The sequence below is a fragment of the Chiloscyllium plagiosum genome, chromosome 39, assembly GCF_004010195.1.
Source record: "Chiloscyllium plagiosum isolate BGI_BamShark_2017 chromosome 39, ASM401019v2, whole genome shotgun sequence".
Lineage (NCBI taxonomy): Eukaryota > Metazoa > Chordata > Chondrichthyes > Orectolobiformes > Hemiscylliidae > Chiloscyllium > Chiloscyllium plagiosum.
In genome coordinates this window covers 17,611,831-17,680,104 of record NC_057748.1, presented here as the reverse complement: position 1 = coordinate 17,680,104, position 68,274 = coordinate 17,611,831, and the positions used below count along the sequence as shown (strand labels likewise).

Here is a 68,274-nt window from a genome sequence, read left to right as displayed (position 1 = left end):
GCTGTTTTCCCTGGAGTATCGGAGGCTGAGGGGTGACCTTGTAGAGGTTTACAAAATTATGAGGGGCATGGATAGGGTGAAAAGGCAAAGTCTTTTCCCTGGGGCCAGGGAGTCCAGAACTAGAGGGCATAGGTTTAGGGTGAGAGGGGAAAGATATAAAAGAGACCTACGGAGCAACTTTTTCATACAGAGGGTGGTACATGTATGGAATGAGCTGCCAGAGGATGTGGTGGAGGTTGATACAATTGCAACATTTAAGAGACATTTGGATGGGTATATGAATAGGAAGGGTTTGGAGGGATATGGGCCAGTTGCTGGCAGGTGGGACTAGATTGGGTTGGGATAGCTGGTCGACCTGGGTGGGTTGGACCGAAGGGTCTATTTCCATGTTTCACATCTCAATGACTCTATAATACCTTTATTTCCTTCTAAACAATTTATCCAACTTGTTTTCAGATATTACTGTTGTATAGGCTTCCCTCACCAGCCCAGGCGATACAATCCCAATTATTGAGAGGCTCCCACCACCTCCTCAGCTTCTTTACCCAGTAGCTCGGTATACTGTAATTAGTAGGTGCATCCTCTCAAACCTAAATCCGTCCGTTTCAAGCGCAACCCATTAAATTTCCTCTAAGCTTTCTCCCTGCTCTGGAGAAAACAAATCACTTTCTCTAGCCTCACCATGGAATTGACATTTCTCAGCCCTGGCACCATTTTTGTGAATCTGCTCTGAAGTATTTGCAAGGATTTCTTTTGGGTTTATCTACTATCGGATATTGTTAAACTTGAAAGGGTGCAGAGATTTACAAGAATGTTGCTGGGATTGGAGAGTTTGAGCTATCGGGAGAGGCTCAGTAGTCTGGGACTATTTTCCCTAGACCATCAGAGGCTGAGGTGTGACTTTACAGAAGTTTATAAAATCATGAAGTTTGGATAGGGTAAATACCCAAGGCAATTTTGGCTTTTGTGTAATCATTGTTAGCAGAATATTATAGATTGGACGAATCCATCCGCAGTTCCTTTGCTGCCACAGTTGATTTTCGCAATAATCCTTTGGCAGGGACATGGGTGGAAATGGGTATTAAAGAAAATTGACTCCTTGCTGCTTCTGTGACGGTCACTTAAGCACACCAGAAAAAAAAAATACCTTAGCATAATGAGGCATTCATGATATGATGCAGGAAATAAAATCAAGACCTAATTAGAACAAGATTGTACCAGACTACTGTTTGTTCATAGTGTTTCAAAGCAAGCCCTTTTAATCTAAAAGCTGTTCCTTGGCTCCAGGAGACTCTTATTGCCCTTCTGAAAAAAAATCAAGGGCAACCAGGCCAGGCTCCGATCAGTCTGGTTTGGTACAGACACGAAAAGGATTTTGAGGGGCCTTTTGTTTATATGTAAAACAGATAAAACTTCAGGCCAAAGTGATCATGTTTTAGAAGGCACCTGTATAATGAAAGGGGAGTGGTCAGCTCTCTAGCTGAGCAGTTTTAGTTCAGTCTTGACCTGGGAAGTTCAACAGGGAGCTGTGTGGAATCTCTCTCGTTTCTGCCCTTCAACTTCAACCTGTAAGCATGTGTTCAATTTATATCTGTTTTTAAAGGGATGCTTGCTTACTGGTACTGTTGTATATATTCAAAACAGCATAATTAAGTAAGTGGAATTCTGTAGGGGTTCTTTATCCTGGTCTTTGTGTTTCATTGTGTAATTTTGTGAATAAATCTTTGTCTGTTTAAAAATCTAGTAGTTAACCTAGCTCTCATACTCCAGATAATTTTCACTGTACACTTAGTGAAACAAATTGCAAAAGTATGGTCTGGGGATGCCTGCTTAAGAATGTTTTGAGTGGTCTGGACTAGTCTATAACAATAGACTGGTCACAGGTATGGAAGGACTATCTTGAGATGGGAGTACAGGTCCAACCTACTCACTAAGTTTAGAAAAATAGAGGCAAACTTATTGAAGCATACAAAATTCTTAAGACTTGGCTGAATAGATATAGAAAGGTAGCTGATACTCAGGCCTGAAGTGGCAACCCAGAGCAATCAAGACAGATGTGTGTTCCTGGGCCTTGCTCAGTCGCAGACAAAAATTACACAAAACTAGTTAAAAGAACAGCCTGAACAGGATTGTCTTCGAAGACATTCAAAATGCTATAATTGCCAGAGTTGTAAAAAAATTCATTCCCAGGATAAGGGTGTCTCTGCCTAAGCCAGTATTTATTGCCTATGCTGAATTACACAAGAGGGCAGTTAAGAGTCAACATCATTACTATGGGTCTGGAGTCACATGCAGGCCAGACCAGATTAGGTAAGAAAACTGCCATTCTTAAGGCCATGAGTGATCTAAATGGATTCATAGTCCTCATTAGATCACATCACAATCTGCCATGACAGGATTTGAACTTAGGTCACCATGAGCTTCCTGGGCCTTTGAAATATCAATCCAACGATAATAGCACTAGGCCATCATTTCTCCTTTTGCCCAATCCAAAACAAAACCTAGCTGGCAAAATAAAACTCTTGATCCAGTTGCTAAAAAGAAAACCCAGGAAAACAAGTTATTATATTCAGAGTCATAATTAAAGAAACAAGGGTATATTAGCTCTATAATTGATAGCCAGGAGGCAAAGGCTTAAGGCCTACATCTGTACTAAAAAATGAATTATAATGTTAATCAACAACTGAATTGGCCATTACTCTAACATGTAAAAAGTCTGCATTTTGAATCTTGTGTTTTTAAACATTGCTGTTGAAAGAGCTGTTTAGGAGTTGTTTATTAAATATCTGAACCACAATAAACTGCTTAATAATCTTAATACCCCTCTCAAGGCCAAGTCGACTATTTTATAATAGTGACTGCACTTCAAAAATATGGCATTGGCTAGAGTGATTGGCACATCCTGGCGTTCTGAATGGTTCTTTCATAAAGATAACTTGGAACAAAACAAAAACAAAATTGCTTGAAAAACTCAGGTCTACCAGCATCTGTGGAGAGAAATCAGTTAACATTTCAGGTCCAGTGCCTTTCATCAGAATTACTCTATGCAGGGCACAGTTATGACTGAGTTAGAACTAGAGAGCAAAATGAATAATCTTACATTTGTGCCCATCTTTTGAAACCTCCAGCTAGAATCTCCTACACCTCCTTCCATTCCCCCAAGGTACCATATCTCCTGCTTGTAAGACCCACCATCATTTGTGATAATTTGTTAAAAAATTCTAGGATTGTTTTCAGATCCTTCACACCCTATACGGCCAAAGCCAAGTTATCACCCATCTCACTGCTGATAGAGCAGATTCAACTTTGCATCTCACTGCCCAAATGTTTTAGTTAAAACCTTTATGCCAACCTCCAAGGAGTCAGAGAATGAAAACAGACTCAGTCAGCGCCAGACAGCTATTCTGATCTAGCCCCATTTGCCGACATTTGGCCCATATCCCTCTAACCCCTTTCTAGTCATGTACCCATCTAGATGCCACTTAAATGTTATACCCACCTCATCTGGCAGCTCATTTGCTACACACACCATCTTGTGTGAAAAAGTCCTTCATAAATCTTTCCCCTCACCTTTAACCTGTGCCCTCTCGGTTCCCAACTCAGTGCTCCCTCACTGGAGCACCAAGTGTGTCAGTACATCCCTTGCTTAATCAGACCAAAACAGCACCTGGTATTCTAGATGTGCTCTCACCAACAGACTGATGAATCAAGAGTATGACTTTGTTACTGCTGTATTCCAATCCCCTTACAATAAAGGGCCAACATTCTCTTTAGCAGAGTAATTGGTCCTTGCACATTATCCACCAGCTTCCCCTGCAGCTCACTCTCCCCGAATATCAGCCCAGAGATTTCCCAACAGCCTGGTGACAGTACTGGTCTGGGATCTCTGCTCATTTCTTAAATAGCTCCAAAGACTCAGACCCGCTGGTGCACACTCAGTTCCTCGGTCACTGCCCTTTGCTAGGATATTGAACGGGTTAAAGATTAAAGGGGGCCACCGTTATTTTAAATGGGACACTTCCTTGGGTCAGCACCTCCCTCAAACTCCCACCACCCCTTCAAACATTAAAGAAAAAGGAAAGGATACAATTGAAAATGTTTCAGACAGTCAGCAATGCCTATAGTGAGATCCGGCAGTCACTGGCTACAGTGAAGCAGTTCCAACTGATGCAGAGGAGCACTATACCACTGTGAAGGTTTGTAGTCTTGACAACTCATTAAGCCACGATACAATTACTTGTCTCTTCATAACATAATCAGTACAGCCATTTATCTGAAGGAGGGCAGTATAACTGAAGACCCATTAGAAAAGGACAGTTAAATTTAAAAAAGACAAAGTCTCACTATTTCCACCACCACCAATGGCACCCATTCAAGCTAAAATATTGGTTTGCTTTGTGACCAAGGCATTAAACTGAAGTTCAGATGTAAAATATCCCAGGATGCCATTTTGAAGGGCAGATGATATGTTTATGAGCATCAATATTTATCAATGTAACAGTAGAGATTAATTGATCACAATCTCATTGTGGATGTTGAGAACTGTTTTGCTGGAAGTTTGCTGATTGCAAAGCACTGCAGAGCTTCATAAAAACCATAAACTCATGAACGCAAGTCTTTCACATTCATGTACACAACCACAGCAGTCTTGGAGTATAGGTCTGCCCTCATTGATTTTTAGATCTCAAAGTTTGAAAATATGTACAAATTTGTAATAGTGTACAGAATGCTCTGTGGTCACAAGGGATAACTGGTGACATTTATTCATTTGGCGAATTTTACATGACAGCACAGACTGAACTATTGAACTCAATGAGAGATTTGACGGAGTTATTAGGATTTTACTAGATAAGGATATACACTCAATTCAAGTAGAAATACTCAGCATTATCTGCTAAGGTTGGATAAACATAAGTAGTTCTTGAATTGTTTGCAGTGAATCAGTGTCCATTAGGAATCAAGTCAAAATTTCACCCAAACTCCATTAAATGCCCTTGGTAGTCCCAGCTGCTGGAGCAACACGCTTCAAATGTCCCATTAGTGCACCATTGAATCATGTCGCTAATCAAAATTGCAATCAGCAATTCCTCTATGTGCAAAATATTCTTCAGCCAGCCAATATAAGGGCAACTGGCAACAGGACATTTGCCAATAATTTAAGTACAAAATCAAATGCCCTTATTAAATTTCCACAAAGAATGCTGAGCTACAGCTCTCCCTTGTTCAGTTGTCAGGTCTGCAAAAGATTTTTCTCCTATTTGAATTCAAGTTCTGGGAAGTGAAAGAACAGCTCAATAAAAGTGAAAAAACTCAAGCCTTGTCAAATCACAAAGACAGATTGTTCCATGACAAGAGAAATAATGGATTGGAAGTGAATTCTACTATGAAGAGGCAGTTTGTTTACCAAAATCCCTTTCCCCCCCCCCCCCCCCCCCCCAGTAAAAACCTCCCCTCAAGTCAGTTTGCTTTGCAACCTTCACCCCATCTCAAAAAGGGATCAAATCCCTCAAGTAAATTCTACGGGGGGGGGGGAGGGAGAAAGAGGAGGGGAGAGGGGGAGAGGAAGGGAAGGGAAAAAAAAGAGGGAGGAAGTTATTGCTTTTGTACTTCCAAAGAGAAAATACGTGTAGGATTTACCACAGAGCAGAATGTGGATTTGTGGTTGCCATGAGTCACTTGATAGGAACTACACTTATTCTGTGGTCTCTTTTAAAGACTCTCACTTACACCTCACCTATCACAGCTTCAGGCCATTTCAAGTCAATTTACAGCCAGTTAAACATTGTGTAAATGGCAGAAAGTTTATATACCATGGAGGATAACAATCAGATAATTGGTTTTAGCAATGTTGGTCGGTATGATAAATAGCAGCCATGCCGATGGAAAAGCCTCTTGCTCTTTGAAACACTATTGAAGATGGAGCCTCACTTGGATGTTTCACCGGTTGGTGCAGAACCCTCTCAATATTGTATTGGAGCATCAGCCTCAAGATTTGCAATCGTTTCAGAGGCAGATTTTCAAGCCACAACCTGCCAGCTCAGACCACAGAGGCGTAGTGGACTGGATTTGCTGTGGATTCGCTATGGATTCTGGTTCTAATTCTACCATAGCAGCTAGATGAATTCGCAAGTTCAAATTATAGATCTGTGAATTTGGGGCTCTTCTCGCACAGGGAAACCGGAGTTCAAATTCCAGCTGCTGCAGAATTATGTAATAACATATCTGAAAGGTTGATTTTAAAAAAAGACTTGAGTCGGAATTAGCTGGGCTTGGTAACAGAACATAAAACATTACAGCGCAGTACAGGCCCATCAGCCCTCTATATTGTGCCGACCTGTGAAATTTATCTGAAGCTCATCTAACCTACACTATTCCATTCTTGCCCATATGCCTATCCAATAACCATTTAAATGCTCTGGATGGTGGCCATGAAACTATTGATGGTCGTAAAAACCCTGATTTATGAATGTCCATTAGGGCAGGACATTTGCCCTCCTTAAATTGCTCTGGTCAACAAGTAATCACTGAGTGGTTAATTAATGGCCTAATCACTCAATTCAAGGACAACTAGGGATGTGGCTCTGTGACCATTTGGGAATGGTCAAATAAAATTTAAGCCATTGCGAAGCAAAAAAAAAATTAAATATGTATCTCTCCAATCTGATTTTTCAGCTTGAGAGCATCTTCACTTTCAGAATTTTTCCAGCTGTTTGATCTGTGTAGATTAGCAGCCTTTTGGGGCCTGAATTTGCAAATTGTCACCATTAAGAGACAGGAAAAATCCAAACGGAATGAAGTGAGAATGTCAGACAAACATCCTCCTTGATGATGGGTTGTGTAAGAAACCAGGCAGACTGAGAAAACCTCAGACACACCATTCCCAACTCACGATGACAAACGTAGTCAACAGCAAACATATGAATCAAAACTGCGAATAACGTTCCTTTGGATCCAAAGTTCTTTGTAAAACAGGCTAAGGTTAAGAGCTGAAAACAGCAGGAGACTAAACTTGTTTGCTTAGGCCATTGTTGGAAGAGATGCCTGCTGTTTTAGTGTTGCCTTTAGCAAATTCAGATATCTTTAACTATTCCACCAGTGGCAGCGGTCTTCAACTGCCTTGGCTATAAGCTCTGGTATTTGCATATTTCCACCTCTCTTCTGCTTTAAGATTCTTCGTAAAACCTACCTTTACGGCCATGCCTTCAGTTATTTGTCTGTTTACTCCTTCAGTGACAAGTCAAATCTTTAATTGATAATGCTGAAAGCGCAGAGCTGTTTTGCTACACAAAAAAAACACTATATTCAAGTTGCTACACACCCATCTTCTATTCATTGGTCACTAATTACACCAATTGCAAGCAACTAGTGCATGCAAAAATCAGGAATGAAGAACAAAACCAGAAGTTGCTGGAAAAGCTCAGCGAATCTGGCCGCATCTGTGAAGAGAAATCAGTTAATGTTTCAGGTCCGGTGACCCTTCCTCAGAACAGTTCTGAGATAAGGGTCATGGGACCCGAAATGTTAATGGATTTCTCTTCACAGATGTGGCCAGATCTGCTGAGTTTCTCCAGCAACTTCTGATTTTGTTTTTGATTTACAGTATCTGCAGTACTTTGTTTTTTATTTAACAGAAATGAAGCTGTTATGTTTCATTTGAGGGAGATGCCAGCACCTATTGCGGCCCAGACTGGGAAACACCCAAGCTCCATATTGTGTTGCTCTATGGAGCATGGGGGCAGCATCAAGTTTTAAAACTTGAGTTTTGTTGAACGTTGCAGTGGAGCCAGGCAAGCATAACCTTCCTTAGGCACGAGTTAATTGCTTGAACAATCTGACCAATTTAATCAGAAAAAACAACCAAAAAAAAAGGTACTACACACAAGCAGCTCCAATTTTCATGCTTTTAATACAAACTTAAAAAAGATCCGGAACATTATAAACTATACAGCTCTGACCTCACCTACAACAAATCTGCAAAAAACATTTTAGCATCAAGCAAGTATTGCACAATGTTCCAAAGTAGAAAATTGGGATATTATTCAGTCTACAATAAAGGAATTATTTGCATCCGCTTTCCTTAACAGAAAATAACCATTCCTTTCAAGAAAGTAAAATGTACATAATTTGAAAAAATCCTGCCATCGTTATGTCTTTTTCTGAAGCATACAATGTCAATATCTCTTGGTTTTCAATTTTTTTTGAAAAAATAATTTGTTGCATATGAAATCTGAAATGAAATTACAATGTACATTAGAAATATATACTCTTAACCTTTACAAACATCTTAAATCATTCAAGCAAAAGGAAACCAAAAGGAAAAAGAAACTTAAGATTTCGATCAGTTAGTGCCAAATCCATTAAAAAATAAAATAAAACCAAACAATGTTTTTAATGTTCAAGTAAAGAAAGCTAACATCTGTATAATACATCATTGTCAATGAAGAACACTTAGGGAGGAGTGGAAGGAAGGGTTAAAAGTCAAAGATTTCAGTTTCTCATCCTCCCCCCATAAACCTCTTGAAATAGGGATGCTATGTAGTTACTTAGAAATTAGGCTATTATGCATCTCCGAAAGTTTCCACACATCTCCCTCCCTTGACCATTTTATTCTTTTTCAAGGCAGAAAACTCAGTAGACATCATAACTGGTGTAGCACGCAGCTTCACTAGCTCCAAGTGATTTCAAACTCACCATCATAGCCACGAGTCAAAGACTTGAGTAGCAATAGCATTCGTCAATGAATTTTCATTGCTCTCAAGTCATGAAATCAAAGATACACATTCCAAAAAAAGTGGGATTATCACATTTGAAAACTGCAAAAATGTCGAGGGGGGGGGGGGTTAAAAAAAGAGAGCGAGGTGATCAGAAGCTGGAGTGCTGATTGCCCTCTGAAGCTGCAAGGTCAGAAAACCTCAAGTTTACGTTAAACCTGCCGCCTCGGAGATGGTGAAGCAAGGTGTCTTGCGTTGTCATCTTAACCCAATAGAAACCCCTTGCCCTTAAATTAGGACTGCCTCTTTCTACACAACGAACAGTGAATTCATGAGGCAGATCACCTTTCACTTCTCAACTGTCCTTTGCCAGCCATCCTCCTGTTTACTTGGGTATCCACCCATATGACAGGAGCATGGAGGAACACTGGAGGAATCGGAATGTTCATTGGACATTGATCATGAACAGACATTGTCAGGATTGTTTTGATTTAGAAAGCCAAGTATATAGTGTTCCTAGAATTGGACAGCAATATTTGCAATAGTCCTTTTCTTTACCAATCACCATAGCTTCTCCAAACCTTCCCCTGCCCCGAAAAGAGTGCACCATTCACCTGCAAGTGTTTTCTTTAAAAAGAGAACTGTACTCCATTAAAGATACCAATACAATCGTGCTTAAAAATGCAGAAACCAATGACCAGATCAATGTTTAAATGCAACCCTCTTGTATAAGCTTACACAATTGCTAAATCGCCGCTACAAGATTAGGTAGTGGTAGCACTGCTGCTCACATATTGCACTCCAACAGTGCAGACTGATGAGGCCAGCAAGCCACTTTGGTCTTGCTGGGGAGGGTGGGTGGGTGGATGGATGGGTGGTGGTGGTATGGGGAGGAAAGGAGTGGAAGATGAGATGATCAGTGGCTACCAACTCCATTTCTAACTTCTGTAATTTGCAAATTCACCAGTCTAGGTTTGTTAACTATTAATGCTGCTCATGTTGGAATAGAGGATCGAAGTGGGGAGAAGAAATACCGGCAACTAATGACAGGCTCAGTACTACCATATTAGCTTAAAAGGTCCATTAATGCTGCATCTTACAGTCAGGATAATTATAGGTAAAGTTACTACAGCAGTGAGAGTTCAGTCTCCGTATAGGTGCATTTAACTGCAATTGCTAAGCTCAGGATACATCACTTCTTATGGAATTGTTGGGATAGTAATCAAATGGATTAGACCGTATTTAACTTGCTGATCCATTCTTTATCCTTTTTTCCATCAATGGGCCTATTCTTGTTCATTAAGTGCATGTAAGAGGCTCAATAAATTTAGGACTGTCAATACAATTCAAGAGCATAAAGACTGAAAAAAAAGGATAGTCTGACCTTTCATGTTTCTTTGCAGTACCCATTGAGTGTTTTTCTTAATAAAAGTCACTTCTTTCAGTTCAGTGTTTCGGGAAAGGATTCCACACTACAGTACACAAGCCAGGTTAAAGCAGCAGAACCATTGATAGTTCAGCAATTCAATATTCCAGTCACATTAATGCTAAGACCATTATATAATGAAGGTTGGCTTGCTTGCCTATAGTTGTCCCACAGGACGGGGCTGGAACCCTCACTAAGTCAGGTCATGGGTACAGCATTAGTGTGGGAGCAGATCAACACAGCAACAAACTGTACCATAGGCCCAGGAGAGGGCCAAAAGCTGGCGATCTCCACCAGACCAGCAACAGACTGGAATAGTAGGGAATCTCAAATGCAAGTAACCCCAGGGACACATGGACTAGACTCTAGAATACATCTGCAAATGAGTCATAAGCAAAGAGCTAGGAGTCCAAGGGTTATCTGCTCTTGTTTCAGACAATGACAGGTAGTTTCCTAACATTTCTTATCGCTTATCCCAAAAATGTTGAGACCCTGCCTGAAATGTAATACACTGGTATAGGTTACAGCCTCTGGCAAAGAAATTAATATTGGACCCAACTGTTCCTCCCATTTCAGCAACACTGTTTGGTTGCGAGATATAAAAACCTGCACAACTCCCACAGGGGGAAGAAGGGGAAATAAATCAGAGAAGACATTTCTATTATCTCTAATAGCCTCTAGCAGAACAATACTGGAAAAAAAGGTCTCCGAGCAGATTGCTTCCTTTGCCAGAGGAGTAGTTTGTAATAAGTGATTAAAAGAACAGCAAACTGATCGAACCTGGCTCAGGCCCAGGAGTCTCACTCCCAACTCCCCTGCATCAGCAACATGTCAGAATGCAGTGTGAAAAACTAGCTTGCAAATTTGAAGTCGAACTCAGACCTTCACCCACCCAATACCCTCTGTGAAACAATTTACTGCAGCTGTTCTAGACATGTTATCAAATTTAAGTGAATCCTTTTGTTTGAAATCAGCTGCTTAGGAGTTTAGTCACTTGATTAGGAGGGGTTACAGCAAGCAGTCAAGAGCTATTTTGAGGTTCAGAATATGCTCAGTATCTCACTGGCTGTAAACAGTACAAGATCCCCTTGCTAAGATCCATATTACATTTACAAATATTTGCTGTTATGCCAAAACCCAGTTAATTCTTCTCCGTGTGGATGAACTAATTAATTGCTGTAACAAACCTTTTAATTATAACTGCAGCAAAAAATGTAATCAGCAATGCTCCAAAGCATTGAGATAAAATATTTAGCAAATTGAAATCATCGCTGCTCATTTCTGGGACTGATGAACCAAGCTGCTCACCCTGGACAATTTAAATATTGCTAATGTTTCAAGGACAACTTTTGAACTTGAGTTTTTTTTTGTTGCTGTAAATTACAAGGTAGTAAACACTGCTGCATATGTGGTAATGTTTTAACAGTGACTGAACAAGCATGGCATTACAATACAGAAACAGAGGGTTCTGGATAGAATGCTGTATACAGCATATTCAGTTTCAGAGGCCTCTGGCGTTTCCTCTCAATGTTCACTACTAAACTAACAGATGTGGCCAGTCCCCCAGATTTCCCACCCACCCCACATGACACTCCAGTTACAGGATTAGCTGGGACCTAGTTGAATGATGCGGAGGGGTTTGCAAAATCTAGACTGTAGCAAGCCATCTCAACAGGCAGTTGAAGTGCTGTTATTTGTAAATTCAGAACAAACTTTCCAAAGAGGGTCAGGTTCTTGGGAGTTGCACAGATGATTGAAGGACTTTCACCTGTAAGGTTTGCAACAAGGACTGCAAGCTCATTTCCAGATCTCACTTTTCAATTGGAACATTAGATTCAGACCATATGCAAAACAGTGACCGCAGACATATGCCACTATTCCTTATAGGCTAAGGAAAGAGGGGTCCCTTGGATTGTCATTTAAACTGCAAAGAATGGGAACGTTACAACTTAAGTCAATGCTGGATTTGAAAAGAACTGAAGTGGGAAAACAGGAATGGTCCAGTAGTGCAGCTCCTCAATACCCAACGTACAGAACATAACATTTATTAAAAAAAGGTGCTGTCAACTGGAGAGGGAGGATAGTTGAAGATACAATACAACTCAACTCTAATTTGGTCACACTCATTCCTTTCTAGGATTAGATCCCACTCATACATTGGACATGGACATATGGTGTGAACCTGGTACATGTAGACAGCTGAACACAGCAGGAACCAGTTGTGAAGCAGAGCTTTTCAACAGATAACATGACTTATGCACTCAATTCCTGACCAGCTACAGACAAGTATCACAAAACACACTCCCTGACTCCAGTTACTCAAATCCAGTGCAGTCTTTGATCTCTTCTCCTTTGTCGTATCTCACAGTTGAGGTGAATGTCTTGTGGCATCCACAACAGAAATTCTTCCTGAGGTTTGGTACTTTCCCTCCCACCAGCCAAACATTTGACTTTGTTTGGAGGGGGGTGTTGACTGATCCTTAGACCAAGTGGAGCATCATTCTCTTCACACAGTAAGAAGAGGAACAGACAGCAGAGCTCAAATAGCCCAACTGGAAAATGAAAGAAATGAGTTTTAAAACTAGAGTACTCCAAAAGGCTCACCAATATCTAGGATGCAAACAAACACCCCGTTAAAAAAATCTCTGAAAACAGCTACTTCTGGCACAATTGTGGAGTGCTCACTTCACCAAACCTGCAGCATAATCTGAAGAGTAGGTGGTTCTCGGTGAGATGCAAGGTACTGTAGATCTTCAATGTAAAACTTTAAACCAGCTAGCACAATGCAGTGTAGTATTTTGTCCAAATAGCAGGATCCACAGTACATGCCACAGCTTCACAAGATTTTTTTTTTGCTAGTTGCCATAGTACAGTAGTTATCCAAAATGAGATTAGCATGAACGAAGAACTTCAAAGCCCTTTAACACCAAGATGACAGGTTCTGCTGCAGTTCAGAGCGAGGTGTTCTTTTTGACAACACTTGGAGTTTTAAAAGGAAGGAGGGGGGAGTGAGGGCAAACAGGAAGAATGTCAAGACTCCGTGGACAACCAGTTAAGACATACACTAATCGCATTAAAATGCTATATTAGCAGAATTCTGCTTCACTGTGAACCTGCCAAACTTAAATTGTCGGTCATGGCTTCCCATCCTGTAGCACTATAGCAATAATTTGAAAAAAGGGAAATAATGTGTTCTCCTAGCAACTGTGATACAGCTGCTACTACAGTGCAAAAATCAAACACAGAAATACTGGCACAGATGTGAGGTAATGCCCCATATCTAACTGCTGTGAGAAACGGATAAGACTGCCAGTTACAAATAGTGATTTTTATTTTACTCAATTTTGGAGTATTCCAATATTTCAGTCATCCACTTTTCTTTTAAGATGGACTTTGGTGCCCTGTTCCCCCCTCCCACCTTTGGGGGAGTGGAATATAGAATGAGATAGGAAAACTCACTATAACTCAAACCTACAACTTCCCTATGGATTGCATGAATGTGATGGACATATTTCAAAAAAATTTGACAACTTGGGAGATGGTGAACACTGTTTGAGACTGCAAGTGGGGTTTAGAGGTTAAATGTTAAACTGTTCCCGAAGTGCTCTTCAACTTTAATTAATCTTAGTGTTGGCCTTCTTTGTGTTCTATGTATAGAAAGGATTCTTCACTACATATTTTAGTTAGCCAAGACAACTGGCTGAAATGGCTGGTTAGGATACTGCATGGTGTTCAAGTTGAAGTCAAGTCCTTCGACAAATGGGGTCTTCTCTCCCAAGTTGTTATTATTGTAGATTGGTGGCACCTCAAAGGCATTAGGGAATGGAGCTGGGCCAGAGGATGACTGGTTTTCATTCCCGAAGTACAAACTCAGTGAACCAGGGTAGACAAATTCCTTGGCATTTGGAGAAAGGGAGGATGGTGGCATCTGGTTGTTTCCAAGGACCAGTGAGTGCATCGATGTGGACAACCCCTTCTGCTTCATCAAACCATTGGTGGGAGAACGAGCCATTCTCCGGCCTCCAGTTTTCATCTTGGTGGACCCAAATTTGGTGGCAGCAAAGGCTGCAGTCGTGAATGTGATTGGCTGAGTTGACCTTGGGATGAAGGTGGGGCTTACAGAATTCCCAAAAGATGGAGAAGGGGAATTGGACAAGGAGTTGCCCTGGTCAGTGATGGGAGTGAAAACCTGGGCCTCTGGGTTAAAGCTGCTCTTTATCTCCTTGTCCAATTCTGCACTATTCTCATTGTCATCCATGTAGAGGACCTTCACAGCTCCTTTCTCACCAATCTGATAGGACACCTCAAAAGGATCAATCCAGAGGCTCAACTCTTGAGGAACATTAGCCCGAATATCTTCAATATCCAACCCACTCCTCCTCGTGGCCTGCTCAACGATGGGGTCCACAGTTTCTCCAATATGGACACACCTATAACCAGATCCTTTCAGCGGCTTTTCTGGGTACCAATGGCCCTCGTATTTCTGTTTTAGCAACCGCTCCAGCTCCTCCCCAAACAGGTCTGCACGTCGCCGGGGTAATTTGTTATACAGGTAGGAGATAATGAAATTTAAAGCCACCTTGATCTCCAAATGCATTCTTGGTATATGGCGACTGGGCAAGGCAGTGCAGAATTAGCTTCAAATCTTCACACAACCCCTTAAGAAAGAAAGAAAAAAGCAGTTAGTTCACGTATACTTGTACTGTGGGGAATTCTGTCTGCAATCATTAAAACTTTAACAAACAACTCATGTTTCTCATGGCACCACCTGAACTTTGTTTGATTAGGTCACAGACTTGCAAACAACCTCTACTCCCAACCAGAATACCAGGGAGAGTTAGAAATGATGAACAGTTAAATCTATTTGTGGGAGACAGAAGATTAGGTTGCCTGACTAAATTAATCACCAGATAATAAAAGGTATCGGAAGCAGATCACTGTCATCTCTGCTAAGTCCACTCGTTGTGCACAAGATTCTGAAGATTGAGGGAGGATAAAGCAGGACATTCACAGAGCACAGATCGACAACAGAAAAACAAAACAGTTGACCATCTTTACCAGTCTCCACTTAGGCTGACAGGTACATGATACACAAAACAAAACTTGTGATAGTAGCAGCCTGGGGAAGTTTTAAAGATATTCAAACTGCAAAATGGCTTGGTAGATTGAAGACAGCAAGTTTGTTTCCAGCGGTAGTAGGATTGGTTACTCTCGGACACTGAGTTAAAGCACTGGAAAATGAACCAGAGGTGAAATGGGATCATATTTCATGCAGCAAAATCATGGTCTAAGATACACCCCAATTGGGAAAAATCCCTGAAGATAGAAAAAACTTGCAGGCTTAGAGGAAGGGGAAGAAAGGGTAGGAGTGTGGGACTAATTGGATGGCTGTCAAAAAAAGTCTGCACTGTGTTGGGGGACAAGAATGGCCTCCTTCTACGCTGTGTGTTCGTCTAATCCTAATCACTAAAGTTATGCAAGGCACTTAAATCACAAATTGGCTTCACCAGAGTGACAGACTTGTAATCACTGGTACTTCACCTTCCTGCTGGGTAGCTCAAAGTGTTCTTTCTGGACTCTGTTCTGCTTTGGACAAATTGCACTGCTGGTCATTTTCAGGCACTTGTGAAGTTTTGTTCAAAACAAATACAGTTGTATCGTACACCTGACCGCTCCGAGCAACAGCACTGCCCAATCAGGGGCAGCATACCCTTAAGCAACATGGCATTCTCAGCAGAGGCTGAATGCTTTGATGCAGAAGGAAAAACAAATTCCTCTGGGGCAATGATCAAAAAGCTGCCAGTGCATCTTGAAGGAGTTGCAAAATTTCAGGGAACAGATTCAGGCCTTTCTTTCCCAGTTGGAGTTGGCAACTTCATCCAAATTCCATCACATTGAATGAGCTCCCATATAATCAAATTTCAGACGTCATTTGCAGAAACTATTCTTAGTCCAAGTGATCAAGTTACCATCAGCAAATGCTTACTTGAGAAAGTAAATTAAAAATTAGAATCAACTTGCAATAGACACGAGTAGACCGTTACAGAATCCGAGAACTTGCAAGATCTTGCAAAATCAGTTATTCTGCTGCTGTCTAACCTTTGCAGCTGCACACAGTAATTTAGGAACTCAGTGTTCAACAAGAATTGCTCATTTTCCTAATGCAACAAGAGTCTCAGATGCTATGGACTCCAAGTGCGCACCTTGCAGCAAATAATGCTTCAATAGGAAGATTCAATTACTGGAATGTGAATAGATATTTAGGAGGTGCAGGGCAGCATCCACAATCTCATTGGTACATATTACCCAACAGTGATGATGGGTTATGTTCCAAAATGCTTCTGTTGAGAGAAAATGTACTAAGTCTATTTGCATCTTCCAAGTCCATCTGAGGCAACGTGCTGGTTTGGTTCTTTTTCCTGATCTCCATAGGTTTCTAACTCAAGAGAAGCTTTGGCAAGAACATCTGGTAGTTCACACCATGTTTATAAAGCTCTATCCTGGTACAGCACCAGAGATAGGAACCAGGACACTCAGCATAGCATGAGGAAAAGGATTGTAGGAACACAAGAACTGTACAGCCTTGCAACTTGATGGCATTTCATTCAACTAAATGCAGGCAATTCTGAGCTTGGTTCTCACATTTTAGGTCTTTACCCAAAAATCCCGAAAATGTGTCGCTGCTTCCCAATGCAGCCCTCTAGGAAATGTTTAAGGAGTTAGATATAGCTTTTGGACTAAAGGGATCAAAAGGGTATGGGGAGAAAGCAGGAACAGGAGACTGAATTGGATGATCAGCCACCATACTGAATGGTAGAGCAGGACTGAAGTAGCAAGCTTAGACCATTAGGCCCCATTTTCTCAGGTGCATTCTTTTTCCTATGATATCCAGGAAACAGAGCATCCTCAATATTACATTGAATTAAATCCAAGATTTGCTTTACAATTAATTTTAAAAACCCTTCATTTATTCACTCATTTTCACAGCATGTAGATTTGGAAGGGTTTTGCACATACCACGTGGAATGCAATGCTCAACACCAGAATGAACATTGTGGGGCAACTGTTTAACATTGACAATGGAAGATCTGTTAGATCAGCATAATTTACCAATGTAATGGCTTGGTATTAATAGACTGGATGCAAGCTTAGTGTTACAATTGCACATCAGGGACTACAAAAAGAAAACTGCTCAGCAGTCAGTCACACTCCTACTTTACACTTAGTCTAATTAGGCATTGAAGAACAATGAGGCATATGAATATTGAGCTATTTGCCAAGCCAGAGAACACTTGGGCACAAGAATGTATTACAGCCACTGGCACTACAGTAATGAACAAATAAATTATATTCAACTGGGTGGTTGCATGTTTGCCTCGAAAGCCAAACTCATATACAAGCTCAGGTGCACCTATGTGACATGCATTTAACAGCAAAGAGAATCTAAACATGGGGATGGGTCAACACCAATATTCTGACATACTACCCTGCAGAGTGGCAAACACAGATCTACACCTAGGCTGAACTGGTGTTGTTCACAACCCACATTGCAAGTTACTTTTTAAAAACGTCCTTTAATTAAGAACCTTTCAAACACTGCTCTGTTTTCAAACATTTAAATTGAGAATAGTCATTGCAGGCAGTGCATAAATACTTACATGCTGCTTAAAATTCCAACAGCAACATCTTTGATATTTCCAGCATTATGTTGATTAAACAGTAATCAAATTCAGTGCTAAGCTGGTTCATCTCAGCCACTGCAGTTACAACTGGCCTCAGAAGCAAAAAAAGGGATGGGGGTGGGTGACTAGGATGGAGAGACCAGCTATAAGTTCTCCCTTGATCACCACCCAGTGATCATGGCTTAAATCTGATTTTGCTGCCATCACATTCAACTTCTCATCAGCACATGGAGCTTAACGACAGCAGCCACAGGCTCTGACTACAAAGGCATCACAGGGCACAATGACGCCCTCATCCACACACCACTTCTCCCAAGTTCACATACTTCCAAAATCTGAAGGCAGCACTTGTGCAGATGCAAATCAGTACATAGCTTATCAGAGCAGTACTTAGTCTGGCAGTATCTTTTGGACAGTTAACAGTCCAATATGACACTTCCCCCAACCTGAATTTCACTATAAATGGGAGATTTTAACACATACCTGCAACATCCACAATTTTTTTTAAATCAGAGGCTAATCGATGACTGAGAATGGCCTTCTATTGAATTTCTGATCATCATAGCAATGTTACACCTTACTGTTCCAAAGGATGTGGCTTTTTCAAACAAAGGTAAACAAAAGGGAGAAAACCAATGCATTGGTCTTACATCTTGTCCCATCAGCCTCCTTTTTTCAGGAACTGAGCACAAACTGTTAACTTGTTTGAAATAGGTTGTCTTTAAAACAGATTAAGAATTCAAACCCAAAGCAAATTTAACACCCAGTATCAAGTTGTCTAAACTACAAGCATACATGTAAAGACCTATTGCACAATTCAAACAGCTTTCTTATACACTGGTGACAGTCCATTATTCTGACTCAATTAAAGTATCAGTGATGATGTAATGCATCTGTATCACCAATATTTTGGGTGGCATTTTTTTTAGATTAGATTACTTACAGTGTGGAAACAGGCCCTTCGGCCCAACAAGTCCACACCAACCCACCCATACCCCTACATTTATGCCAAGTCACACCACTCTTGCTTAAGGTCCATAGTTGAGAGTAGATTGAAAACTCTCAGCAGTAATTTACTAGGAGAGTAACAAATCTGATTTGAGTAGACATCAAAGCCAATTACTGAAAGCACTAGCAGAGTGAATAGTACACTCCAGTAACAGGCAGAAAAAACCCAATGCTGGTAGCATGTATTTGTTGCCAAGGCACAAGATGGCATCAACCTTTTGCATCTACAACCACTTACCATCTATATAAAACTTACTGTAGCTACTATCCCACTCAACCAAATTAGCTACTTCCAACAGTAGGATAACCAGTGAGCATCAACACCCCAGAGCTGGACCTGAAGGTACATCTGGAGTTGGAGATTTTGGGGACTGGGAGAGGGGTGATGGTTGGTAATGGAAGTAGTCAGATTCGTAATCAACAATCCTGTGGATCATGCTGGAAAATACACATTTGGCTGAGGTTACTACAAATACCTGCCTTCCTCAATGTAATTACCCACCCCTACCCAATCCGAAAGATCCTTCTGGGAGCTCGCATGACAACTGTTTCCTAAGCACAGTGGGAGCTCCTGGAATTATAGAGCAAGACAAAACAACCCCACAAGATTTAAATTAAACTTGACTTCTGCATCTCTTACAGAATAATTGGGAATGCTGACAGAGGAAAAAGGGATAGGCATGTTACCAGTTTAACTAGAAGGAAAATTACAAAATATTGTCAGCTAATCACCCTTGTCTGTTGATGACAAATGATATTCAATGTATTTTATTTAAATATTAACACATTAGAATAGTCTGCCTCCTTAAAGCACTATGTGGCTGTAGGCTACCCTAAAGAGGCCCCATCCTAACGTACCCCCCCATTCAGAATTAATTTTAAATCAGCCTGTGTGGAGTTGGAAATATGACAATCTATAGTTTAAAATTACTCAATTATACACATTATCCATTTTCCAAAGCTGGGGATTTAGTACATTATGCCAAAATATTTCACATTAAAACATTTGATGATGCTCCCCTCCCTCTGATAGGAGGGTGCTTGACCTAAACTCTGTCATTCCAAGATGAGTTGTGCCTTTTTGTAATGCTATTAGCATCTTGTGACTCTGAAAACTCCTTTCCTAATTGTGAAAATCTGAGAATAGCTTGCAACATTCTGTAGAGAATTGGATGGTGAAACAGAGCACATTTATAGCACCGATGACTTCATCACAAAAGCAGCAAATAGGGACGATGTGCAGTTCAGCTCACACCCTCTTCACACACTTCAGCATGGCTGAACCACAACTTTTAATTTAAAAGTAGTTTTGAAGCAGCAGAATTTTCACCTCAAAAAGGTGCCAATAGCCCACTGATCTCTCAGCACGCCTCTTTAGGAAGGACAGCAGGTTATTTAAGATAGATATGCCTCCCTTAGCCCATACTAAGTTTAATCCAGTTCGTAGCAGACATTTACAACTATCACTTTCATGGTGAAATTACTGGATTCAATTTGGAGCACGGGAGATGAACCAGGGCCAATTTTCCCATCTAATTGCACTACATAGCTCAGACTACCTAATGCTGATAATCTTGAGATCAGCTAACACCGGAGACCAGAAATAAAACCAATGTCTCTGATCAATTTGGCATCTTAAGATTTTTGCAACGTCACCAAGGGATCTGGCATTGCAAGCTTTGAGCAAGTTTATTTGCACTGTAGCTATTTAAAAAAGAGATTTGCTTTTAAATTCTATCTGAAGGAAGCAAGTGAAGTTAATTTCCATTACACAGTTTTACAGAAAAAAAAAAGGCGAAGGTTGAGGAAAGTTGCTTCCCCTCAACCTGCCAGTTAACTGCGCTACCAGCATTCTGCACCAGAAGGGAAGTGCAGTATTTCACATTTACTGCCTGTTTAACTGTCAACCAGCCAAGTTGCAATGTTACAATGAGCTAGGTTGAGACAGGGAGAGAAAGCAATGAAGAACCAAAAATATCAACATCTTGATGTTATGACTGACCAGAAACTGAAAGAGGACCAGCTATATAAATTATACTGGCTATGAGAGGGGTCAGAGTTAGGCATTCTACACACTACGTGACTCAGCTTGAAATATACGTCACTTGCCTGAATGAGCACAGCTCCAACACCACAAGCAGCTTAACACTGTCTAGAACAAAAGCAGCCCACCTAATTTGACAATAGACCCATGACCTTCAATATTCACTCCCTTCACAAATGCACTGTCACAAAACTGAATACCATTTACAGGATGCACTTCAGTAACTCCAGGATTTCTTCAACTGCACCTACCACCTAGCAGGGAAGCACAGTCGACTCAAAACACCACCACTTACATGTTTCCTTTCAAGGCACAAACTGTTCTGACTTGGAATGGTCACCATTCCTTCACTTCTTGGTAGGTCAAAATCCTAGATCTCCCTTCCCGACAGCTCAGAATACACCTATATCCCACACACTGCAGCAGCTAGGAGATAGTGTGGACTGCAGGTGAATAGTCAGATGAATTAGTGTGGAACTGGAAAGAGCACAAGTCAGGCAGCAGCTGAGCAGGAGAATTGATGTTTGGGGCAGGACCCTTCAGCCATGAAGAATCCTGCCCCAAACGTCAACTCTCCTGCTCCTCAGGCACTTTGTCCAGTGCCACACCAACTACCGTAACTCAAGGAAGAGGCTCACTACCCACTTTCAAAGGACAGTTAGGGATGGGAAACAAATGCTTTCATCCATGAAAGAACAGGAAACAAAAAAATCATACTCGTACAAACTGGTTTATATTGTCACAGGGGTTTCACTACAACATTTGTAAACACACTATTCAGTGCATTTTTGTTAATAGCAGATAAGGGCACAATAGAGCTCAGCTGTGATACTATCAAACAACACATTTCAGTTCACAGATGAACACTGGCCACTTTGTGTGAAGTGCCAGTACATGGAAGTCTCTTGCAAGTGCATCCCAGCACAAATGCACACTGCACCTTCAGGTGAATCAAAAGGGCTTACAGTGCTAAATATTTAACATTCAAATATAAAATGAGAAGTAGGTCATTTGGCTCCTCAAACATGCTGTGTCATTCAATAAGATCAGGGTTGATCTGATTATATTTCCAATTTCACATTCTCATCTACTCCCAATAACACTGCATTTGAGGCACAATGGAATCAACCCATCTTCAGTGCCTTTTGGTGCAGGTCTCCAAAGTTGAACAACCCTTGAAAAAAATCCTCTTGTCCCAACAGTGTGACCTTAAACTTTAAAACCATCTTTCAGTTTTAATTTGTCATTAAAATCATAATAGGCTCAAATGAAAGATAGCATGACTGTAATCCTGTCCTGAGGAGGAATACTCCCGCTGCTCGAAGGTTTTAATGTCCTCAACGTGTGCTTTGCTGCCTTTTCTCCCCCTCTCCTGCTTGTGTCACATGCCATTCACCAATCTGTCAGAAGGACAGACAAGTAAGCTGCTGCCATGAGATTGCCAATTCCAGGCAGCAAGCATCTGTTAGAGCTACATGGGTGCGACCCAGATTACATCACCCATTATTTTCCCTTCATGTAGCAGCTTCACCTCCCTCACAAACAAGATAGGAAGCTCATCTCTGTGAAACCTTGCAGGTGCAAACTCTCAACAAGACAATGAGGCACAGTATCAGATTAACTTGCTGTTTCTAAACAGATGAAACTTTCAGCTGATTTACAATCAAACCATTATATTGCTGTAAAAAGAATGAAGCAAGCCTTCAAAACAGTCAAGCCTCTCAGTTCTGGAAGTTACAAATAGATGAGCATTTAAAAAAGGTACAAATATAAAATTTCCCAGCAGCAAGGATTTCAGAGACAAGAGTGCAGAGTTACTTACTGTTCAGTCACCAGACCATAAAATCATGGCATTAAAGAGCCCCCCAGACCATTCAATATTAATGGCTAGCACAGGAACATCACATGCAACATTTTCCTGATTCCAACTTATAAAGCTGCTCTCCAGATCGGCACCTCAAGAAAGTGCACAAAATTCCAAAATTTGTCTGTTCCTAGGGCTGTGTAACCATGGTGATGCTGACAATGGTTTCAGGTGGAGAATGGGTTTGGTGAATGGTCAGGATGAAAAAGTCACAGTTCCTGATCCAGATTACCAAGGAAAAAGGCCAATTTAAAACAAAATCTTTTTATGTTGCTCATAATAGACTTTTCCAATGAATTCCTGATTTCAATTACAAGAATTCAGTTACAACACAGGCAAACTAGTCCATTGTAGGCATTGATCTACACTGACTCCTGGTCTGAAAACAACTCCATTTTAAAATTCTCAGCCTAATTTTAAAATCATTCCCTTCCCCCTCTTCTCAGGAACTTGCTATCATCCCCCAGTATTGCAGCACTCCAATTTTTGCACTTCTCCAATTCGGACTCCTTGCATAATCTCAAGTTTCCTCACACTCTCATAGGCAGCTATGCCTACAGCTGTCTCAAATAGTGAATGCCAAATTCTCACCACCCCTCTACTTTAAAAGCATCCTTAAAAAGCCATCTCAACTGAAGCTTTGGGGCATTAACTTAATACATCACCCTACATGGCTTAGTAACAAGTTTTGACAACATTCCTTGTGATAGTTGAGATAGAAGTAGACAAAGCCATTCCTGATAAAGGGCTTTTGCCGAAACGTCGATGTTCCTGCTCCTTGGATGCTGCCTGACCTGCTGTGCTTTGCCAGTACCACTCTAATCTAGACACCGAGATAGAACTGCAAGCTATAACAAATTTTGTTGAGGATTTGAGGGCTGGCAATCTCTTTCGACTCTGTTGTCATGCAGTCACCCCAGAGAGGAGACATTTTCAAAGGATCAACTTTAACAGGCTATACCAACCAATAACAGATTTTTAAAAAAAAAATGCTTCATAATAGATTCTTAGTTTAAAATAATGTAAACCATCATCTTTTACTATACAGTTCACATTAGCCTCCACTACCTTATTCTATGATGTGGAGATGCCAGTGTTGGACTGGGGTGGACAAAGTTAGAAGTGACATGACACCAGCTTATAGTCCAACAGGTGTATTTGCAATCTCAAGCTTTCGGAGTGCTGCTCATTTGTCAGGTGTTACCTGGTAAAGGAGTAGCGCTCAGAAAGCTTGGCGATTTCAAATGAACCTGGTGGACTATAGTGAGACTTCTAACTTTAGCTCTTAAGTCAGACTGTACCCAAAACTGTGGAAAGTTCCTTGCCCCTTGCTCGCCCACAGCTTGCACATCACTGTGACCCATTTCCAAAAATATTTCCCATAGCTGTTCTACCTCACCAATACTACAACTCATCCATGTCAATGTTAGCTACAGATCTACTTCTCCAACACTACCCTCCATTATTTCCAAGGGCTTCAATCCATGCAACAACTTGTACTTACAGAGTCTGCAATTTGGTAACAAAGAAATAAGAACAAAGGATGGCAATGGGATCGGCCAAATTTATAACAAATGGAGAAGTGCTATGGAGAGTGAACAAACAAGGTCTTCTGAACATAATTATGAAAAGGGGAGGTCTAATCCCAAGTGAAAACATATTTGGAACAGACAATAGAGAGAAGACGTAAAGGGGAAAAAAAAAGAATATTCACACTGTGTGGTTGAACATTAAGGAAAGGTTTTGGAAAGTTCAAAGATCTTCTTGGGGGCTAACAGCAGCTAAAGCTCCAATTTCAATCCATAGTTCATCTGCAGCATCTTGGCTGATGTCAGCTGGGGAAGGAGGTAGTGGTGTATGGAGTTACAAATGACCTTAATGCCCTGATTTCAGGGAGGGTTGGTAGAGTAGAATGTGCGAAAGCTCCCAGTCACAATCAACCAGTAATTCCCAGTCAAAGCACATGATCAAATTATTTGGTTGGGCTGCAATACATAGTTAAACAGCTTGCCAACCAGAAATGTCACCTGGGTTAGGTGTCAGAGGAAATGGGCACTTCTGGAACAGTGTCTTCAGAAATGGAAGAAACTTAAGACAAGAAAATCATGCCACCTGTTGAAATAGCTCAAACTGCTCCGTCCAATTTCATGCAATAGAAATCCCACAGGAAACCAGCGACTTACAAGATACTACGCGTGCATCTCAGCAACCATATCAAGTTACTGCATCCGATTAAGAAAATATTCATAAAGAAAATTTCAAATTTTATCACTACTGCTAAATAGTTCCTTCCTGAGATACAAACTATTATTTGGTATTTTACTATCCAAATATCTGAACACAAAGTCAAAGAGTAGAAAGTGCATAGGTTAATGCTTACTTTTTTTTTTAAATATTTCAGTAGATATTCTAGCTGTTCAAAACAGTGATTTCCATTAGTATGCCCTTTCTGGTGAAGGGAGAATAACTGCACATCAATATGAGGCAAAATTAAGTGATGGCTTTTCAAAAGGCTTTGGAGGTCAGATAGCACATTTGCAAAATGAACCATTTTACATTACAACCTGAACAACTAATTTCAGAAGCTTTTCATGACCATACTTGCCAATTATTTCCTTCTATTCCCACAAGTGTGCATTCTGTTAAAGAGATCACACCCAAGAAATGGATACACCCACTGTAATGCTTGCCATCTTTGTCCAGAGGGTCTGAGTCATAAATTCCACAAGTAACAGCTTATTGGTACTTTAACAAATGTTGTCATGTGGACAGAATGCCATCACCCTGCCCTCAGCTTATTCAACAGTCAGTTCAAAGCTGACTGGGAGCAGGAGTCCTGGATGAGATTCTATTCACTGGTTTGTGGACATTGAACCAAACTGGAGCACTACTGCTACGCTAGGAGAGAATGGCTAATTGATTATTTATTTTATATAGACCTGTGCATCTGTTGAACAGTAGATCATTCAGCCCCTCAATTCTGTCACTGTGCCCATGACCTGATTGAAATGTACCTAAAACCCATCCTGCATCTTTGTTCCATTCTCAATAGTCATACCTGAAACAATTAACAGATGTCTATCGGCCCCAGTCTTGAGTTATGCTTATTCTTCTTTCATAAGAATATGGACCTAACTTGCTACGCCAGCATTTATTGTTCACTACAGCGCCCTGGAAGTTGGTGGGGAGCTGCCTTCTTGAAATGCTGCAGTCTTTAGGCTGTAGGTACACCAGTGCTTTTAGAGAAGCTATCCCAGGATCTTGACTCTCTCAGCAAACACAAAATAGCTCAAGTCAGGATGGTCCAAAGTGTGGAAGGCAACTTCCAGGTACTGCTGCTCATGTCCTTTTAGGGTAACTGTTCCAGCATCCACAGATTTTACTTGTGGGGGTAAGGTAGAGGAGAATGCTAGATACAGAGGCAAAAAAATACTGTGGATGTTGGAAATCTGAAACAAAGAACACTGGATAAACTCAGGTTTGACAGCATCTGTGGTGACAGGAACAGAGCAAACTGAGGTACTGATGAGTCAGATATGGTAACTCTGTTCCTCTCACCACAGGTGGTGAGTTTCTTCCAGTGTTACGCTGGTGTTAGGTTTCTAACATGCTTTGCAATTAAATGCTGTTTAAAAAAATGCAGACAATGTTGGAGGGAAAGTGGCACCATTTTAAAAAAGGTCTACCTTTTTCCTCAAGCCACCACATATACTAACTGGCTCCCTGATCCCCCAAACTTCATCCAAACAAAGCACACAGTACAAAAATGGCCTGGAATTTGCCCCAATTATTCTAAATGGGTAGCTACACATCACTGCTCATATTCTTCAGATGGTGCAGAATGTTATATTTGTAACATAGCTGAACGTGTACAAAAGGGATTAAAAAACAAAATTAAAACTCATTTCCTCTTCAATTCCTAAAAGCAGCAACTGTGTTCCAGAGTGTTATTTCACAGGTTGGCACTATTACCTGGCCCAAGATGTTGACAGAAGCCTTGACAATAGAACATTTGCTCTTTTGGTTGTGATGTCCAGCACTATCAGCTCCTTGCTCAATACTGGCAGAGTAGATTAGATTCCCTACAGTCTGGAAACAGGCCCTTTGGCCCAACCAGTCCACACTGACCCTCCGAACAGTAACCCACCCAGACCCAACTAATGCACATATCACTATGGGCAATTTAGCAAGGCCAATTCACCCAATCGACACATCTTTGGACTGAGAGAAGAAACTGAAGCACCCGGAGGAAACCCAGGCAGACACGGGGAGAATGTGTCTGTGTGGAGTTTGCAGTGTCACCCGAGGCTGGAATTGAACCTGGGACCCTGGTGCTGTGAAGCAGCCGTGCTAACCACTGAGCCACTGTGTGCCCTAGAGTGTGAGTTGCTGGGAAAGCACAGCAGGTCAGGCAGTGTCCGAAGCAGAAGAATTGAAGCCCTTCATCAGGGATGACCATACAGAGAACATCTCGGACACCCGCATCCACCAAGCCTACCGCCCCATGACTGAATACTTCAACAACCCCCCCCCCCAGTCAAGGGCATGCAGGCCTCAACCCATCACCACCTACCACTTTCTCAGCTACCTTCCCCCAATCCCACTCCTCTCCCATTTATCTCTCAGCCCGTCCACAATTCTCATTCCTGATGAAGGGCTTATGCCCGAAACATAGATTCCCCTGCTGCTCGGATGCTGCCTGACCTGCTGTGCTTCCCCAGCAACACACTACTCTGATCCCCAACACTTGCAGTCCTCATTTCCTCCATGTCGATGATCAGGAAATTTTACTGATTATTGCCTCCCAGATGAACCAACTGTGGTGGTTCTAACATTACTTACTAGGCACCAGTTAACTTAGATCAGGAGCCATAGTTGGGAAAATCTGTTTGCATGATCAGTGGCTTGCTAGGAACAGCTGCTACCATCATCAGGGAGGCACTGAAACCTACCATTAAACTGCAAATTTTGCAGTGAGGAAATGCTTCTCTCCAACTACACCATAGAACTGGAAGATTAATTATTATGATTGCTATTGAAAAGCCAAGTGGTAACTACTTTGTAGTAAGTAAAAGGGATTATGAATGTAAAATGCTGGATTTTTTAAACCAGACACACAAAGCAGTGACTGAGAAGCAAATTTATTTTCTGAAATAAAATAACCAATTACCCAGAGATTATAATGGATGCCACTGAGCTATTAGAACCTGGTCTAGCAATTCAGATAATCTATATATAGAATGGCTACCTGTGAGAATTACAGGCTGTAAGCTGATCAAACAGCTTCGATGACTGTACCACGAGAACAGTGCTAAGTCAGTAGATACTGATAGTTTGAAAAATCACAATTACCCTAAGCTATCAGCTTGCAACATGCAATTTCAATGTTATGGCATATTTATTTTGCATTAAGAGCCCATGCCAGTCAGCATTTTAGGAATGCACACGCACCCACAAACTGCTAGAAAGCTCAATGCTCTAGCTGTGACATGACAGTCACGTGTGGATCAATCTCATTCATGAAGACGCATGAATTCATGCGCATCAGTAGGTTGAACCAAGAGAGCCCATATTTGAACAGAATCTGCAAATCCAGGGCAAACATTGCAATTTTCATCAGTACCCAGAGTGGGGAGTACAGAGGGTTCTGAAATGAGTAAACAAGAAGAATTTGTTCTATTGGTAGACACATCAATAACCAGTGGAGACTGAATAAAGGAGCATTTAACGCAATGTTGTATTTGACTATTACAGGAAGTCCCTTTACAAATTCCATAAATACATACATTGAGGAAAATTACTGGCAAAGAGCCAGACAGGGATTTTTTTAATTTTAAAAAAAGTTATGCAGCCCAGTTATGATCTAGAATGCAGTATTTGGAAGGCTGTTGGAAATCGATTCAGCAGTAACCTTGGAAGACTTGAGTTAATATTTAGAGAGAAAATTGCACGGAAACAAAAAGAGTGTGTAATTAGATAGCTGCTTCAAACACTGGGCAAAACACAAAGGGCTAAATGGCTTCCCTCTGTACTACAGGATTTTGTGGTATTCAGGTGGAGGAATTTAATTCTATTGCATCTTACTACTATGTAGTTTGAAGTCCCTAAAACAATGTGGGGATGCTGGGTGAAATGGCCATCAGTTAAACCGCCTGGTGACTAAACAAAATGGTGGACCGAGAGCAGCATAGATCTTGCAGCTGCTTCAGAGTTGCAGGCTTTCGTTTGGATAGCTTCTGGGTATTATAGATTTAAAAAGTGCAAGATTTGTACTCAAAAAAAAAATTAAGAACTTTAGTCCAAAAACATCAATGGAGTTCTAGTTTGAATACCAGGCCCCTAGGAATTCCCCCACACGTCTTTGCATCCATCCTGGGACAGGCCAAACATGGTCCCAGTTGAACTGATGGCCCTCTTCATCTGTTTATGATACTAGTAATAGCTGGTCATGTCTTTTAATGGCTAGTTGGTGCTCATGTATCCTGGCGGCTAACTTCCTGCCTGTTTGCCCAAAACAATGTTGTTGCAGTCCTTGCTGGGTGTTTTGTATATGACATTCGTTCTGCTGGCTGTGGGTACAAGGTCCTTCAAATTCATTAGTAGAGTTAGTACAATAGTTGTTTTGTGGGTTATCATGATGCCAAAGGGACCAGGGTAGTCTGATGGTTACCTTGGAAATGTCTTTGATGTATGATAGGGTGACTAGAGTCTCTAGCCATATTATGTCTTCCTGTTTAGGTCTGTTGTGCTGGAATCAGTAGGCTGAGCTTATTGGGTAACTTATTCCAGAATACATTGTATAGGTGTTTCTCTTCGTAGCTCCCGGGTACTGCAGCGTGTTGTGGCTGGTTTAAATAGTATCCTGATGCAGCTCCATTTGTGGGTGCTGGAATGGTTGCTTCTATGGTTGAGTATCTGGTCAGTGTATGTGACTTTCCTGGAAATGCTGGTCTGCAGTTGTCCATTGGCTTTTCATTCTACTGTGACGCGCAAGAGGAGTTTATTATTCTCTTCTTCAGTAAATTTGGTGAGGATGTTGTTTGTGTTTGCGGGTTTCTTCTGGTTTGTCACATTTTACGATGACAAAAGTGTCACCCACATATTGGACTCAAAGTTTAGGCAAGATCATGGGAAGGACTGTTTGTTCTAAGTCCTGGCATTGGTGATCCCAAAGGCATCCTATTGATTTGTATGTACATCTTATTGTTGAAGGTGGAATAGGTTGAAGGGCACAGGTTCAGTAGTTTGCTGTCCTTGCTGATCGAGTGGTGTTGTCAGGTGTTTGTATCCCTGGTTTGTCCAGCAGTGAGTCCAGTGTGTCTTTGGCTAGGGTGATGTTGATTGATATTATGAATAGGGCTGTCACAAAGGGAACCATGACCTTGTCGTCCTCTATCTTGATGCCTTTGATGTTAAGGAATTCCTGGGTAGACTGGATGGAATGGATTGAGACTTTAACCAGGTGTTTTAGTGCTTGTTGCAGTTCCTTTGCTAGTCTATGCCAGGAAGAGAGACAATGGGTCTGTGGGGTGCCCCATGTTTGCCCACACCCAGTAGAATGAACGCAATATACAAAATACCCTGTAAGAACTGCAACAAACATTACATTGGGTAAACTAGCAGGAATGTAGCCACCAAAAGACACGATCACTATCACTCGTATCCATACACAGACAAAAAGGAGCACCAGTTTGACTGGGACACAGCATCCATCCTGGGACAGGCCAAAGGCATGCACAGGAATTCCTAAAGGTCTGGCATTTAAATCACAACAAACAAAGATTTGGACCCCATTTACCAACCTCAGGAACAGAACCAGAATGGATACCACCCACCATACGCCAAGACAAACAGCACACGGGACAGAACACCAACACTTCACTGGAGCCTCAATGACGTTATGTAGTGAGGTGACGAAGCATCAGAGAACAAACCGCAAGCTGATCCACAACCTGAGCTGCAAACCTTCTCCTACATCTCATTATTTTACGTAAAAGCTTGTGGCAAGCCCTGGAGAAAGATTTATGTTAATCCAGAGATTGAAAGTGGACAGTTGGAAGACTTGAGGAGGTGGCAACTTTGTTTCAGCTAAGTGCTCTATTTTAAACATATGCTCATATGTTGAATTTTTAAAAATCTTTTGCATGATTAACATTAAAATCTGTAGACAAGGAAGGGTAGTTTATTTTAAAAAGATGCTATTGAGCTTCTTTTTCGGCTTATTGTCACTGAGGGCATTCAAGAGACACCGATGACTAGTACATTTAGAGAAGGGATTACACAGCAGGATCAGTTAGATAGATGGGTGACTGTCAGGAAAGTCAAAAAAAGTCTCCTGTGACTATTCCCCTCAAGCAGATATTCCATTTTGGGTACTTTTGAAGGGCTCGTCTCAGATGAAAATAGAAGAGGCAGTTAGATCTTGGGCACTAAGAAAAGTCTCGTATTAATGGGGTTTGTCAAGATTTAAAATTGTTATAGGGGACTCTTCATTCAGGGGTAGAGGCAGGAGGATTCAACAGCAGTAAGTGTGAATCTAGACAGTATGCTGCTTTCCTGGTGCTAGTGTTAAGGACATCTCAAAGCATTTGACGCACATCAAGTGAGGGAGAGATGTCGCTGGTGTGTGCTTGTGCGTAGAAGTGGGTGGCAGCGTTAGGTGGAAGGCTAAAAAAACCAACCTCTAAAGTAGTAATCTGTGGTTTAACTCCCAGTTGAAAATGTGTTGCTGGAAAAGCGCAGGTCAGGCAGCATCCAAGGAACAGGAGAATCGACGTTTCGGGCATAAGCCCTTCTTCAGTGCCAAGTTCCAATGAGGGAAGGGATAAAAGGATAGGCCAGATAATGGCTAAAGAGGTGATGCAATGTACAGGGATTCAGATTTTGGATCATCTCTGGGGGAGAAAAGACATGTTCAAAAGGTATGGGTTTCACCTAAGCTGGAAAGTGACTAATATCCAGGCTGGGAGATTTACTAGTTGTATTGCAGGAGCCTTTAAACTATTGCCGGGGGCTGGGGGTTCTGAAGCAGGAAAGAGCAACTTAGTTAGAAAAGACAGACAAGAACCAGAGAACAAAGTAACTGAAGAATTAAATTGCATTTATTTCAATGCAAGGGGTCTTACTAGGAAGCCTGATATATTCAGGGCATATATCGGAACATGGGACTGGGACGTCATAGCTATCACAGAAACTTGACTGAGGGAAGGACAAGACTAGCAGGTCAAGGTTTTAGATGTTATTGGCAGGAAGGGTCTGCTTCCATGCTGTACATTTCTATGACAGAAGGAAACGGGGGGGGGGGGGAAAGAGAGGAATGTGGCATTTTTGATTACGGAAAACATCACTGTAATTAGAGGACATTTCTGAGGGATCATTCAGTGAAAATATGGGTTGAAGTTAGACATAAGAAAGGGATGAGCACTTTGGCAGGAGTGTAATAGAGGCCCCTCAATAGTTAGAGTGAAATGGAGCAGCAAATATGGAGAGAAATCTTAGGTATAAGAATAATAAAGGTTGTCCTAGTGGGGGATTTTAATTTTCCAAACATGGACTTACACAGCCAGAGTGTTGAGTTTAGATGGTGAAGAATTTGTTAAAAAAAGTGTTCAAGAAAACTTTCTATGTACATGTTCCTTCTAGAAAAGGAGCAAAACTTGACCTTCTCTTGGGAAATAAGGCAGGGCAAGTGCCTGAGGTGTCAGTGGGGGAACACTTTGGGACTAGTGATCATAATTCTAGCTTTAAAATAGTCATGGAAAAGGATAAGCCTTCCATAAAAGTTGAAGTTGTTAATTTGAGTAAGGAAATGTTAATGGCATGAGACAAGCTCTTTCAAAAATTGATTGGAGTGGCCTGTTCGCAGGTGAAGGGATGACTGACAAGTGGGTCAAGATGTGTGGTAACGAGCATTCAGAGGCATTATGTCCCTGCTAGAGTGAAAGGTAAGACTGGTAAGGCTAGGGAGCAATTGATAAATAAGAATAGAGCTTTAGTCAAGAATATGCAAGTCAGAGCAGAACTTACACACTTAACGATAAGGTCCTAGAGAGTGTCTAATCTAATCTAAAGAGACCTTGGAGTGCAGGTTCATAGCTCCTTGAAAATGGAGTCACAGGTAGATAGGATAGTGAAGGCGGTGTTTGGTATGTTTTTCTTTAACGGTCAGAGCATTGAGTACAGGAGTTGGGAGGTCACGTTGCAGCTGCACAGGACATTGATTCGGCCACTGTTGGAATATTGTGTGCAATTCTGGTTTCCTTCCTATCAAAAGGATGTTGTGACATTTGAAAGAGTTCAGAAAAGATTTACAAGGATGTTGTCAGGGTTGGAGGATTTGAGCTATAGGGTGACGCAGAATACTCAGTGGTTGTTTTCCCCAAGTGGAGGCTGAGGGGTAACCTTATAGAACTTTATAAAATCATGAGGGGCATGGATAGGGTAAATAGACAAGGTATTTTCCCTGGGGTGGGAGACTCCAGGACTAGAGAACACAAGTTTGGGATCAGAGGGGGAGATATAAGAGAGACCTCAGGGGCAACTCTTTCCCGCAGAGGGTTATGCATGTATGGAATGAGCTGCCAGAGGAAGTGGAGGAGTCTGGCACGATTACAGCATTTAAAAGGCATCTGGATGGGTATATGAATAGGAAGGGTTGAGGGATATGGGTCAAGTGCTGGCAAATGGCACTAGATTAATTTAAGAAATCTGGTCAGCATGGATGAGTTGGATGTGAGGGTCTGTACATCTGACTAATAAATCATCATTAGAGATAGATAACTGGGATCGAATGAATCTCTTGAGTATAAAGACTACAGGGGCATTCTTAAGAGAGAAATCAGGAAGACAAAGACAGGATACGAGATGGTCTTGGCTGATGAGATTAAGGATACTCCAAATAGATTCCACAAGTACATTAAGAACAAAATAGCAAAGAGAGAGTCAGGCATCTTAAAGATCAACGAGATAATCTTTGTTGAACCTCAGGAGAACAAAGACAGTTAAATGAATATTTTGTGTCAGTTTTAACTGTGGAGAAAGAAATGGAGACCAGAGAACTCAAATAATTATTTATGTTATGAAAACAATTCATTACTGAACAGCAAGTGCTGGAGGTCTTAGAAATCAAAAAAGTGGATAAACCTCCAGGACCTGATCAAGTGCATCCCAGGACATTGTGGGAAGTTGGGAAACAAATGCAGGACTCAGAGCAGAAATATTTCTATCATCCACAACTGCTGGCAAGGTGCCTGAGGTGGCTAAGGTTGTGTCTATATTTAAGAAACGCTGCAAGGAGAAACCTAGGAATTTATTCCTGAGAGTCAGACGTTGGTGGTGGGTAAATTGTTAGCAATTCGGAAATTTAATATTTACATGCAATTTGGAGAAGCAAGGAATGATGAGGGATAATCAACATGATTTTGAGAGAGAACTAGTGTCTCAAACTTGGAGTGTTTTAAGGAAGTAACCAATAAGATTGAGGGCAGAATAGTAGATGGTACTTAGTTGAATTAGTAAAGCCTCTAAGGTTCTGCATGGTAAACTAATTGGTAAAGTTAGATCACATGGAATTTAGGGAGAGTTCACCAATTGGATACAAAATTGGCTTTGAAGTAGGACAGTGTGGTTAGTGGTGGAGGGTTGTTTTTTGAGCTGGAAACATGTGACCAATGGTGTTCCACAAAGATCAGTACTAGCTCCACTTTTATATAATGATTGCGAGTATACAGGAGGTATACGGTTAGTAAATTTACAGATGACATTAAAATTAATGGTATAGCAAACAGTGAGGTTATCTAAGATTACAAAGGGATCTTGACCAAGTGGATCAATGGGCTGAAGAATGGTCGGCAGAGTATATTTTGGATAAATGTGAAGTATTGCTTATTGGCAAGACAAACAAGGCAGAACTTATACAATTAATAGTAAGACCCTGGGCAGCATTGTAGAACAGAGACCCGTAGGGGTTCAGGTGCATAGTTCCTGGAAATTTGCAGTACAGATAGACAAAGTTGTTAAAAATGCATTTAGCAAGTTTGCCTACACCGCTTCGGCTACTGAGACGGAGTTGGGACATCATGTTCATGTTGTACAGGACACTAGGGAGATATCTTTTGGAAAACTGTGCAGAATGTTATTAAATTGGAGATGATTCAGAAAGAAAGATTTACCAGGATATTGCCAGGAATAGAAGTTGAATTATTAAAATATGCTGGATAGACTGGGAACCTGTTCACAGGAGAATAGGAGATTGAGGATTGACAGAGGTTTATAAATTCATGAGGGGTGTGGATAAGGTGAATAGCAAAGGCCTTTTTCCTAGGGTGTGGAGTCCAAATTTAAGGGTCAGATTTTAAGGAGAGGAGAAAGATTTAAAAAGGATATGAGGAGCAACTTTTCTTACCCCCAACTGTGCACACAAAATGTGGAATGAACTGCCAGAGGAAGTGGATGCAGGTACAGTTCCTACATTTAAGAGACATTTGGATAAGTACATGGATAGGAAAGCTTTGGAAGGATAATGGGCCCAACACAGGTAGGTGGGACTTGTTTGGTTTGGAAAGATGGTTGGCATGGTTTAGATGGACCTAAGGGTCGATTTCCATGCTGTATGACTATGACTCTTACAATGACCATAAATGGCCTCCACTAAGTCCTCACAAACCTAGCTTAATAAAGGTTAGCCTCATTTCCCCAGTTCAACCTTAAATGCATTTTGTATATCTCAGCCTTGCCAAATCAAAAATACTTAAAGATAGAAAAAACTACAGATGCTGGAATCCAAGGTAGACAAACAGGAGACTGCAAGAACACAGCAAGCCAGGCAGCATCATGAGGTGGAGATGTCAATGTTTCAGGGTCAATGTTTCAGGTGTAACCTTTCTTCAGTCCTGAAGGGTCACACCCCAAACACTGTTCTCCACCTCCTAATGCTGCCTGGCTTGCTGTGCTCTTCCAGCCTGCCTATAAGAAAAATGGATCCATAGTGATCATTGATATTCCCTTTAAGTTGATTGCGATTCCTCCAATTGTCTCAGCACAAATTTCACCATATTTGCTCCTTTTGATACCAGATGTTTTCTTTGTATGAGCAATGATACAAATATAAAAAGCTATAATATGTAGGAGCACGAGTGAAGTGAAGTTTTCAGTACAATAGTGGCTGCACAGAAATAGGCAGACAATACTTGGTGTGAGCTCCTATGTTATTTCACTGGTTTGATACAATATTGTTTTAATTACACTGCTGTGAAAAACATACACTGCAAGAATCCAAATATGAACACTATCTCCCTCCTAGATTTTGTTTTGTGTTCTGCCTGCATGACAATTCCACCCCAAAGTTACATCAATTTTGAAATCTATAATATAGCCAAAACATTTTATAACACCTGCCTATTTTATTTTAATATTCACCCAATTATCTAGCTATCCCATCAGTAGCTAGATCAGAGACAAAGGAAGGCCCAGTTTTCAATCCCACATCAAGTTAATCATCACTATTACAAGAAACTTGAAGTGTGCTGAGGTTAGAGAATTCAACCTCCCCAGACACCAGACAAGTGCTGATGTCAGTGGTATAGAAGTGGGCTCAACGTAATGATTCAACAGAATCCGATCATGGCAGCTCTCGAGCTGATGAGGAAAAGCACAGAAGCCCATGAAAATGTTCCAGAAAAGGGAAAAGATTGGAGGAAAATTAGTGAGACATCTAGACCACTTCTTATCACAGGCCTCACAGATTTAAAGTAATTGTACAGAGTTTCTTGATGTAATCCCAGGTGGTTTATCCTCTTGCCCATTTTGGGCATGGGCAAACATACCAACGGATGTAGAGATGTTGCCACTTGCGACCAAGAGCAAAGCTAGGAACAATAAATACAAAATAATGAGCTATGTCAATAGGGAATCAGGAGATACTTCTTTAATCACAAAATATAAATGTGGGACTTACTAACATGTCCAGGAGTTGAGGTAAACTGCACGAAAGCCGTAAAAGAGAAAACTAAATGCATGCCGGAAGGAAGGATTAAACAATACACTAATGGGGAAGAGAGATGGTGGGTTGGAATGGAAAGTGGTTCATTTGGAGTATAGCACCAATATTGAGCAGCTGGGCTGAATGATCCAAGTTTAAGTATGCAACTGTGGGGGAAGAGTAAAGGGGTTTATGAACCTACGTTTCAGGACCGTGTCCCTCCAGCATAATAAACAAAGGCAGAGGGAATTGCATTAATAAAATTTTTAGAAATTCACAGCATCGTTGCTGGGAGTCATGACAATATGGATCAATGGCTGCAGGGTGCCACATCCTCAGATTGAGGCCAATCTCCAAAGCCAAGGCTGCAGAACAGACAGTACCTCAGAATTGGGAGGCTGCACAACCAAGAACTGTGCAACAAGCATTCTGCCCACGATCCAATGGGTAAAGACACTGCCCTGACTGGAGCTCAGTCATTCAGACCATTCTTTCCCTGATCTGTGTACAGTTATCAGCTGTGGGGTGGGAAGCATGCCACACAATAGGCCAGGCTGGAAGGGAGAGAAGGTTCGTGCACCTGACCAGCAGCCACAGCTGGAAAGTGGGCACGTGGACAGACAAGTGCAGGATCATTTCCAGTTGAAAGGCTTTTCACTGTCACGAGTTGCCACCACACACATACTGCCTTGCCATTGGAAGTTATCCAGCTCAGACTCAACACAGGAGAGGAAGACTGGAACAGACTAACATGAATTCCTGTTTCAAATACATTGAACAGTTGCAAAATCAAGAGAGATGGATGAGCTCCAAAGCTAACTGATCAGAGTTAATATAAAAAAAGATTATAGCTGTGCAGTGGTTTTGTACATTGCTCAGGTTATGAAACCAGTCTAGATTGATTGGGATGTCAAGATGTTAATCACCTGAAAGTCAAAAGTAATAGAGCATTTGGAACGGTTTCTGTCCACCCCTCAGGTGCATTACTCCACAAATCACTAACCAGAGACAAAGCATGGCCATTACAGAAATTGGCCAAATGGGGAAAAAGGTCAAGGAGATTGGAAGATACAATCATACAAATTAGGAGTAGAGGACCTTTCAGCTCCTCAAACATGCTCCTTCATTCAGTAATATCATGGCTACTTTATTGCTTTAAATGCTTCATTCTATCTTTCCACAGCATATACAGTACCTGGCCTTTAACTCCAGGGAGAGCAGAGACAATTCCATCTGTCCCAATTTTTGATAGATTCCCATTAGCGTTGGGGCATTAAACAGCATACCTAATTCCAACCTCTAAGGGGACATCACATCATCAGCATGAAGGACAATGTCCAAGTCCACTGTGTCACTCGAAATATTTCTTCCCCGACACTGATCAACATATAGATCAGATTGCCAGCTGGAGCAGTGCAAAGCAAACTCTGAAATAATGTATTAACAATTGGTTACAGCTTTCTAAAATCATTTGCAGGCTGTCAGTCAAATATTTCTGTACTAACCCCTTGGAAAAGTAATTAGATTGGATTTTCTATTCTTTCACCTCTGCCCTGTAACCATTGTTTTCAAATGTCTCTTATTTTACCAAGCATTTAGATCTACTACTTCTGTTTACTTCATCACTGGTTCACGCAAAGTGTTGTCCTCATCAGCACTTTCAGTCTTGGAAGTATGGTGCCCAGAATTGATCAACACTAGTATAGGGTTCATAAAGATTAGCATTGCTTTCTTGCATTTATTTATAAAGCCAATGCTGCAACATTTTTCTGTGAAGAAATGAACAGCATTGCTAACTTACCCTAAGACTTAGTATATGAATGCTCAAATCTTGTTTCCATACTTTCTTCAGATGGGGACATCATTTATTCACCCATCCCTAATTGCCCTTGAACTGAGTGGCTTGCTGGGCCATTTCAGATGGCAGTTAAGTGTCAATCACGTTGCCGCAGGTCTGAAATCACAGACCAAATAAGTGAAAGGAATCATCTTTCCATAACTGAAGAACAGCAGTGAACCAGACGTGTTTAAAAGAATGGGAAGAAAGTGAGGTCTGCAGATGCTGGAGATCAAAGTTGAAACTTTATTGCTGGAACAGCACAGCAGGTCAGGCAGCATCCAGGGAACAGGAGATTCGACGTTTCGGGCACATTCCTGAAGAAGGGCCTGTGCCCGAAACGTCGAATCTCCTGTTCCCTGGATGCTGCCTGACCTGCTGTGCTGTTCCAGCAATAAAGTTTCAACCGTGTTTAAAAGAATGACAATTACATGGTCAATATTGCTAGTTTTCAATTTCTGAATTTATAAATAGGGCTTACATCCCACCAGCAGAATTTGAATCACTGTTCCTAGCACATTAACCTGGGTTATTTGTTCAGTGGCATCACTACACCATTTCTCCCCTTCATTCCTGTACGCCTTGTAAACTGTTAATTTACAAAGCCTCCCATTTTCAGTCCACATGCCTCATTTCACCACACTAAATTTAATCGTCATAGGTCTACCCATTTCTATGAGGAGAAAGTGAGGTCTGCAGATGCTGGAGATCAGAGATGGAAATGTGTTGCTGGAAAAGCGCAGGTCAGGCAGCATCTAGGGAACAGGAGAATCGACGTTTCGGGCATTAGCCCTTCTTCAGGAATGTTTCCTCATTCCTGAAGAAGGGCTAATGCCCGAAACGTCGATTCTCCTGTTCCCTAGATGCTGCCTGACCTGCTGCGCTTTTCAAGCAACACATTTCCATCTCTACCCATTTCTATGTCTACTCAATGGGGTCCTTTGGGACGAAAGCAAGATCAAATGTGCCAGGCAACCTTCCTCATCGATGATTACCTTGCAGAAACAATCAGTTGTCACTTGCTCGCAAAAAAAGGAACATGTAGAGTTGAGGAAGAAGCTGAAAAAATATTTCTTGGTGGCAGGATGCACTGCATTCAGCTCCCTGAAACACATGGTTTCAAATCCCCAATGATACTACCATCTGTAGATTGGTGACCTATCCATCCTGCAGATGGACTCTAAAACATGGTAACCTGGAGTGGTAATTGCCAATTCCTTTCAAGGAAAGTTATAAAAAGGAGCAGAAAAGGGCACGACTACAGCAATGCACCAACCCTAGACAATCTCTATTGTAGATTAAGGCTAATAGTGTTAAGGAAAAGTGACTGCATCTGAAAAAAATATAACTGCACTCAACCCAGCTGTGCTGGGCGTCTGTTTTCTTGACATATAACCCAAGCTGAAAGCAGCCAAATAAGGAGCCCTACAGGCTGGAGGCAATACTGCAAGGTTTGGGGGTGGGGTGTGGGGCTGTGGTGGCGCCTCGCTGGCGATGCAGCATGGGAATTGTAGTCCACCCCACCATCAGTGCTGTGGGGATGGGGGCGTGGCATGAACTACAGGTCCCAGAATGCAGAGCAGGGCTGGCCAGCAGCAAGCATGCGCACTGAGCCCGGTGGAGGCGGCCGCCCGCCCGCAGCGCAGGCGCAATCGCGCATCCTCCTCCCTATTGCTCAACATTAAATGTCCCTGAGCCCCATCCCCCTTCCCTTCCCTCCACCCCTCTCTCTCTCTCTCAAATTCCATTTAAATCCAAACCGGACTGGGAGGGGACGGTGGGGGAAAGAGAGGGGCAAAACGAAATAAAAACCTTCAGAACCTTTCAGGCACTTTTCCCCCCCCCAACCAGTTAAAAATGAGAGAAAACAACATTTTGTGTTCAGCAAAATCTTTCCAACTTTAATGAAAGGTCCAACCCAAGGACTTTAACCTTTCGAAATCCCCTTAAACCTAACCTAAATCCAACACCGTTTGATTAAATTATTTGTTCAGTGCTGGGGGTAACCTCTAAAGTCACCTCTAAATGCGATGAAGGGGGTAAACAACAACGATTTCCCCCGCGACTTTTAAGAGAATTTAATCCTTTTTTTTTGCCTCCCCACCAAAAAAAAAATACCCCGACTTGGCTTTGAAATTACTGACTGAACACGTCAACAATCGTCCCAAATACTGCATGCATATTTTGAAATTCTTTTTTTAAAAAAAAAAGTGGGGAGCCTCACCACGTATGTTTTTTTAAAAAAATCTCTAACCCGCTGATTAAAAAAAAAACAATTGGATTTAGAAAACCCTCACATAGGGACATTTGTTTGGTAAAATTAAACAGAAAAATAACACGACCCTTCTTTCCACCAACCCCCCACCCCCCCCAAAAAAATAACTTAAGGTCACGTATGTTTTTTTAAAAAAATATCTAACCCGCTGATTAAAAAAAAAACAACAATTGGATTTAGAAAACCCTCACATAGGGACATTTTTTTGGTAAAATTAAACAGAAAAATAACACGACCCTTCTTTCCACCAACCCCCCACCCCCCCCAAAAAAATAACTTAAGGTCATCAAATAAACCTCACAGAGACCAGCTGAGATCATTTTTAAAAGGGTGCTCTCATCAATAGGATGTTTCGAAGGGAAAAAGGGGTGGGCAAGATTAAAAAAAAATAACAACTTTACATTTTAACCTCAGCATTTTCTTACCCTCCCCGTCTCCTTCACGTACGAATATTATTTCCAGTTTAAAAGGCCTGCTTTCTTTAAGACCCATCGACAGAAATAGAAATAATTAAACTACTCTGCCATAAAATTAACAATAGTGGGAGCCCCCAAGAATGTAAAAGGGATAAATTCCCAGCTTCACCCCCCCCCAACATATAAAGGGGCCATTTAATATTTTTCGGGGGGGGGGAAAGGAAAGAAAGGGGCGCAATTTGATTGAATCAAGGTTTTTATTGTTAATTAAAATATTTTATTTTAAAGATGGAGAAGGCTTACTTGCCGCTGTGGGATTCGAACCCGGGTCCTGCTGCTGCTGGTGGTACCGCCGCCGCCTGTCAGCCCCGAGCAGCCTCTGCCCAAACTTTCGCCCCTTGCTCCCTGGCGCACTTATATCAGCTCACCCACCGTGAACAGCCCCTCCGACAACCCTCTGGAACTACTTCAGCCTTCCGTTCCTGTCCGGGGTCTACTTTCCCTCGAAAAAAACGTGGGGCGGAAGGATGGCACGTACGACGGCAGGGAGAGGGGGTGCAGCGCCGCGACGTGACCCCGCCCCCACCCCGGTCCTAAAAATAAACGCGGCGTGCTAGCAACTCGGCTCTGATTGGTCGGGCGCCAGCCAATGGTCAAACGCGTCGCTGACGTCACTGTCCGTCAAGGAGAGGGAGGGTAAAGGACGCTTCTGTATTCATATATCGCCTTTCCCATCCTTTACTTCCCTGAAAAGTTTCGGTGTTTCCCAGATCCCGAAGAAACACCAAAGTCAGCTGAATTTAAATGATAAATATCTACATCATTTGGGTGGCATGGTGGTTAGCACTGCTACCTCACAGCACTAGAGACCTGAGTTCAATTCCAGCCTGAGGCAATGGTCTGTGTGGAGTTTGCACATATTCCCAGGTCTGCCTCGGTTTCCTCGCATAGTGCAAAGAGGTGCAGGTCACGTGGATTGGCCAAGCTAAATTGCCTAAAGTGTCAGGTGCATTAGTCAGAGGGGAATGGGTCTGGGTGGGTTATTCTTCAGAGGGTTGGTGTGGACTGGTTGGGCCAAATGGCCTGTTTCCACACTATTGGGAATCTAATCATTAAGTTGCTTTACAAAATGAATTGCTTCTTTCATATTTTCACGATATCCCAAACTAACCTAACTTTATGTAGCAACTTTCACATCCTCATGCCTCCCTAAACTGATTTGCATCTATATATTATCTTTTGTATCCTCAAGATGCCCCAAACTAACTTAAATATATTATCTTTAACATTCTCAGATGTCCCGAACAGATGTAAATTTATGTAATAATATTTACATCCGAAGGGCTCCCTAAATTGAATTGCGCCTATATATTATCTATTGTATCCTTACGCTGTCAATAGTGCCTTATGTTATAGTAACTTTTATGTCCTCAAGATTCCACAGAACAACATGCATCTATATTTTTTTTTATATTCTCAGGAAGTGACTTGCATTTTCACGTCATCTTATTGAATGGTAGAGCAGATCGGAAGGCTGAATGACCTATTGTTACTCCTAATCCCTATCTTTCACATCTTCCTGATACCTAAATCTGACTTGTGTTGATATGTCAATTTTTGTATTCTTAGGAGGTCCGGAAGTGACTTGTACTTTTATATCACATTTCATATTCTCTGGATGTCCCAGTTGAGGTACCATGAATTAGCAGCTTTTTCGTCCTGAGGACATCCCAATACAACATTAATTGTAAAGCATCTTTTTCATCCTCAGCCACTATATGGTGTCATAGGGTATTAGAGTCATACAGCATGGAAACAGACCCTTGAGTCCAAATAGTCCACACCAAACATATTCTCAAACTAAACTTGTCCCACCTGCTTGTGCTTGGCCCACATCCCTCCAAACATTTCTCATTCATGAACTTATCCAAATGTCTTTTAAGTTTAGTAACTGTACCTGCATCCTACGTCCTCCGGTAGTTCATTTCCACACACGCACCATTCTCTACATAAAAAGTTGCCCCTCATGTCCTTTTTAAATCTTTCTCCTCTCACCTTAAAAATATACCCCTTAGTTTAAACTCTCCCATCTTGGGTCAAAGACCCTCATCATGAGAGCCATAGACCTTATCTATGTCCCTCATGATTTTATAAACATCAGTAAGGTTACCCCTCAACCTCCTACACTCCAGTGAAAAACATCCCAGCCTGTCCAGCATCTCCTTATAACTCAAACCCTCCATTCACGGCAACACCCTGTTCGAACGTTTCTGAACCCTCTCCAGCTTACTAATAGCCTGCTTGATTCAATGATGTCTGTCTGTGGTCATGCAAGTTTATCAATCATTTTGTGTACAACAAGCTCCCATAAACAGTAAAGATGTTTTCCATGATCCAGTTGGGACTGGAATCTTGGGGGGATCCACAAAGGTAACCTTGCTTTTGTTTTTGGTAAGACACTGACTTCCTTGATGGTGGTTAACTCTGTGTTAAGCAGCACCTGATTTCGCTCAGGAGCCCCATTCTGGCATAGCACTCTCTCCTACAATTGCTACAGAGGAGACAATGAGCTGAGAAGGTGCTCGATTCAGTGGCTTCTGTTTACTCTGGGCCCTGTTTTCATCCAGAGTTGAGAGTGTGGTGCTGGAAACGCAGAGCAGGTCAGGCAGCATCTGAAGAGCAGGAGAATCGATTTTTCGGGCATAAGCCCTTCATCAGGAATGAGATTTTCCATGATCCAGTTGGGACTGGAATGCTTGGATGTGATCCACAAAGGTACCACAAACCTCTTTACATCCAAGTGAGCTTTTCTAATGTTTCTCCAAACAGTTAGCCTTCAGAGTCATGGCTATCAGCCATTATCTTCCAATTGTCAGTGACAACATACAACATCTTAATTTTGAATTTGAAGGATGCAAATTCACTGTCCGGAACATCTTCAGTTGTCCAGTCTTCATTGATGTGATGAATGTGATCAAGCCAAAACAGATACCATCCACTTAACAACGTGTGTGTTGCTGCTGATGAGATGAATGTGCTCCAGTACTGGTAAGTTGGTGACCTTGTTCTGCCAAAAGATGCCACAATTATATCTGAAACAATCAAGTAGCATCCACACTGTCACATCCTCTTGGCATCTTTTACGTTTCATAAACAACACCCATCATTCCTGTAAACTCAAACAGAAACCGTCCCTTGAATGATAATCCTTCATCCCAAGTGTCAGTCGGTTGAACCTTGTCTGAACTGCCTCAAATGAATTTGAGTCCTTTTTTTCAATAAGGAGGTTAAGATTGTACATAGTAGAGTTTAGACCAGAATGGTGCTGGAAAAGCACAGCAGTTCAGGCAGCTTCCGAGGAGCATGAAAATTGATGTTTCAGGCAAAAACCCTTCATCAGGAATAGAGGCAGGAAGCCTCCAGGGTAGAGAGATAAATGGGGGGGTGGGGGCTGGAGAGAAGGTAGCAAAGAGTACAATAGGTGAATGAGGGTGGGGATGGAGGTGATAGGTCAGAGAGGAGGGTGGGGGAAGGTAGCAAAGAGTATAATAGGTGTACATAGTACTCCAGAGTACTCAAAGATGGTAGCTTGAACTTCAGTCTATCCACTGTCATGTAACTTTACCAACTATTTTGTGCACAGCAAGCTCTCGTACATTGGGGAGATGATGGGCCAATGGTATTATTGCTGGACTATTATATCTATTATCTGGGAGTAAGAATGTAATAATGGCTGTGAATCAATTGTCGGGAAAACCCATCAAGTTCACTAATATCCTTTAGGGGAGGAAACATCTTTACCTGGTCTGGCCTACATGTGACTCCAGACCCGCAGCCAATGTGGTTGACTCTTAACTGCCTTCTGGGCAATTAGGGATGGGCAATAAATGTTGCCCAGGCAGTGATGCCGTCATTCCATGAATGATTAAAGAAAATAAATGAATACTGAAGATGTTTCCCTGATCCAGGAATGATTGGAGGATACACAAAAGCAGCCTTTCTTTTTGTAAGATACTGACTTCCACCATAGTGGTGAACTCTGTGTTAAGCAGCTGAAACCAACAAATGCTGGACATCAGAGTGGGTCAGACAGCATCCATGGAGAGAGAGCAAGCTACCGATTTGAGTCTAGATGACTCTTCGTCAGGGCTGAAGTGAAGTGTAGAGGGGGACAGCATAAATGCTGTCTCTCCATGGATGCTGTCTGACCCACTGTGATCTCCAGCATTTGTTGATTGCAGCATCCGCTGTAATTTACTCCTTATCTGTGTTATGCAGCACCTGATTTGGCTCAGGAGCCCATAGCAACAACCTGGGCCGCGATATTTGTCACCGTGATGTTGATGGTCAAACTAAACTCTTTGCCGGTGTGAAAGAATCTGTCCTTTTGCTGCTGAAGGTGTTCCTGTGTATGCAATGCCAGTGCAACATCAATAGTATAGAGCTCTCAGAAGAAAACTTCAAAAGCAGATAATCGAAATAATCCTGCTATTTTAATTTATAAATTTCCTTTGGTTTTGAGATTAAGTTATTTCTAGTCATTTGGTTGTGCAGAAATTGAGTACTGTTGAAAAAAAGACACATTTTGTTAAAGCTTTTCATCTTCCACAAGACTTACCAATGTGAAGAAAAATAACATTGATGCTTTATGAGAGGAGAGTGCTGATTGGTCAAGGTGTTGCCATGGAGAATGTACTCATCAGCACTCACATCAAATTATACATGTTCCTTTACCCTTTATTTTTGTATTTCTTGCGAATTGTCCTGATGAGGGCAAGATGAAAAGCTTTGACAAAACGTGGTCTTTTCTCAGAAGTAGTTAAGCTCTTTGCTAATTGTCCTTAATCCTAAGGGAGCTTTAAAAGGGAGCTACTTTTAATCGTTCCGAACAAGAGGGGCATACCCATTAGCCCTGCTTCTCTCTCCACTGATTCTGTCAGACTTGCTGAGTTTCTCCAGCACTTTCTGTTTCCAGATCTTTAAAAGGGAAGCTCTTCAGTTTGATTTTCAGTTCCCTTGTGGATTACTTCAGAAAAAGTTCCCATATTTTGGGTTTGGACACTCCAAACCATGGAAATTAGAGTCATCGAGATGTACAGCACGGAAACAGACCCTATGGTCCAACCCATCCATGCCAACCAGATATCATAAATTAATCTAGTCCCATTTGCCAGCATTTGGCCCATATCCCTCTAAACCTTTCCTATTCATATACCCATCCAGATGCCTTTTAACTGTTGCAATTGTACCAGTCTCCACCACTTCCTCTGCCAGCTCACATCCATGCATGAAAAAGTTGCCTCTCAAGATCCCTTTTAAATATTTGCCCTCTCACTTTAAACCTATGCCCCCTAGTTTTGGACTCCCCTACCCTGGGGAGAAGACCTTATCTATTCACCCTATTCATGCCCGTTATGATTTTATAAACTTCTATAAGGTCACCCCTCAGCCTCGGACACTTCAGGGAAAACAACATCAGCCTATTCAGCCTCTCTTACAGCTCAATTACTGTAATATATGAAATTAAATTATTCAATAATCTGTTTAAGTAACATTAGTTGAGGGATAAATAATGTCCAGGATCACCAGGGAGATGTACCCTGGTCTCCTTTGAATGGTATCGTGAGACCTGCCTGAGAGAACAAAATGGGAACTCTGTTTTACATTACAATTTCAATTTGGTTTCTTCAACAATGCATGTTTGTTCATGTCATTTTCTGTCTCAGAATGTTATTCTGTGTTGAGGATGCTGTATAAAGGCAAATTGCTATTTGAATGAGGTGGTGTTGAGGAAAAGGGTGATTTGAAATCAGAAACATCCCAAAATTATGGATTATACGCAAAATTATACCACATTACAAATGGACAAAATAAAACAGAAAAAGTTAGCAGAACAGAGTATGTAGCATAGAATTAGTTACAGGCTAGAATTTATTCAAGGAATTAAGATGGATTATATATTTATGTGTAGAATGTAATTAATATCCAGGAGTGAGTTGCAAATGATAATTCAACAAAAGTAGTCAAATAATTTATATATCAAAAGAGTGATACATATCTATTAATGAATAAAAATTAGCTATCTACTTGTGAGTGTGAGGATCTATAAAATAATTAGGACAGAGGTTGACGAATATTGAAAACAGCAGAATATAGATAGATTGGCGAAATGGGCAGAGAAATGGCAGATAGGGTTCAATCTGGGCAAGTGTGAGGTTTTGCATTTTGGAAGATCCAATTCAAGAGCAAACTATACAGTAAATGGAAAAGTCCTGGGGAAATTAAGGTTCAGAGAGATCCGGGTGTTCAGATCCATTGTACCCTGAAGGTGGCAACACAGGTCAGTAAAGTGGTCAAGAGGGCATAGAGCATGCTTTCCTTCATCAGATGGGGTATTGAGTACAAGAGTTGGCAGGTCATGTTACAGTTGTACAGGACTTTAGTTTGGCTGCATTTGGACTACTGCGTACAATTCTGCTCGCCACATGACCAAAAGGATGTGGATGCTTTGGGGAGGGTGCAGAAGAGGTTCACCAGGATGTTTCCTGGTATGGGGTGGCACTAGCTATGAAGAGAGGTTGAATAGATTAGGATTATTTTCATTAAAAAAATGGAGGTTGTGGGGGGGAGGATCTGATAGAGGTCTACAAAATCATGAGAGGTATAGACAGGGTGGATAGAAAGAGTTTTTTTTTCCCAGAGTGGGGAACTCAAATACCAGGGATCACGAGTTCAAAGTGAGAGGGGAAAGATTTAGGGGAGATATGCATGGAAAGTTCTTTACGCAGAGGGTGATGGGGGCATGGAACGTGTTGTCAGTGGAGGTGGTAGAGGCGAGAACAATTGCGTCATTTAAGATGTATCTAGACAGATACATGCATGAGTAGGGAGCAAAGAGTTCTTTAGAAAATAGGCAGCAGGTTCAGATAGAGGAGCTGGATCGGAGGACCGATTTTCTTTGTTCTTTGTACTCCCAGTTTGAAAGCAGGCCATTCAGCCCATACTGACTCTCTGAAGATTATCCCACAAAGACCCACCTCATCCCTATAACCCTGCATCTTCCATGGTTATTCCACATCCCTGGACATTATGGGAAATTTAGCTTGGCCAATCCACCCTAATCTGCACAACTTCAAACTGTGGGACCAGCAATAAAGTCTCAACTTTGATCTCCAGCATCTGCAGACTCACTTTCTCCTCTTCCATGGTTATTCCACATCCCTGGACATTATGGGAAATTTAGCTTGGCCAATCCACCCTAATCTGCACAACTTCAAACTGTGGGAGGAAATCTGCACACACATGGGGAGAACGTGCAAACTCCACACAGACAGTCACCTGAGGGTAGAATTGAACCCAGGTCCATGGCACTGTGAGGCAAGAGGGCTAACCACTGAGCCACCGTGGAATGTGTCAGGGATTATCTCAAATCATAGAGCCAGAGATTGAGCAAAGGCTTGTAATCATTCCAATATCTGTCATCCTTCGTAGGCCATTCAGCCCTTCAAGATTGTTCCAACATTCAACAGGTTCATGGGCTGATCATCAATACCCTGTTCCCACTTCTCTCCCCAGAACTTTGACTTTTTCTGCCCTAAGAACTATATTTAACTCCTTTTTGAAAACATTCAACTTGTCACTTGGACCATTTTCTGTGGCAGAGAATTGCACAGGCTCTCTGCTCTCTGAGTGAAGAAATTTCTCCTCATCTCAGTGATAAATGGCCTACCCTGTATTCTTAACCTGTGACCCCTAGGTTCATACCACAGTGGCAACATTTTTAGTGGGTGGCGTCTCTGCTTCAGAGCCAGAGGTCCTGGGATCAAGTCCCACTCCAGGACTTGATGACTCAAGGAGGGTGGCTTTTGAACTCAGCAAACAGGTTGAATATCAACTTGCAAATCCTTCCAATGCACTTCAATGGCAGGTGGTAACAGCAGGAGAGATTCCTAGTCAGCCTTGGTGATGGCAAAAATTTCCAAGCCCTCACCATTTTTATATTCCAGGCCTCATCATGTATGCAAAAAGTGTATGTTGCCACAGCAACTTGAGCTCCCAGAGTGATCCGTGTTTTCTTTTCAATATGTGCGGTGCGCTGAGATTATTGGGCATCAAGGTTTCTTGTTCCTCATACAAAATGAGCTTTCTGGCTGCAGTTGTCTCCTGTTCAGTCAGTACTTTCCATGATTATACAATAGCTGTGTGGGTTTCCTCCCACCGTCCAAAGATGTGCGGGTCAGGTGAATTGGCCATGCTAAGTTGCCCATATGGGATAGGTGCACTAGTCAGAGGGAAATGGATCTGGGTGGGTTACTCTTCGGAGGGTTGGTGTGGACTGATTGGGTTGAAGGGCCTGTTGTCACACTGTAGGGAATCTAAACTAAAAACCTCCCACCTGCTCCAGAGGTGTGTCCAAACAGAATATAGAGTCATACAGCATGGAAACAGATCCTTCAGTCCAACTAGTCCATGCCAAACCTATTCCCCAAACTTAGCTAGTGCTGTTTGGCTCATATACCTTAAACCTTTCCTATTCATGTACTTATCCAAATGTCTTTTAAATGTTGTAACTGTACCTGCATCCACCACTTCCCCTGGAAGTTCATTCCACACACAAACCACACTCTGTGTAAAATAAAAGTTGCCCTTCATGTCCTTTTTAAAACTTTCTCCTCTCACCTTAAAAATTATGCACCCTAGTTTTGAATTCACCCACCCTCGGGAAAAGACCCTTGTCATTCACCTTATCTATCCCCTTCATGATTTTATAAACCTCTAAAAGGTCGCCCCTTACTACCTCCTACACTCTAGTGAAAAAAGTCCCAGCGGATCCGATCGATTTTTATAACACAAACCCTCAATTCCCAGCAACATCCTGTTGACTAAAAATATCTGCACCTACTCGCTCCCAGCAGTTGCAGAACTTCCACTGACAGAGAGAGAGGAAAAGGGATGATTTCAGTGTGAAAAATTTACCTTTACGGACTCCATTGTGAGAATGAGTACAGGAGTTTGGGACTGAAAAAGTTGTCAGATGTAAGAATTTTATACAATAATCTATATAATTTGCTTTCAACATGAACATTTAAATCAAATTGATTGAGCACTCGTCAGGATTGGGTAATATTATGAAATGTAAATCGGGTGGCAAGCTTGGTGCTCGTTTGCAACAAATGACAGGTTGCTCCTAAACCATGCTTTTGTGTGAATCAATGCATTTGGGAAAATGGCAAACTCTTTAGCAGATAAAGCCCAAAAATGGCATTGATTATCTTTCTCCAAATCTTTTTTTTTTATAAATTCTTTGAGTACGAACTCCATAATCACAAGATGATGACAGCATTCAGTCCGTGTTCCTTCTCTGCCAGTGAATCTTATGAATCTTCTCCCAACTCTCGCTAATCAAATTATCGCCAAACATTCTTTTCTCCCTCATATACTTTTCTCTCGTCTCCTCACCAATCGCCTCAACACTATTATAGGGTGGCCAATTTTACATTCTTACTATTCTTTGAGTGAATGGGGTTTCCCTGAACTCTTTAGCATATTTGTTGGTGACAAACTTATAATTTTCAAGTGAATTTCTTCTCCATTTCTACATTTTTCCTTTGAGGGAAGGAAACTGCTATCCTTACCTGGTCTGGTCAACAGAATCCAGACCCACAGCAATGTGGTCGACTCTTCACTGCCCTCTGGGCAATTAGGGGTAGGCAATAAATGTTGGCCTAGCCAGTGACGCCCTTATCTGCCGAATGAATTTAAAAAATTGCCAAATATCTTCATGATTTAAAGGCAACTGCTAAACATTGGGTGACTAAAGCCAATGCCAAGCCATGTTGTGGCTATACAGGAATATTTTGGAATATTGTGTGCAATTCTGGTCTCCCTTCTCTCAGAATGTTGTTGTGAAACTTGAAAGGGTTCAGAAAAGATTTACAAGGATATTGCCAGGGTTGGAGGATTTGAGCTACAGGGAGTGGCAGTTTTCCCTGGAGCGTCAGACGCTGAGGGGTGACCTTATAGAAGTTTATAAAATCATGAGGGGCATGGGGATTTGAGCTACAGGGAGAGGCTGAATAGGCTGGGGCAGTTTTCCCTGGAGCGTCAGACGCTGAGGGGTGACCTTATAGAAGTTTATAAAATCATGAGGGGCATGGTTAGGGCAAATAGACAAGGTTTTTTCGCAGGGTGAGGGAGTCCAGAACTAGAGGGCATAGGTTTAAGGGGAAAAATTTAAAAGAGGCGTAAGGGGCAACATTTTTACACAGAGGGTGGTGCGTGTATGGAATGAGCTGCCAGAGGAAGCAGTGGAGGCTGGTACAGTTACATTTAAAAGGCATCTGGATGGGTATATGGATAGGAAAGGTTGAGAGGGATATGGGCCAAGTGCTGGCAAATGGGAGTAGATGAGGTTAGGATATCTGATTGGCAGAGATGAGTTGGAGAGAAGGGTCTGTTCCCGAGCTGTACATCTCTATGACTCTACAACTCTATTCCCCTAATCCTAAGCTTACCCCTAATTCCACTACCAATTCCACTGCCTACCAGTGACTTCATAGAGTCATAGAAATGTACAACATGGAAACAGGCGCTTTGGTTCAACCCGTCCATGCTGACATCCGAAATTAATCTAGTCCCATTCGCCAGCATATCCCTCTAAACCCTTCCTATTCATATACCCATCCATGCCTTTTAAATGTTGTAATTGTACCAGCCTTCACCACTTCCTCATTCCATACACGCACCACCCTCTGTGTGAAAAGGTTGCCACTCAGATCCCTTTTAAAACCCTCTCACCTTAAACCTATGTCCTCTAGTTTTGGATTCCCCTACCCTGGGAAAAAGATCTTGGCTATTCACTCTATCCATGCCCCTCATGATTTTGTAAACTTCTGTAAGGTCACCCCTCAGCCTCTGACTCTTCAGGGAAAACAGCCCCAGCCTGTTCAGCCTCTCCCTGTAGCTCAAACCCTCCAACCCCAGTAACATCCATGTGGATCATTTCTGCATCCTTTCAAGTTTCACAAAAACTGAAATTACTGGAAATGCTCAGCAAGTCCAGCAGCATCTGTGGAGAGAAATCAGAAATCCAGTGACCCTTTCTCAGAACTGGTTTAACAACAGCTTTCCTATAGCAGGGAGACCAGAACTGAATGCAGTATCTGAAAGTGGCCTCACCAACGTCCTTTGCAGCTGCAATATGACCTCCCAACTCCTATACTCAATGCATTGACCAATAAAGGCAAATGTATCAAACACTTTCTCATCTCTCTCCCTGACAATTTTCTGCTTCTGCAACAGACTGTTTGCAACTGCCAGCATCACAGGCAATCAGAGAACAAAATTCTGAGTACTTACTTGCATCACCATGAAGGCCAGTGATTTGCCCTCCATCACATAATGCAATTCCTTCATGCCTCAGCCATGCTTTTGTTAAACATGGATCTGATTACTCCAGTGGCCTCCAGGCTGTCTTCTATCTTCTACCACTAATAATCCTGAACTAGGCCCCCTGTACTTTAACCGCACCAAGCATTGTTCACCCTTCAGCAGGTTGACTCAGATGATCCCTAGTACGGAGGGATTGACTTGTGAGCAAAGGCTGAACTGGTTAGAGCTCTGCTTGCTGGAGTTTTGAAAAATGAGAGGTGATCTCATTGAAACATATGGGATTTTTAAAGGGCTTGACAGGGTAAATGCTGAGAGGATATTTCTCTTCATGGGACTGTCTGCGACCAGATGGCCTACTCTCAGAGTAAAGGGGCACCAAGTTAAGACTGAGATGAGGAGGAATTTCTTCTGTGAGGCCGTTATGAGTCTTTGGAACTCCTTGCCACAGAGAGCTGTGGAGGCAGAATTCATGTGTAAATTTGAGGCTGAGACAGATGGATTCGAGGGGAGTCAAGGGTTATGGGGAAAAAGCAGGAAAGTGGATATGAGAAATGTCAAATCAGCCATGATCCTGTAGAAAGGCGGAGTAAGCTCAAGGGGCTGAAAGGCCTACTCCTGTTCCTTTGTCTTTTACTCTTATGTTCTAGGTAAGTAATGCTTCAATTTTAATATCTTCATTCTTGTTTTCCAATCCTTCCATGGCCTAAACCCTCCATCTCTTTGTAACTATCTCCACCCCCATGACTCTCCAAGACCACTGCATGCACCCAATTTTGGAATCCTGCCCTTTTTAGTGGTTGTCCATTCAGTTGACTGGGTATCACAAATAAATTCCCTCATTAAACCTATCTTCTCAACATCTTTTCTGCTTGAAGCCACCTCTTCCTCGGTAGGTATTTGAGAAAGGAAACCTCATAAACTTTTAAAACGTACTCGGATGACCACTTGAAAGTATGGACCAAGTGCTGGAAAGTGGACTAGCCTAGATTTAGAGGAGGTTTTGTTGGTGTGGATTCAATGGACCAAAGGGCGTCTTCTGTACTGCCTGCCTCTATGATTCCTAAAATCCTTGTCTCATAAAAAAGCTTTCATCTCTTATTCGGACATTTCCTTTTGGATTTTTAAAATACTGAATGGATGACTTTTGGAATTTTGTGACGTTAAAGTCACTATATAAATTCAGGTTATTGCTGTTCTGTTAGGTCAACCTTCTCATTTCTACAAAAGAGAGCACAGCTTCTTAAAGCTTTCTTTATTCTGAAGTGTGTGCCTACTGTATTTGAAATAAATAAAGTAATATTTGTCTTTCCATTCCATTAACTATCTGAGAAAGGATGAGCTCTCAGTTGCTTCCTTTGCAAGCTGAAATGACATCCATTTCCAACCTTCTGAGGCCTTTGGTATGATGGGGCTGTCTTCATGATGATTTGTTGCACCTTATATTTTGCTTGGCTTTGTGTTCTGTTGAACATGACCTAAACAATTTTGTTGAACATGACCTGATTTATCTATCGGAATGTTTTCTCAATGCCCATTATGACAGGATTAGCTAAATGCTGACAGCAATGACAAATTTCTTTTAATGACTAAACATTACCAGAGAGGTTTGCTTAGTTGATAAAATGGTTCAGGACAACGGCCCCTAATGATTTGTTGGCATGTGCACTGTCCAGCTACACCCTTGGCAAAGATCACAAGAGTATGTTTGGATAAAGAAGCCTATTTGGTTTGGCTAGCTCACTCTTTCATAGACACTCAAAGTATCCAGTTTAAGTGCTTTTTGCGCAGTTCCAACCTTTTTTCCTTTATTCATTCACAGGATGAGGGCATTGCTGACTAAGCCAACATTTATTGCCCATCCTTAATTGCCAGTAGGCAGTTGAGAGTCAACTGCATTACTGTAGGTCTGGAGTCACATGTAGGCCAGAGCAGGTAAAGATGCTGACTTTCTTCCTTAAAGGGCATTAGTGAAGGAATGTGTCTTTTCAATCATTGGAAATGGATTCATGGTCGCATTCCAGATTTTTTTTTGTAATTGAATTCAAATTCTACTATCTGCTGTGGTGGGATTCAAACCAGGGCACCTGGGTCTCTGGATTAATAGCTCAGCGATAATACCACTAGGCCATCGTCTCCAGATATTGATCATTCTTTGCAGAATGCACTTCCTGTAACAGGCTGGAACTTGCTGTTTAATAATATACACTCATGCCCCTGGTCTTGCAGTAACTTTAACACAGATGCTGTGGAGAGACCCTGAATATCTTATGGCTGATCGACCCCAGTGGGGCACAGTTAGCTTGACTGGTGAGCATATGACAGAGGAGAGTATCAATTTAATTCCTGTTCTGGCTGATGTGGACTTGGGCCTGCTCTTGATAGTGGAGGGCAATGGCAAACCACCGTGGGTTAAAAACTGCCAAGAAACCAGCTCAGGATGAAGCATTAGCAAGACAATGAGCCAAGGCCCTGACTTCAGGCAGATCTCACATGAATATATCCTTATGAAGACGTGATGCTTAAAACAAAATGCAGATGGAGTTTGCCCAAGGCTCTGTAAGACAGAAGCATCATTTCATCACTTTCATAATAATGAATAGGAAGGGTATAGAGGGATATGGGCCAAATTGTGGCAAATGGGATTAGATTAATTTAGGATATCGGGTTGGCATGGATAAATTGGATTGAAGGGTCTGTTTCTGTGCTGTACAACCCTATGACTCAATAAAGGCGACAATGCATCAGCTTTTTTGATTCCTTTTATATATAGATAGCTAAACCCCTTCGTGATCAATTTGTTTTTCTCAGATGGAAAGACTTCGCACTTCTCCCTGTAATAACTATGTTCCCTCCCTCAGTCTGTCTCCATCCCTTTGTGACCTCCTGACCCCACCCACACACATTATGGGATCTCCTGACTTAATATTACCTGCAAATACCAACCCAGTTACTCATAAACACATCAGAAAGCTGAGGCCCACGATAAATCACATCCAACAATTGGGAGAACATCTCATTTATCCCACACCGATTTCCAGCCTCCCCTTCAGTTATCACTCATGTTAACAAGATCTCCACTCGAGAGCACTTTCATTATCGCTAACTATCCTTCGTGTGGAATTTTATTAAAGGCCTTCAGGAAATCCATTTAAACTGAATCTGTTGACTCCCATTTCTACCACACTCATGACCTCATCAAAATGTACGCGCAGTTAATTAGACGTGACCTTCCCTTCAACAATTCCTGGTGACTCTTTGATCAGTTCATATTTGTCCAAGTGCTCAGTCAGTCTGTCACTGTCAATATATTCCTGTTGTTTAATCACAATCGATGTTAAAATGATGGACCCATAATTACTCGGTCACACATTAATTGAATAACATGGACAACTTTCCAATCCAATTCCTGTATATTGAGTCAATTAAGATTATTAAAATTGGGATGTGGGTCACTTTGGCCAGACCAGCATTTATTTCCTGCCCCTAATTGCTCTTGAAAAGGTGGTGGTGAGCTACCTTCCTGAACCTCTGAAGTTCTGTGCAGTCTAGGTGCAGCCACGGTTCTGTTAGGGAACGGAATTTCCAGATATTTGACCCAGTGACAGTGAAGCAATGGCTGATACGATTCCAAGTAAGCAGGGTGTGTGATTTGGAGAGGGAGTTGAGGGTGACGCACCTTCATTTAGCGAGTATATGAGCTGTCAAAGGATCGTTGGAAAGTTGCTGCAACATGTGGATTGTGCACATTGCTGCTGCTTTATGTCAGTGGTGGACTGATTGAATGTTGAAGGTGGGGCTGTAGGAGATCAGGAATCATTCTAATACCTTGTCCTGCATGGTGTTGAGATTCTTTAGTGTTGGAACTGCACTCATCAAAACAAATGGTACTCCATTACATTCCTGGCTTGGGGAGTCAGAGAGTGAATCATTTATCTCAGAACTCCCAACCTCTAATCCGTTGTTATAGCTACAATATTTATGTGCCTGAGCCAGTTATGTTTTCTGATTGACGGTAACCCCAGGATATTGTTGGCGGAGAACTCAATGATCATACGCAGTTAAATTTTCTCTGATATTCCTTCTAAAATTTGTTGGATGGAGACTGTCAAATGCTGATGGTTTGCGACTGTAGCACAGAATAGAATCTCTATAGTGGAAGCAGGCCATTCAGGCCATCGAGTTCACAGCAACCCTCTGAAGAGCATCCCACCCAGACTCAACCCTCTCCCTGTAACCCTGCATTTCCCATGGCTAACTCAGCTCGCCTACACCTCCAGGACACTGCAGGCAACTTAGCACCATAAATCCACCTAACCTGCACTTCTTTGGACTGTGGGAGGAAACCCACGCAGACATGGGGAGAATATGCAAACTCCACACATAGGGTTGCCCAAGGGTGGAATCAAACCCGGGTCCCTGGAGCTTTGAGGCACCGACACTAACCACTGAGCCACCGTGTCCATGATGGGTTCTGATCTTAAGTCCCCTTATTTCTTTTTTAGATTAGATTAGATTACATTACAGTGTGGAAACAGGCCCTTCGGCCCAACAAGTCCACACCGACCCGCCGAAGTGCAACCCACCCATACCCCTACATTTACCCCTTACCTAACACTACGGGCAATTTAGCACAGCCAATTCACCTAACCTGCACATCTTTGGACTGTGGGAGGAAACCGGAGCACCCGGAGGAAACCCACGCAGACACGGGGAGAACGTGCAAACTCCACACAGCCAGTCGCCTGAGGCGGGAATTGAACCCGGGTTTCTGGCGCTGTGAGGCAGCAGTGCTAACCACTGTGCCACCCACTGTTATCCACTATTACCCATTTTCTCCACTGTTATCTTTATGTTAAGTCCATTCCATTCCAGACCTCAGTTTCGTGATCGTGAAGCTGTTGCACTGTTGAAAAAGAAACAAATTCACCAACGTATACTTGAGAAGGAAATCTGCTGTCATTACCCTGACTTAAAAACCACATCAGCACCACTGACTCAAAATTATCTCCTCACAATAGTTAAAAACCCTCTGTTATCCCACTGCTCAAAGTTGCTCAAGAAGAAAGTGGAGTTGCAGTCAGACAGGATAGTGAAGAACGCACTTGGTATGATTTCCTTTATTGGTCAGTGCATTGAGTATAGGGGTTGAGAGGTCATGTTGCTTACAGTACAATACATTGTTAGGCCACTTTTGGAATACTGCATCATAATTTTAAGGTGATTGGAGGAAGGTATAAGGGAGATGTCAGAGGTAGGTTCTTTACCAGAGAGTGGTGGGTGAGTGGAATGCACTGCCAGCGGTGGTAGTAGAGTCAGAGACATTAGGGACATTTAAGCGACTGCTGGACAAGCACATGGATGGCAGTAAATTGAGGGGTGTGTAGGTTAGGGGGATCTTAGATTAACATAAATGCTCAGCACAACATCGTGGGCCAAAGGGCCTGTACTGTGCAGTACTGTTCTATGTTCTAATTCTGGTCTCCATGCTATTGGAGGATGCTGTGAAACTTGAAAGGGTTCACAAAAGATTTACAAGGATATTGCCAGGGTTGGAGGGTTTGAGCTATAGGGAGACTCTGAATAGGCTGGGGCTGTTATCCCTGCAGTGTCGGAGGTTGAGGGGTGACCTTATAAAGGTTTATAAACTCATGAGGGGCATGGATAGGGTAAATAGACAAGGTATGCTCCCCAGGGCAGGGGACTCCAAAACTAGAGGGTATCCATTTAAGGTGAGAGGGGAAAGGTTTAAAAGGGACCTAAGGGCCACCTTGTTCATGCAGTGGGTGGTACGTGTGTGGAATGAGGTGCCAGATGAAGTGGTGGAGGCTGGTACAATTACAGCATTTAAAAGGCAACTGGCTGGGTATATGATTGGAAGGGTTTAGAGGGATATGGGCCAAATGCTGGCAAATGGGACTAGATTGATTTCAGATATCTGGTTGGCATGGACGAGTTGGACCGAAGGGTCTGTTTCTGTGCTGTATATCTCTTTGACTCTATGGCTGTAAGAAAGTCTGTCTCCAGCTTCCTAAAGGAAATAGGGATGGGCAGCATAAGACATGACATGCTAGCGATATCCACATCTCAAGAATTAATAAATAAAAAGAGGGAATAACACAGGGGAATACTCTGGAAAGAGTACTGGAGGGAAAAGAAACCTTAGCATTTGTATAAAAATAAACTAATATGCTACAACGCGACTGGGAGGGTCATGGAGGGAATTAGGCTCCTGTAGGAAATCAAACAAATGGCCCTTCATCATCCATCATGATTCGAATGGCACAACAGGCTTGATGGACCGAATGGCCTACTCCTATTCCTTTTACTTCTGTTCATAAGATTGCAGCAGCCCATTTAGGAACTCTGTTAGTGAGACATCGCTGATGTAACCATTATTGGTGTATTTTATTTGCCTGTTCTTGAGCTTAGTTGCAAAAATATTGCTGATCACAAAATGCATGGTTGTGGGCAAACAGTGTCAATTCATGAGTTTTTATCTGTGCTGTGTATTTCATAATTCAAGGTCATGAATATTCCTGCACTTCATCATAATAATATGCAGGTCTTAAACAGCAAATCCCACACACTTTTAGTTTCTATGCCATCAAATTGATATACCTACAGGCCCAAGATCATTTAACACCACAATAACAAGAGAAATCATTTAGAGGATGTTTTCACAATCCTTTACATATCCATCTATAACATTGTTGGTATGTGCACATTTCCTGTCATGTTTTTAAGATATTATCACCTCCATCAAAGGTTGCCTGAAAACATTGCTACGCAGCATCGTGGATTGTTTTTTTTTTAAAAGAGGTTAGAGCTGCAGTGATCTTTGTTACTACCTGAAATATATTTTATATTTGAAGCATACTTTGAAGAGAAAAACACAGTCATTCAAAGTATTTGGAAAAAATCCAACAAAATGATACTGCAGCCAAAATGTCTGCAGCCTCGCTGTTGAGCTGAGTATAAATTCAGTGCTCAGATAGAAATCGTCTTAAAGGAATGTGTACCTACATTTTGTCAGGAGAATTACACATTGGGTTTTACATGGTGGAATGTTCCTGTAATTATAACAACATAATCTAGGCCAGTGGTGCAGAACTTGAGAGAATACTGCACTGAGAGAAAATCCCACTTCAATCCTATGCCCCTCTCCTCACACTCTGTGGTCCTTCATAGGTATGGCTACCTATATAGGATGGTATAGGTAGCCATCCTATACCCTTCTTTCATCCCTTGGCCCCTTCTATCCTGATGTATCTGTATCCTCCACCCTAGTATTTTATAGCTACTATTCTAATTTGAGCCCTGGTATCCAATACCCCTGCCCTTTAGAATCCCTATATTAACTTCTGCCCTGGTACCCACCACCCCATCCTTTATAACACCTGTATTAACTTCTGCCCCAATAACCACTACTCCACCCTTCAGAAACCTTATATTAAGATCTGCCCCAATAGCTGCCACTCTGCCCCCTATAACCCCCTATAATATCTTGTGCCCGAGTACCCACCACCTCATCCTTTATAACCTTATTCTAACTTGTGCCCAGGTACCCAACACTCCATCCTTTATAACCCTATTCTAACTTGAGCCCCCATACCGACTACCCCCACCCTTTATAACCCCTACAACAACTTAGGGCCAAATCATGCCAACCTAACCCCAACCCATCATCCTTTGTGCCAACTCACCTTGTGTCCACCACAGACAAACCTGAGGAGCCAGGTTGACAGAAAATAAAATTATGTATCTATTGATAATGCCACTTTTCTTTTTAAAATGCTCTTAATTGATAACAGAAATGAAATTCCTCCAGTTATTGCCTATGAAAACAAACATTTATATTCTGTGTTATTTGACAGTTCCAATCGGTTGATGCACTTTTCAGGCAAATTCATGCGTACTGCTAGCAATTCCAATGCGTAATAGATCTCCCACCCTTCGGGCACCTAACCACCTCCCCTCCCCTCCCCACCCCGTGAGGTGTCCTAGGAGCGTCTTCATAGCGTTAACTCAGCTCTGTAGAGGGTTACCCTGACTTTCTACACAATAAATTCACTAAAGCAGTCTTATTTGACCTGCTGTGTTTTGTGTAGTCCGTGGCTACCAACGTGGAACTTAAATGGAGACAGCTGAACATTTAAAGGACCATCAGTCTGCACAAACTGCATGAAGCCTGGACCATTCCCACAACTGCCCCTGAGAAAATCAGAAATTATGAATTCTGGGGCAAAACCTTCGGGGATTGTTGTCATATTCATCAGGGTGGAGATTGCCTCCATCACAGAAAAAATTGTGCTCTTAAAGCTCTGGTCCCCGAGTTATCCTTGAAGGACCATCACCAGGACATTGAGTGACCATTGATTTCTGTGGGACATGGCTGCTGTATTCCTTTTGATTGCAATAGTATCCACACTCCTTCTGTGCTTTATAATTCTATGACTTCATGAATCCTTACAACGTGAAAGCAAGCCATTCGGCCCATTGATTCCACACTGCACCTCGAAACAGCAGTGTAACCAGACCCACACCCATATCCTAACCCTGTAACTCTGCATTTCCCATGGCTAACCCACCTAGCTTGCACACAACAGGCAATTTGCCCTGGCCAATCTATCTAACTCTCGCGTCTTGGGACTTTGATTAAGGAAGCAGGAGCACCCATAGGAAACCCATGGGGAGAATGTAAAATCTCCAAACAGACAGTCACCTGAGGCCGGGATTGAACCTGGGTCCCTGATGCTGTGAGGCAGCAGTGCTAAACTCTCTCCAAATGTACATAGCTGATTATGAAGCACATTGGGATGCCATAAGATAGCAAAGGGTGCTATGAAAATACTTAATGTACCAAGAGCAGCGTTGCAGGAGTTTTATAATTCTGTGAATAAAAACACCAGTGCCATTGAAAGATCCGTTGATTCAGCTGTGGCCTGTGAAACTAGCATTGAACAGAAAGTGGACTTGAGAGTGAAATTAATCAGTTATCTGAATAAGTAAAACTAATTAAATGCGCATTTTCTGCAAGAAAACATCTGCAGAGAATATTGTAATCTACCTCCAACCTAACATCTGCAGGGTATTTTCAGACTCCTGAAGAGTAACACTCTTCATTGCAAATTTTTATCATAGTGCTCTAACAAGATAATAAATACAAAAAGACTCAGGACTCCGATCACGGAAGGATTGAGATCTGATGGCCTTGCAGGCCGTGGCTTATCTGAGAATCTCCATTGAATTGGTATCCAGAGGGATCTTGGGATGCATTTCCATAGCTCCCTGAATGTGGCAACGCAAGGGGATAAGGTGGTAAAGAAGACGTATAGTGTCTTTGTCTCGATTGGTTAGGGCATTGACTATAAAAGTTGGCAAGTCATGTTGCAGCTGCTTAAAACTGTAGTCAGGCCACATTTGGAGTGTTGTGTGTACCTCTGGTCATCATACTTACAGAAAAAGATGTGGGGTCTCTAGAGAGGGTACAAAACAGATTAGTCAGGAAGATGTCTGGATTGGAGTATGTTAACTATAAGGTTAGACAACCTTGGACTGTTTTCACTCAAGTGTCAGAGGCTGAGGGGCGACATGATAGAAGTATATAAAATTATGAGAAGCATTGAAAAGGGTGGACAAGCAGAATCATATGTGTGTGTGTTTGGCAGGGGGGGGGGGGGAATGGTGCGGGGGGGGGGAATAAGTTTAAAGGAGTGAGGCAGGTTTTTTACATGGAGGATGTTAGTTGCCTGGAATGCACTGCCAGGGGAGGTGGTAGACGCAGATATGATAGCAATGTTTAAGGGGCATTTGGACATACACATGAAACAGGCAGGGAATAGAGGGACACAAACCATGTTCAGACATGTAGGATTTGTTTAGAATGGCATTATACTCAGCACAGACATGGTGGGCTGAAGGACCTGTCCGTGTGCGATGCTTTTCATAGAATCCCTACTGTGTGGAAACAGGCCATTAGGCCCAACAAGTCCACACCGACCCTCAGAAGAGTAACCAACCCAGATCCATTCCCCTACTACTCTACATTTCCCCGGTCTGATACACCTACTCTACACATCCCTGAACACTACGGGCAATTTAGCATGGCCAATTCACCTAACCTGTACATCTTTGGACTGTGGGAGGAAACCAGAGCACCTGGAGGAAGCCAACATGGACACAGAAAGAATGTGCAAACTCCACACGGACAGTTGCCTGAGGCTGAAATTGAACTTGGTCCCTACCACTGAGCCACCATGCCGCCCATAACTGTGTTATGTTAATGTGGCTTTCCTGATGAAGGGCTCAGGCCCGAAACGTCGACTTTCCTGCTCCTCGGATGCTGCCTGACCTGCTGTGCTTTTCCAGCAGCGCACTCTCAACCTTGATGTGACAGTGGCCTAGTGGTTGTGTTACTGGGTTAGTAATCCAGGTTTCTCATCTGGAGTCTTGAGATCAAATCCCACTACGGCAGTCAGTGAGTTTAATTCCTGTTAAATAAATTAGGAATTTAAAAAAAATTAGCTCGTATCTGCAATGAAACTACTGGATGGATGGTTATGAAAATGGACCTATCACACCCTCCTGGTTAGGGAAGGAAATCTGTCATTCTTCACTACATGTGACTCCAGACCCACAGCAATCCTTGAAAGGCCTGGGCTACTGAATTATATTCAAGAGGATGACTCACTACCACTCAGGTGGGGATGGGTGATCAGAATGCTGACCTTAGCAGTGACACCCATATCCCATGTATAACTAAAAATTCAAAAGCTAGAATATTTTGAGACATTTTAGGTTTATCTGTCCAGAAACCTCCCTTTTTCCGATTGGTTTTGATGCCTATTACCAAATATGGCCTGTTAGCAGTCAATCTTCTCAGCTATCGATATCCGTCCTCCATTGAGATACTGCAGCATGATATCAGCTAAGTATCTCATACCTTCGCAAGTAAAAATTCCAGTAAAACTGACACTATGCAAATTTACCAGTTAGGAGCAGGCTGTTAGGTGCCTCTAGCCTGGACTGTAGTTCGATGAGATCACGATTGTGTGAGGTTGCGATGGTGCCATCCATTTTCCTATCTACCCCCAATCCCTTTGACTCCCTTATCAATCAAGAATCTATCTAACTCAGACTGAAAAATATTCAATGCCTGTCCCTTCCCCTTTCTCAACAGCATAAACCCATCACCCATCACAAGCATGATCAGGAGTAGGCTATTCTGCCCCTCCAATCTGCTCCAATGAGATGTCTGATCTGATTGTAATCTCAAATCTGCAGTCTCGCTTTCTCCTGATATCCTTTAACCCCTTTGCTTAACAGAAATCTATGTACTCTGAAGAAGGGTCACCGAAGTGTTAGCTCTGCTTTCTCTCCACACATGCTGCCTGACCTGCTGAATTCTCAGCAATTTCTGCTTTTATTTCTGATTTTCAGCATTCACTGTTCTTTGGTTTCTTTTTGCGGATGAACCTATCGGCTTCCACCGCCTTTTCAGGGGCAGAGTTCCAAAGACTCACAACCCTCTGAGAGAGAAAAATAAATTGCCTCATCTTTGTTTTAAACGGGTGACCCCCTGGTATTTTTAAACAGTGACTCCTAATTCCAGATTTTCCGACAGGAGGAAACGTTCTCTCCACATCCACCTTGTCAAAACCCCTCCGGATCATCCCCACAGTTGCTGCGAGATACAATCAGTATTTTCTGTCTTTATTACGAAGTTCCTTCATCTTCTTCGCTTTAGGGGCTGTTTTCCCTGATGCGTCGGAGGCTGAGGGGTGACCTTATAGAGGTTCACAAAATTATGAGGGGCATGGATAGGATAAATAGGCAAAGTCTTTTCCCTGGGCTGGGGGAGTCCAGAACTAGAGGGCATAGGTTTAGGGTGAGAGGGGAAAGATATAAAAGAGACCTAAGGGGCAACTTTTTCACACAGAGGGCGGTACATGTATGAAATGAGCTGCCAGAGGATGTGGTGGAGGCTGGTACAATTACAACACTTAAGAGGCATTTGGATGGGTATATGAATAGGAAGGGTTTGGAGGGATATGGGCTGGGTGCTGGTAGGTGGAACTAGATTGGTTGGGATATCTGGTCAGCATGGACGGGTTGGATCGACGGGTCTGTTTCCACGCTGTACATCTCTATGACTCTATGACTCTAAATTGCCCATAGTGTCCAGGGATATGTAGGTAAGATGAATTAGTGGGCGGCATGGTGGTTAGCACTGCTGCCTCACAGCGCCACAGACCCGGGTTCAATTCCCGCCTCAGGCGACTCTCTGTGTGGAGTTTGCACATTCTCCCCGTGTCTGTGTGGGTTTCCTCCGGATGCTCCGGTTTCCTCCCACAGTCCAAAAATGTGCAGGTCAGGTGAATTGCCTAAGCTAAATTGCACGTAGTGTTGGGTGAAGGGATAAATGTAGGGGAATGGATCTGGGTGTGTTGCGGGTCAGTGTGGACTTGTTGGGCCGAAGGGCCTGTTTCCACACTGTAAGTAATCTAATCTAATCTCGTCATTGTAAATGCAGGGTTACAGGGTAGCAGAGTGGGTCTCGGTGGGATGCTATTTGGAAGATCAGTGTGGCCTGGATTTGCCAAATAACCTGCTTCCAGTGTAAGGATTTTATGAACCAGATGGAACAAAAATAGGAATTGCTGGAAAGTCTCAGCTGATCTGGCAGCATCTATAAACAGAAATCAGAGTTAACATTTCTGTGCAGTGACCCTTCTTCAGAAACACATGCTTTTGTCCTCAGTCCCCAGTTGCCCTTTAATTTCCTCCTTATCATTTATATATAATTATTTTGTTTTCCCTTTTTCAAATATTTCATCTATTTAGTCTTTAAAGGGAGATTTTATATCAGCAATTGATCCTTGCTGGAGCATTCTATATGCTAACAACTCAACGTGTCAAAGAAATCTCTCCCTTTATTCATTGATAATAATCTTAAAGCAGGAATAACTAGATTCTGTGGAAGGGTTACTGGACACGAAATGTTCACTCTGCTTTCTTTCCACAGATGCTGCCAGACCTGACAGGTATTTCCAGTCATTTCTGTGTTTGTGATTTACACCATCTGCAGTTCCCTTCCTGAACCATTGGAGTTTGCCTTCCCTGATTTACCTGATCAAAGCCCCTCAGAATTTTGAACAGCAGTGTCAGATCTCCTTAAATTTCCTCTGTTCAGATTAAACCAGCTTTTAATCCCTCTTCAATTCTGAAGTCACGTATCCCAGATTTGTAAATCTCTTCTGACCGTTTTGACATTTCTCTGAAAGTAAGGTTCCCAAAGCCAGACACAACTGGAATCATGTCAATGATTAATGTGGGTTTAGCATTACCTCTTTACTCTGTACTCCATTCCTCTGTTGCAAAACGTTGGATACCATGTGCTTTTCGTGTGACTCTAAAAACATGCCCTGGTGTAGGTAAAAATCTGAATCATAGAAGCCCTATAGAGTGGAAGCTGGCCATTTGGCCCATCAAGTCCACACGGACCCTCCAAACAGCATCCCACCCACCCTATGCCTGTAACCCTGCACTTCCCATGACTAATCCACCTAACCTGTGCAGTCTTGGACACCATGAGCAATTTAGCATGGCCAATCCGCCTAACCTGCACATGCTTGGTCACAATGGGCAATTTAGCAGGTCAATCCACCTAACCTGCACATCTCTGGACTGTGGGAGGAAACCGGAGCACCTGGAGGAAACCCACGCAGACAAGGGGAGAATGTGCAAACTCCACATGGACAGTCACCTGAGGGTGGAATCGAACCCAAGTTCCTGGTGCTGTGTGGTAGAGTGCTAAACACTGAACCACCGCAGCCATGAACCTCTACTCTATTCATCAGAACATTCTGGCGAAGGGTCAGTGAACTCGAGATGTTAACTGTTTTTCTCTCTGCAGATGCTGCCAGACTTGCTGAGTTTCTCTAGAACCTTCTGTTTATGTTGCATCTTCAACACTACAATTCTCTAAAGTGTAGGGTTGCAGCCCCTCGAGCCCACCTTGATCGGTGGTTAAAACTGGAAACTAATTCAGTGGCCTCTCTCTGCACCCTTTCCAAAAAGTGTCAATATCCCACACCGAGTGAGGAGATCAAATAGGGCGCAGTATTCTGACAAAGGCAAAACCCAAGGTCTTATACAAGGAGACAGTTTGTTTTCTCGTCCCTCGTCATAAGAGTGTACTGCAGCAACCTACTTGAGCAATCGCTTCATGCATCACTCATCATCTAGTGCTGGCCCAGCCAGTGACGCCCACACCCTGTGACTAAATAAAAAAAACTCACGAGCCTTCAGAGATCTACGCTCTAAAATATCCATGTCTCGTTCTCTCTTGATCAGGTATGGTGCATTTCCCTGAGGGATGTCATATGTTCAACATTTATCCCTGTGCACATGTATAACACTGCACTTTTATCACGCGCCAGTCCTTCAGCACATCCAGATCTCGAGGTAACAATTAAACATTGTCTAACTTTGGCACATATCTTGGTGTAAAATCACTTATCGTTCTCTTGAAAGTGAAGTACATTCCCAATTGAGTCATCTCTTCAAATGTGAATACGCTTTTTTTTTTAAAGATTCATTTGTGCACTGGGCACTACTGGCAAGTTTGAGATTTGTTGCCCAACCCTAATTTCCCTTAACAGCAAGAAAGAATCCACCACATTTGGATCTGGAATCACATGTGGGCCAGATCAGGAAAGGATGGCTGATTATCTTCCCCAAATACATTGTTTTCATACCAATCAGTGATAATTACATGAGCATGATTATTGAGACGAGCTTTCAATTCCAGACTTAAAATTAATCAGCTACCAGTCGGATTGCAACCTGTAAGTATAGACCAGTGGATTACTAGCACTGTGACATTACCGCCATCTCCCTACCATGTTCAAAGCCTTTATATGCACACAGAAGAACCATAGTCCCAACATTTTCCACCATTTACTCCTTCTTAATCTAAAAAACATGCAGTCACCAAAGCTCTCTACTTTCTAATCTTTAACTAAATTCCTGTCCATACTGCCTTTCGGACCTTTCTTATAAATGCAATATTAGTATTCTGAATCATAGAATCCCTACAGTGTGCAAGAAAGCCATTTGGCCCTTCAAGTCCACACTGACCCTCCAAAGAGGATCCCACCCATCCCTGTAACTCAGCATTTCCCATGGCTATATTTGGATACCATGGGCAGTTTAGCATGGCCAATCTACCCTAACCTGCACATCTTTAGTCCATGGGAGGAAACTGGAGCACCCACAGGAAATCCATACAGAGGGAGAATGTCAAACTCCACAGTTACCTAAGGGTGGGATCGAACCATGGTCCCTGGTGCTGTGAGGCAGCAGTGCTAACCACTGAGCCACTGTGCCAATCCATGGATTTGCTTGGCATTGTCAAAGCTCAAGGTGCCACCTGGAAACATGGATCATGGAAACTTGCCACTTAGCTTCCAGTTTCTGGTTCTCTCGTGCCCTTAGGAAAAACAAAATGGCCATCCTTGCTGCTCTGGCTTACACGTGACTCCAGACCCACTGCAATCTGGTTGACTCTTAAGTCCACTTAAAATGGGTGGCGAGCCACTCAGTTCTAGGTCAGTTAGGGATGGGCAATAAATGCTGGTC

At 42.2% G+C, this 68,274-nt stretch overlaps 1 protein-coding gene across 4 annotated transcripts; it reads right to left on the bottom strand.

Annotated features, from left to right (window-relative positions):
- Positions 1-7,887: 7,887 nt before the first annotated feature.
- On the bottom strand, positions 7,888-41,667 carry LOC122542291 (protein Tob2-like). 4 transcript variants are annotated; one of them, XR_006309771.1, is made up of 3 exons: positions 41,545-41,667; positions 12,823-14,795; positions 7,888-12,689 (listed from the first exon to the last, which is right to left on the bottom strand). XR_006309771.1 is itself a non-coding variant. In XM_043679885.1 (2 exons), exon 2 carries the CDS (start codon positions 14,732-14,734, stop codon positions 13,817-13,819), a length of 918 nt encoding a protein of 305 aa, XP_043535820.1. In that variant the 5' UTR covers positions 14,735-14,795; positions 41,545-41,667; the 3' UTR covers positions 7,888-13,816. The 4 variants fall into 4 exon arrangements, 2 of the variants coding, with proteins under 2 accessions (XP_043535820.1, XP_043535821.1); XR_006309772.1 differs by having other exon boundaries at positions 12,833-14,795; XM_043679885.1 differs by having other exon boundaries at positions 7,888-14,795.
- Between the last annotated feature and the right edge of the window lie 26,607 nt (positions 41,668-68,274).

Coding starts and splice junctions, on each gene's coding strand:
- LOC122542291 (XM_043679885.1), bottom strand. CDS start 14,734: ATGCATTTGGAGATCAAGGTGGCTTTAAATTTCATTATCTCCTACCTG.